A 72,089-nucleotide genomic window follows, 5' to 3' on the forward strand; every position below is an offset into this window, starting at 1 on the left:
ACCACCACCCTACCCACCTCCATTACCCATCATCACCACCTGCCATCACCACCAACCATCACCACCCATCACCACCATCTGTCACCACCAACTCTACCCACCACTCACGAAAACCACCACCCACCAGTCAACCACCACCACCCGCCACCACTACCCACACTTACCACCTGCCATCAACTAGTACCCACTACCAGCCAACACCACCACCCACCACCACCACCCATCACCACTACCTACCATCATTACCCGTCACTATCGCCACTTACTAATCGCCAACCACCACACATCACCATCACCACCATGGCACCACCCACTGCCCACTAACTCACCACCACCACCCATCACCACCACACGCACCACCATCACCCCCTCCAGCACTACCCACCACCCACCAACCACCATTTACCCACTACTATCACCTGACACCAACACCCCTACCACCACTTACCCACTACCACCACCCATCACCATCACTCGTCACCACCATTACCACCACCTGCAACCACCATCTCCACCACCAACCACCAACCATCAACCATCACCACCATCCACCCATATCATCACCACCTACCGCCATCAATACCCACTACTTGTCACCACTATTCACAACAACCATAAAAAATCACCACCACACGCCACCACCCACCCATCAACACCACCACCACTGACCTATCCATCATCCATCATAACCACCACTCCTACCCCTACACACCGCCCTTCACCATTAAACCCACCCATCACCTATCACCACCACCACCACTCACAACCACGACAAACCAATTACCACCCATGAAACCCATCACCACTCGTCACTAATACCCACCACCCTCCCTACCTTCACCACAACCATAACCCACCACTCATCTCCACCACACGACCACTAGACACTACCTACAACCATATGTGATTAAATGCATATAATAGCATAAATCGTATGTGATTATATGTATTTAATCATATAAATCACATGTGATTAAATACATATAATCATATGTGATTATATGTATCTAATCACATATGATTTAATAAATAAGGTTCGTTTTAAGTTTTCCATTTAATAATTTTTCTAATGTACTTAATCATATCTAATTATACTTATTTAATCAATTATGATTAATACGAAAAAAAGATTTGTTTTCGTGTTTTTGATTCAATAGTTGTTATCTTGTATATACTCACATATGACTATATGTATCCAATCACATATGATCTATATATACAATATTCTTTTTGTTCATATAAATCATATGTGATTACATACATATAATCACATGTGATTAGATGTATTTAATCACATATAATCAAATATGACAAAGAACAGTTAATGAATCGAGAATGCGATAGTGAATCTTCTCCACATAAGTCATTTGTAATTCAATAGTTATTCTTGTGTATTTAAATGCATATAATCACATAAATCATATGTGGTTATAGATAGATAGATAGATAGAGAGAGAGAGAGAGAGACGAGAGATAAAGAAAGAGGATATATATATATATATATATATATATATATATAGAGAGAGAGAGAGAGAGAGAGAGAACGCGTCACGATCTATAAAAATAAAAATTAAGGTTATAATAATTTTTTAATAAAAGTAAAAATAATTTATTTCAACAAAACTTTAAATTTCAGCATTTAAACATTAGTGTTCTAAATTTGTTCTCAAATGTTCTCGAAGTAAGAAATATTTTCGATTGAACGTGTGTGTGTGTGTGTGTGTATATATATATATATATGTATATATATATATATATATATATGTATATGTATATGTATATATATATATGTGTATATATATATATATATATATATATATATATATATATATATATATATATATATATAAGAAAATCAGGATAAAAATAGCCTTGGAAATTTTGAGAATTGTGGTTTCACTTTCAGATTAAAGTATTTTGGTGGTACTCCCAATCTTTAATCGGATAAGACTCAGAATTTAGAGCAAGAACAGAAAATATGGATGTTATGAATTTCGTGATTGTTGTTGTGCCCATAAAAAATGATGACCAAAAAGATTAAGTAGTTCATTTGTCTGAAAACTTTCAAGGCAATTTTCTTTGTCCAAAAACTACTCCAACTATCAAAACCAATAACGGTCACAAAAATGGATTTTAATAAAGATCAAAATGAAGTAAAAAATCGGGTTCATTTACAAAAAATTCAGATTTCTAGGGCGGCTCAACCCCAGCCAGGGGATCTGCCCCTTGGACCCCGCTCTCAGGGGCGCTGCCCCCGGACCTCCGTTTGTTTAGGGGCTTCGCCCCTAAATGATAGTCTACTTTGAATCTTGAATATATTTAAACAAGTGTGTACTATGCACCTTCCTTGCTTGTTTAATATTCATGAAGATTGAATTTTGGTCAACAAATCAATCAATTACACTTAAATACACATTGATGATACAAAATCACCAACAAACCTCCCCCATTTAAGTGTAATCTTGATTAACTTAAAACAAAACATAACAACAACAAACTGATGCATAAATGAAATGTCATGACGATTAAATTTCACATTAGTATATTATTCATTCCAAATATTTGAATATTAGGGTGTCACTAATGATTGAACCTTTTCTATTCATAGTGAATACATGAAGATAAGACACACAATAGTTTATATTTTCATAAGTTCTAACTTGACACAATATTTTACTAGCTTGTGTCCCATCCTTCAATAAGAATGTCAAAGCCAAGTCCTAACTTCTTGAAGCAGCTAAACTTCATGCTTATATAGGTAGTCCTTTTATTCTTGCACCTACAAATACAATTTTTCAAAAGAACTATTAAGAATATAAGTTCAACCTCCTTAACTTGCAGTACTAAACACATACCTTGGGATGATGATAATAGTGTGTTCCAATCTTTAAATATCTAGCTTTCCACATTGAATTCAACATCTAATATTATATTAGATGGGAATTAGGTATCTCAATATAAAAGATTTAAGTGGACTTTAAACCCATCCCTATAGCCGCCTTGTGCACAAGATCTCTTGCTAACCCTTTGGTTAGATGATCGGCTAAATTCAACTGAGTTTTTACAAACTCCACAGATATCACACCAGTCATGGTGAGCTCATGAATCATGCTATATTTAACACCTAAATGTCTAGACTTTCCATTGTACACTTGACTATAAGCCTTAGCCAAAGGTGCAACACTGTCACATCTGATAGAAATGGTAGATATCGGTTTGGGCCATAATGGAATTTCATAAATCAAATTCCAGCTAGGGGCTCTGCCCCTTGGACCCTGCTCCCAGGAGCACTGCCCCCGGACCCCCGTTCGTTTTGGAACTTTACCCCTAAATGACAGTCTACTTTGAATATTGAATAAATTTAAACAAGTATGCACTCCGCACTTTCCTTAGTTGTTTAATATTCTTCAAGATTGAATTTTGATCAACAAGTCAATTCATTACACTTAAATACACATTGATTATACAAAATCACCAATATATATATATATATATATATATATATATATATATATATATATATATATATATATATATATATATATATAATCCTTATATTATTATCGAATTTATTAATATCTTTTATTTACATTGAAACATTATTTTCAAAATCTTTTTCTAATCAAATAGCATAACTTTGAATACGTAATGGATTAAATTCAAATTTAAAATCACAATATTTTTGTTAAGTATTACATGATTAGTTAACTATTTTTTATTTCTATTTAAATAATATATATTTCATAAAATTTTAAAAGATAAAAAATTAAAAATAACACATCGAGTACTTTGAATACTTGGAGTAGCATTGGTAATTAAGACAATGATAGGAAAAAAGAATCACTATTTTTTTATGGGCGTAGTCGGTAGTCGGCTGACTAACTGATATCGGGTAGCTTATGGCAGGTAATAAGTAGTTTATAGCTGATAGTGTTTTTTTAAACGCTGCATGAATTATCATTTAAAATTGGAGTGATTTGTTTAAACTAAATGTTAGAAGTTTGTAGTGTCAAACAAAGTTTTTTGTTCAAAACGGAACGTTTCATCAAACACTAAAAAGTATAAACTCTCAAACGCTCCGTATGGAACATGCCCCATGTCAATTAAACAAATTGAGAAAACTTGATATGTCTTTTACTCAAATCGGAGGTTAGTTGTTTATTAATCGTATAAGGCAAAAAATAAAATAAAATAAATAAAAAATAATAATAATTTAAGGTTACTCTTTTATTAATCATGCAAAAAAAAAAAAAAAAGGCATATCTAAATACAATTTTTATAAAAAATCTAGCATAGAATAATAGAAACAAAGAAAATTATTTGTTTGCTTATGTCAATTAAGCAAATTGAGAAAACTTTATAAGTTTTTTTAGAAAAAAATATTCAGTTTAAAATTTTTTAAATAAAAGTGAAATTAAATAAAAATATAGTGCGTGTGTTGTATGAAAGAGACAAAATAAAAGGCACATTTAATAAAAAGAAAAGTAAACAATCAATGTTGTGTTATAAAATATAGTAGATAAACTTCTATTAATTTTAAGCCCACATTGTAATGAGGGAGAGTTCAGAAGTTGATATCTCACATGTTTTTTGGGTGCCTTTTCGCTACCGCTTTAGGGTCAAGTAGTTAGATGGTAGAGCATTTCTATTCACACTCTTAGACTATCAGGAGTGGAGAGATCTCCACGCGTGGAATGCTTACGTGGAGGGTTTCTCCACGCGTGAACACCGTCCCTGGGTTCAGTGAGTTGGTCGTGGCGTGGCTCCGAGGACGGATGAAGACGCTTACATTGATTGACCATTCAATATTCAACCACTAGAGTATTAAAAAAAAAAAAAAAAAAAAAAAAAAAAAAACTTTTTTCTTTAATTTACTTTCTCTATCTATATATACATCCACATACACAAATTTTTTTAAAACATTCATACAAATTCTCTCAAATCAAACATACAAACTCAACCAAAAAATGGATAGCGATTCTGATGATAATTTGGTTTTGCACACACTATTGTCTGCGGCACAAGACGTGATTCGTCAGAGAGGGGAAACTTCACATCGCGAGAAGAAACATAGAAAATATATCAATCGGGATCGAGAGACGGCACATGAACTTTTGGTACGTGATTATTTTGCCCCTGATAGTCTTTATGACCTTTCGAAATTCGAAGACCGTTTTCGTATTAGTAGAAAATTATTTTTACGTATAGCTTCAGATTTGGAACGTAATTATGAGTTTTTCCAATTACGTTGGGATGCTAGAGGTAAACGTGGTTTTACCACAATACAAAAATGTACGGCCGCTCTTAGACAATTGGGATATGGTATAACCGCAGACGCATCAGATGAGTATCTGAAAATGTCTGAGAGGACGGGTCGAGATTGTACATATATTTTCTGTGAGTATGTTATAGAGCTTTACCGTGACATATACCTGCGACATCCGACTAAACGTGATGTCGAATAGTTGTATGTCGCGCATGAAGCTAAACATGGTTTTCCAGGGATGCTTGGTAGTATTGATTGTACACATTGGGAGTGGGCAAATTGTCCCAATGCGTGGCGTGGTCAGTTCACACGAGGAGATCATGGGGTCCCGACTGTTATACTGGAGGCGGCTGTTTCAAACGACCTATGGTTTTGGCATGCATTCTTTGGTATGGCGGGGTCAAACAATGACCTGAATGTGCTCCACGCGTCTCCGATATTTAACGATATTTTGCAGGGTAAAGCACCAGATATGTCATACGTTGTGAATGGAAATGAATACAAGTATGGATATTACCTAGGTGATGGGATATACCCAGAGTATGCTACATTTGTTAAGTCTTTTTCTTTTCCAGCCGATGAGAAACGAAAATTGTTCAAGTTAGCTCAGGAATCTGCACGGAAGGACGTTGAAAGAGAATTTGGAGTCCTAAAACAAAGATGGCACATAATCAAGCATCCAGCAAGAACATGGGATAGGGCAAAACTAACGACAGTGTTGACTACCTGTGTGATTTTACATAACATGATAATAGAAGAGGGCAGAGCTATTTGTTCATATACCGACAACGATGCACTTAACTCACCTGCAGTAATACAAGTTGGCAGCCCGACATACTTCTCTAGGGTTTTGGAAATACAAAATCGTGAAACGCATCACAATCTACGACACGATTTGACCGAGCACATATGGGGGAGACAACACCAAGGGGGAAATGACGATGAAGACGAAAAGGATGAGGGCGATGATTACGACGAGAATGCAGACGGTGACGACGAGGCGGATGATGATGATGACAACGAGTAGTATTGTTCTACGGTTTTTGTGTTTTACTTTTTTTTTTTTTTTTTTTTTTTTTAAGTTAAGTAGTGTAGTAGTTGATTTGTTAGGTTTTATGTGTGTTTTACTAATTTTAGGTTTTAAATTTCTATGTTTTTAATTAATGAAAAGTTTTTTTTTTTTTCAAAAAAATTATTTATGTTATAAATTATGTTTTTTATTTCATATAGTGTTACAAAAAATAAAAAAATTTACCTATTTTAAAAATTATGTTATTTACTTAACAAAATGTTAAAATAATAATAATAATAATAATAATAAAAGTAAATATTGTTAGTGGTGACCATTTCCATAGTGGAGTGGGTTGGTGGTGAAGGTGACGTGGCGCATATGTGGCACCACTTTTCCGGTGAGTTTGTATGACCACTCCATATAACCTTATTTTCTATGGTGATCGGCTTTCTTGGTTTGGCTTTCTCAGTTTCTTGGTTTGTTTGCTTTTGTCCGTAGAAAAAACACTAGAGATTATTTAGTGGTTGCGCTTGCTTACTATATATGTGGTGGTTCATTGTTGCGGTGACCATATCAGCCAACGACCATGATGTCATGTAAACACAATGCATGAGGCCAAAGTGGCCACAAACCCTATCATAACCAGCATACCCTTCGGCCTTACTTAAAATAAAGAATAGGACGACAACTCTTGTTGCATTGGTTGCCTTGAAGACCCTTTGACTTTATTTTATTTTTATGTATTTTGTTACTCTACAATTTTTTTAGCTTTTGAAAAGAATTCTTTTGTTCGGGAAAAAAAATAATAAATAATATATAACTAAGACTGACGCATATATCTATAAACTAGTTTCGACTAGTTTTTAGAGAGAAAATATATATTATTGGAAAAATATCATATTAACCTAACTTTTCCTATTTGTTTTAAAACGTCCCTAAAGTTTTTTTTTTTTTTTTGTTCAATTAAAGGGATTAAAGTCCAATTTCAAGTGTTTAAAACATCATTTTTGAAAAAAAAAAAAAAAAAAAAAAAAAAAAAAAAAAAAAATCGGTTAAAGCGGTTAAATAAATGACATGTAATCAAGGACCATTTCAACCCGTCATATTATAATTTATTCTTTTAATGTATAAAAAAATAATTGAATGATCTTTTTTAAAAGTTCATTAGGTTAAAAAGATATTTTCCTTATATAATTTTGTAGGGAAATCATCTTTGTTTCTTCTCTTAATCAATGCAAGGAGGACCTATATAAGCACGGCGGAATGGAACAGTTATAACGTTATAACTTTCTTTCTCGTTATACTATAATATTTTACATTATATTCTACTAATATATTATATTTTGAAAACTTACTTATTATAAATGTGATAACCTGTTAAAAAAACAAGTATCCATTAAATTATTATTAACAAGATAGATTTTGAAAATACGAGTTTATTTTGTTTCTAGTAAAGGGAACATAAGTGGAAAAAATAAAGTTAAATAACTATGTGTGGTCGGTGGGATTATCAAATGGTTGTCGAATATATCAAATATAAATAAAGTATGATAATATGTTTTACCCATTTTCATCGATAACTATCACATGTGAGGAGGAACGTGTATGGATAATAGCCGTGTCGCACGTGTCCTCCATAGCGATGATTAAGCAATATTTGTTATGTAATAATCTAACAAAATGGGAAGTAGAATTACTTCTTGGAATTAATTAAAAATTCTTGATATATTCTGTATCATTCTTTTATAATTATTTAAAGATATCGATAGAATTGTATACCATTAAATGCAAACACTTTGTGTATTTGAATAAAGTTAGGTAGGGCTGTAAACGAACTGAACGTTCGGTGAACCGTTCGTGAACTGTTTGGCGGGAAGTTCGTTTATGTTCGTTTATTTAATAAATGAACGAACATGAACAAAAATTATCAATTTATCATTCGTTTAGTTAAATGAACGAACATGAACAATGGTCTCGTTCGTTCATTTATGTTCGTGAACGTTCGTTTATGATGTTCATTTACGTTCGTTTATGTTCGTTCGTTTAAGTTTATTTATATTCATCTATATTCAATTATTTTTTATTATATTGTTATATTATATGTTCGTTTATGTTCATATATGTTTAATTGTGTTTTTTTTTTATCTTTGTTCGTTTATGTTTGTTCGTTTATGTTCATTTAGCATGTCCACGAACATAAATGAACGAACATGAACAAAGTAATTTATTAAACGAACGAACATGAACAAGAAAATCTCGTTCGTTTATCCGTTCGTGTTCGTTTGTTGTTCGGCTAATTTAAACGAACAAACATGAACAAGACCTTGTTCGTGTTCGTTTGGTTCGTTTACAGCCCTAAAGTTAGGTGTTGGTGATTTTAGCATCATCATGTCGTTTTGTATAATTGGAACTTACATGTGAGCTTAGGGTTTCGTAATTTGTACTCTAATATATGTTTGGATATATGCAAAGTGCACTATGTATAAAACCAAATTAGAAGTCGGTTCGACGACAAGTCGGGGGTCTGAGGGTAGGGTCCGGGGTTTCCAAAGGGGCAGCGACCCTTTGGCAGGGTCTAAGGGTAGCACCCCTAGCGAGGTCTAAGGGGCAGAGCCCCTACTGGGTATATAGTGGAAAAATCAAATTCTTGAGGGTGATTATGGTAAAATTGACTAAGATCGTCAGTTTTGGAAACCATTGATTTCCTTGTTAATTCTGGATTATCTTGACTTGTTTCCAAATGAACCCATGATGGCCAACCCTAAAACAAAACCTTACATATCGTTTTCTATATAAACGACTCTCCCTTTTGAGGAGAAGGATAACCTTTTAGCTCTTGTTTTTCTTCATACGAACTAAGGATCTTCTAGCAATTTGGCTTACGTTTTCTGTGCCTAGATTCGTAAGTGTCCCCTTGGGATTATCCTAGGCTAAATTTCTTGTAACCCGGGCATATGGTAGAAATATCAGTTCTGAAAGTGTTTACACGATCCAAAGGGTAACCAGATCTCCACTATAGACCCTACCTAATTTCTAACAATCGAACTGATATTGTCTGTTTCTGGAGATGGGTGAATCAATCCGTGAGATGACCATGAAGTTCGAAAAACTGGAGAAGTTAAAAGGCGTCAATTTCAGGAGGGAAGAAGAAGATGCACTTCATGCTGACCACTCTGAAAGCAGCATACGTGCTGACTACTCCAATACCACTTGATCTGGAGGAAGGTGTTAATGAGACACTTGAAGAGACCAGGAAGAGGCAAAAGTGGGACAACGACGACTACATCTGCAAAGGTCACATCTTGAATGGTATGTTTGATGCTTTATTTGATATCCATGGTGATGCTTTAACTGCTGAGGATTTGTGGGACACCCTTGAATTGAAATACATCACTAAGGATGCTTCTAGCAAGAAGTCTCTGGTTAGTGACTTTAATAACTTTAAGATAGCCAATTCAAGGTCTTTCACTGAACAATACAATGAACTCATTGGTATTTATGGTCAATTTAAATTGCACAATATGAATATAGATGAATCCATTGATGTGTCAAGTGTAATTAACAAACTTCCACCATCATGGAAGGATTTCAAACATAACCTAAAACATCAAAAAGAGGAATTTTCATTGGTTCAACTTGCTAGTCATATTCGTATTGAAGAATCTCTCTGTACGAAGGAAATTGACAAATCTGATAAAACCAAAGGGAAAGTTGAATCTAGACATCCCTTTGTTCATATGCTTGAAAATAAATCCAGGAACCCGAACCATAAAGGACATGGCAAACTTAAGCAGGAACATGTCCCAAATAACTTGTAGCACCTGGTTTCCGGTATGTGAATTTTATTTGAGCATTGCCCTAATTTAGCCTTGGACTCGGCGAGTCATAGGGTCCGACTCACCGAGTAGGGACGAGACTCAGGACACGTTTTAAGTAGGCGACTCGGCGAGTCCACATCCTGGACTCGGCGAGTCACCGCTGCTGGATGAAACCCTAAGTTTCAAGGGTTTGCACCCTATTTAAACTCTCATTCCGCCCCAACTCGTCCCCATTCACCCCCCAGAACTCCCCCAACATCGTTTTCCCTTGTTTCCTTGAGAGTTTGAGGTGTTCTTGGTGTGTTCTTGAAGGTTTTGAGGAGTAAGAGGAGTAGATCAAGAAGAGGAGAAGGAGATCAGCCATCTTTGTGTCATTTCAACATTTCCCTTGAGGTATATCTTGTTTTCCCCTGTTTCTATGCTTAGGATGTTATTTGGGACACTCTTGAGCAATTCTCCAAGCTTGTTTGTGCTTAAGGACTCGTAATAAGTGGATTAACCTTTAGATCTAGGCAATATTAAGCTCCAGGAGCTCAGATCTGTGAGCTTTATGGCCCCATGTGGCTTGTTCATCCTAGATCTACCCTTTTGAGGCATTTTGCACCCTAAAATCCACATTAGTGAATATCCACACGTAAAGTTGGAAACTTTACGTGTGATTTGTGTCCTAGAAGTCCAGATCTATGAATGGCATGGACTGAAACCGAGTAAATCTGTGTATTTGGTGGATGCATGGCGACGACTCGGCGAGTCTGGTCGCGAGTCACCGATTTGGTCCCTTCTTCATGTGTCGAGTTGAGCCATGAGTCACAGGGGGTGACTCGGTGAGTTGGAAGCTGAACTCACCCATGTTAGGACTCGGCGAGTCAATGCCCTGACTCGGCGAGTCCAAGGCAATCTTCATAGATCAAGAACAGACTCGGCGAGTTGTTCATACAACTCGGCGAGTCTTAGCATAAAGTGTTCATCGGATGAAGATGAACTCGACGAGTTGTTCATGCAACTCGGCGAGTAGGATGAAGGAGTTGAACGACAGTTAGAAGGTGAACTCGTCGAGTCATAGCCCGACTCGATGAGTAGAACCAGGGACCCAGGACATTGGTTTGCTAGGGACTCGGCGAGTGGTGATCCACTCGGCGAGTCGGGTCAACTGAAAGTTGACTCTAGCTTTGGCTTAGAGCTAGACCGGGGGTAAAATGGTCATTTTACCTAAAGGTCAGTTAGCAGTGTTTGATTGAGTATGTTGTGGGAATTGCAGCCGGAGGACTCCCGGAGCAGCAGCAGTCAGTTAGTTCCCGATCAGTTCAGCAGCTACTTTGAGGTGAGTTACCATCCAGTAGCAATGGGTCTAAGGCCACAATGCCGACCCACCAGTAGGAGATGTATGATAGATGATTGTCTTTGTGATATCATCTAAGTTTGCTACTACCTGATATGTTATATGCTAGCATGATATGTTGTATGTGATAGTAGTAGAGTTTGGTTGTTAGGACCAAAGGGCAGTCAGACACCCCAGATACGTCTGACAGTATGTGATGATATGTTTGCATGCTGGCTTGTTATGTTATATGTGATCGTAGTAGTAGGGGGTGAAATAGTCCCCGAGGATCGGTTGTTAGGACCGATGGGTAGTCAGCACCCCAGAATGGCTTGACATGGGTAGTCAGCACCCCAGAATGGCTTGACATGGGTTAGCACCCCAGAATGGCTTGACACGGGTCAGACGGCACCCCAGAATGGCCGTATGGGTAGGTCGGCACCCCAGAATGGCCGTACCGGGTAGTCAGGCACCCCAGAATAGCCTGGCAGTACGTATGTTATGTGTTTGTATGGTATGCGGTACGTTGGGGGAACTCACTAAGCTTTGTGCTTACGTTTACAGTTTTGTTTTCAGGTACCTCTGCATCGAAGGGGAAGGAGCCGGCGCGGTAGCGGCACGTCATACACACACTCTTCGGTTTCCGCATTTATGAGATTTACTGGGATTGTACTCTGATATTTTGATGGGATGTATGGTTTGACTTTTTAGAACATGGTTGCGATGTGTTATGGTGTTAACAAACAATGTTTTTATTTATTAATGTTTTCTAAAGTAATGCCTTAAAATGATATTTTTCGGACGTAAAAATTGGGTCGCTACAAGTTGGTATCAGAGCCCTGGTTTGAGGGATTCGGACACGCCTTCGGGAGTGTTTGGACTCAAATCGAGGGATTGAAAGATTTTTTTTTCCAAAAGAAATTGTTCTTTAAAACCCGGAAAAGAGTCACAAGAAAGAGTAAAGTGTGTGACGTGCGCGACCGGCCGAGCTCAAGTAAGTATTCCCCATAGTACCCATACAAGTTTATGTTATGTTTACCAGCTTTATGAATATTGCATGCTAGAATAGGTTAAGGATCTAGGAGTGATGCCTTATGCGCCTGTTTATTTGTTACAACTTTATGAATATTGCATGCTAGAATTGAGTAGACAGCAGTAGGATAGCCTGTTTAGGTTATGCCTGATAGTATGAGCTTAGCATCCTATGTTAAGTGTCGTTTCTTGTTCTAAGAACAGTTTTGGCTTGAGTCTGTTTTTCCTTATCCGAATGCTGCTTGCTTCGTGCTTGGTGGGATTCTGAGTAATGGGAGTGAGCCACTAGGTAAACACGTCACACCACATGTAATCGGGGTTGAATAATCCCAAAGTGTTGGAACTGGCCCTATTGCGCAGCTCTTGTTTGAGTCCAACCGTTGTAGGGACGGATCTTTTACTTGAAGGATTATCTAATCCTCATTACATGTGATGGTGTTTAGGTGGTGGCTAACTGGCACTATGAGGAGACCTACAGCAGCTGAGGACCCGTCGTGTTGAACTTGGGTTTTCCCTAGGGCAAGCCTGGGATGAGAATAACAGAGAGTAGCAGTAGTAAAGGGGAGCTGGTGGAGTCGAGGAATTCCTCGGAGAAGGTACGGATAGATGTGGAAGGTAGTATGGGCCCGTACTACTGAAAGCAGAGGATCCGTACCCGAGCCGAGGAAGGCCAAGACGAGACCAAGGAACCTGTAAGTAGTTGAGATCCCTCAGAAAGTAGCAGTACCACTAATGATTATTATGATGTTTTGCAGAATGGTGGTACTTCGACCGAGACCGACAGATGGCGGGTCAGGAGAGGGGTCAGGTTCGGGATCTGGCACCGAGCCGATTGAGGAGAGGCTACGTGAGTTCATCACGTCGGAGATCACTAGGGGCATCCTTGAGTCGACCCCCATCATCTTTGGGTCGATCAAGGAAGGGATCGTGGAGTTGATGGAGGATCGCCTACGGGCATTCAGGAGCGACTTGGCCTCTAGCCAGTCGGGATCTCGCACACTGTCCTTCAAGGACTTCAGAGGCAGTGGTGCGCCGGATTTCCATGGGGTGAAGGACCCCATTGTCGCCAGGCGGTGGATTGCGGATATCGAGTCTGCCCAGTTGACCAGCTTCTGCCCCGAGGGGTCGAAGGTGAGGTACGCAGCAGGGTGTTTACGGGACCGGGCCCGAGATTGGTGGGAGTCAGTGGGTGACTCGTTGGGAGCCTCGGCTATCGAGGCAATGACCTGGTCGGACTTTGTGGCTAGGTTCAGGGCAGAGTTTGCGCCAGCGGTCGAGCTTCAGCAGTTGGCCAGGGAGTTTCTAGACATGAGGCAGACGACAGAGACCGTGGCGAAGATCACCGCCAAGTTTCGGGAGTGGGCTTTATTGGTGCCCCAGTATGCAGGTGACGAGGATATGAGGAGGACTCGTTACCATGATATGCTACGAGCTGACATTCGGGAGCATGTTAGCTTTTCGGCTTGCCCTACCCTGGACTCCATGATTGCCAGGGCTAAGGAGAGAGAGATAGATTTGGAGCACATCCGGAAACGGAAACTTGAGGATGGTCAGGCATCAGGGGCTTCGGGGAAGAAGCCCAAGGGATCAGATGGGAGGCCAAAAGGCCAGTCGGGACCGAGCCGCTGCAGGAGGTGCGGCAGGCAGCACGAAGGGCCGTGCAGGATGGGATCGTCAGGCTGCTACAAGTGCGGCAAGTTTGGGCATATCAGCAGGGATTGCACTGCTCCTGCGGCAGTTATTCAGACATCGGAGTTGCTGTGTTTCCACTGCAACCAGAGGGGCCACAAGAAGGCCAATTGCCCCATGTTGACAGTTTCAGCGCCAGTGAAGGCGCCAGCTCCAGCGACCCTGCGGATCACGGATGGCCGTCAGGGCAAGGCAGAGGCTCCAGTGGTGAGGAGTCGGGCATTTCAGTTGACTGCTGAGGAGGCACGCGCCGCGCCCGATGTGGTGACGGGTATGATTCCTTCCTTCTATCTTTTATTTTACGTTGTTATGATATTGATATGTGCTCCGTGTGTATACATGTGTATTAGGATCGTTCCATGTGAACGGCATCCCGGTTCAGGTATTGTTCGACTCGGGTGCATCCCGATCGTTCGTTTCTCTTGCTCTTAGCAAGAGATTTCATGAGACTTCAGGCGAGTTAGATTGCCCGTTAGAGGTAGAGATTGCTGACGATCGATCGGTGCGAGCGTCGATGGTGTTTCGAGATTGTGTCCTGCGACTGTTTGAGGAGCATTACCTGGTAGACTTGGTTCCCATTCCATTGCGTGGGAACAAGGTGATTATTGGTATGGATTGGTTGAGCCCTAATGGGGCAGTGATAGATTGCGCACAGCAGCTAGTGCGAGTCAGGACCCCAAGCGGGGGAGAGTTAGTGATTCATGGAGAGCGGCCGCAGTGTGGACCCACTGTATGTTCAGCAGCGAGGGCTAGGCGCTACCTTCAGCAGGGATGCGCGGGTTATGTCGCGTATGTGATGGATACCCGGGAGGCGGGTAAGGCGACCGTGAGCGAGGTCCCGGTGGTTCGAGATTTTGCTGATGTTTTCCCGGAGGAACTACCTGGGATACCTCCGGAGCGACAGGTGGAGTTCAGGATTGACCTCATTCCCGGTGCGGCTCCGATAGCCAAAGCACCATATCGGTTGGCTCCTCCCGAGATGCAGGAGTTGTCTACGCAGCTGCAAGAGCTGCTGGACAAGGGATTTATTCGGCCGAGCAGTTCACCCTCGGGAGCCCCGATTTTGTTCGTAAGAAAAAAGGACGGGTCGCATCGGATGTGTATAGATTATCGGGAGCTGAACAAGGTAACGGTGAAGAACCGATACCCGCTTCCAAGGATTGACGACCTATTTGACCAGCTTCAGGGAGCATCTTGGTTCTCCAAGATTGACTTGCGTTCGGGGTATCATCAGATGAGGGTCAGGGAGGAGGATATGCAGAAGACTGCGTTTCGGACGCGCTATGGTCATTACGAGTTCGTGGTGATGCCGTTTGGGCTCACCAATGCTCCTGCCGCGTTCATGGACCTCATGAACCGCGTGTGTAGACCGATGCTGGATCGGTCTGTGATAGTCTTTATCGATGATATCTTGGTCTATTCCAAGACTCGGGAGGAACACGAGGAGCATCTGAGGGAGGTATTGGAGACCCTGAGGAGGGAGATCTTGTACGCCAAGTTCTCCAAGTGTGAGTTTTGGTTGCGCGAGGTGCAATTTCTTGGACACCTCGTCAACCAGAACGGGATTCTGGTTGATCCGGCCAAGGTCGAGGTCGTGATGAGATGGGAGGTCCCGAAGTCTCCATCCGAGATTCGGAGCTTCCTGGGATTGGCGGGCTACTATCGGAGATTTATCCAGGATTTCTCCAAGATAGCCGTACCACTGACACGACTGACGAAGAAAGCCGTGGTCTTTCGGTGGGGACCCGAGCAGCAGGCTGCGTTTGAGATGCTGAGACAGAAATTGTGTGAGGCACCAATCCTAGCCCTGCCTGAGGGCGTAGAGGATTTTGTGGTTTACTGCGATGCGTCCATTTCGGGGTTGGGCGCAGTTCTGATGCAAAGGGGGCATGTCATTGCCTACGCTTCGCGGCAGCTCAAGCCTCACGAGGCAAATTACCCGACGCACGATTTGGAGTTGGGGGCGGTGGTCTTTGCCCTCAAGATTTGGCGGCATTACCTCTATGGGGTTCGGTGTACCATCTACACGGACCACAAGAGTTTGAGGTACCTCATGGACCAGCCGAATCTGAATATGAGGCAGCGGCGGTGGTTGGACGTGGTGAAGGATTATGATTGCGAGATCCTTTACCACCCGGGGAAGGCCAATGTGGTGGCCGATGCGCTTAGCCGCAAGACGGTGCCGATCAGGGACGTCTGTTTGAGGATGACTGTGGTGACTCCCCTGTTGGAGCAGATTCGGGAGGCTCAACAGGAGGCTATCAAGGAAGAGCATCGGAAGAGCGAGCGTGTAGTGGGTCAGGTTTCCTCCTTTGATTATGATGGCAGAGGGCTTTTGACATTACACCGTAGGGTGTGGGTGCCATATCACGGTGGTGTGCGTCAGATTTTGATGGAGGAGGCGCACAAGTCCCGATTTTCTATCCATCCCGGGGCGACGAAGATGTATAGGGATCTTCGTCTGGATTATTGGTGGCCTTGCATGAAGCGGGATGTGGCATGGTACGTCGAGCGGTGCTTGACCTGCAGGAAGGTCAAGGCCGAACATCAGAGGCCGCATGGCAAGATGCAGCCGTTGGACATTCCACTGTGGAAATGGGAAAATATCACGATGGATTTTATCACAAAGCTTCCCAGGACCGCACGGGGAGTGGATTCGATTTGGGTCATCGTGGATAGATTGACCAAGAGTGCTCACTTTATTCCGATTCAGGAGAGCATATCGGCCGAAAAATTGGCTGACATCTATATCAGAGAGATTGTGGCACGGCATGGGGTGCCAGTATCGGTAATCTCGGACAGGGATGTGCGTTTTACTTCCAGATTCTGGAAGAAATTTCATGACGAGTTGGGCACTCGTCTGCATTTCAGCACCGCCTTTCACCCGCAGACAGATGGTCAGAGTGAGCGGACCATCCAGACTTTGGAGGACATGTTGCGGGCGCGTGTTCTGGATTTCGGTGGTAGCTGGGATACCTATCTTCCTTTGGCTGAGTTCTCCTACAACAACAGCTATCACGCGAGTATTGACCGACCCCCGTTCGAGATGTTGTATGGGCGGAAGTGCAGAACCCCGATATGTTGGGGGGAGGTTGGCCAGAGAGTCATGGGAAGCACCGAGGTGGTGCTAGAGACGACCGAGAAAATCCAGCAGGTGCGGAGCAGACTTCAGACTGCACAGAGTCGGCAGAAAAGCTACGCCGATAGACGCCGATCCGACTTGGAGTTCCAAGTCGGGGATATGGTCCTCCTGAAAGTGTCGCCTTGGAAAGGTGTCATTCGATTCAGGAAGCGGGGCAAGTTGGGCCCAAGGTTCATCGGGCCGTTCAGGGTTGCAGCCCGGGTGGGCAAGGTGGCGTATAGGCTGGATCTGCCAGCCGAGCTCAGTCAGATCCACAGCACCTTCCATGTTTCGCAGCTGCGGAAGTGTCTGGTGGACGATTCAGCAGTAGTACCGTTGGAGGATATTCAGGTTGACGACAGCTTGAATTACATTGAGCGCCCAGTCGCAATACTTGATAGAAAGACCAAGACGTTGAGAAACAAGAGGGTAGAGCTAGTAAAGGTGCAATGGCAGCACCGCAAGGGTTCGGAATGGACTTGGGAACCGATGGACGAGATGATGGAGCACTACCCCGAGCTGTTTCAGGACCAGGCGGCAGACTTCGAGGACGAAGTCTAAAATAAGTGGGGGAGATTTGTAGCACCTGGTTTCCGGTATGTGAATTTTATTTGAGCATTGCCCTAATTTAGCCTTGGACTCGGCGAGTCCACATCCTGGACTCGGCGAGTCACCGCTGCTGGATGAAACCCTAAGTTTCAAGGGTTTGCACCCTATTTAAACTCTCATTCCGCCCCAACTCGTCCCCATTCACCCCCCAGAACTCCCCCAACATCGTTTTCCCTTGTTTCCTTGAGAGTTTGAGGTGTTCTTGGTGTGTTCTTGAAGGTTTTGAGGAGTAAGAGGAGTAGATCAAGAAGAGGAGAAGGAGATCAGCCATCTTTGTGTCATTTCAACATTTCCCTTGAGGTATATCTTGTTTTCCCCTGTTTCTATGCTTAGGATGTTATTTGGGACACTCTTGAGCAATTCTCCAAGCTTGTTTGTGCTTAAGGACTCGTAATAAGTGGATTAACCTTTAGATCTAGGCAATATTAAGCTCCAGGAGCTCAGATCTGTGAGCTTTATGGCCCCATGTGGCTTGTTCATCCTAGATCTACCCTTTTGAGGCATTTTGCACCCTAAAATCCACATTAGTGAATATCCACACGTAAAGTTGGAAACTTTACGTGTGATTTGTGTCCTAGAAGTCCAGATCTATGAATGGCATGGACTGAAACCGAGTAAATCTGTGTATTTGGTGGATGCATGGCGACGACTCGGCGAGTCGCATAGGTGACTCGGCGAGTCTGGTCGCGAGTCACCGATTTGGTCCCTTCTTCATGTGTCGAGTTGAGCCATGAGTCACAGGGGGTGACTCGGTGAGTTGGAAGCTGAACTCACCCATGTTAGGACTCGGCGAGTCAATGCCCTGACTCGGCGAGTCCAAGGCAATCTTCATAGATCAAGAACAGACTCGGCGAGTTGTTCATACAACTCGGCGAGTCTTAGCATAAAGTGTTCATCGGATGAAGATGAACTCGACGAGTTGTTCATGCAACTCGGCGAGTAGGATGAAGGAGTTGAACGACAGTTAGAAGGTGAACTCGTCGAGTCATAGCCCGACTCGATGAGTAGAACCAGGGACCCAGGACATTGGTTTGCTAGGGACTCGGCGAGTGGTGATCCACTCGGCGAGTCGGGTCAACTGAAAGTTGACTCTAGCTTTGGCTTAGAGCTAGACCGGGGGTAAAATGGTCATTTTACCTAAAGGTCAGTTAGCAGTGTTTGATTGAGTATGTTGTGGGAATTGCAGTCGGAGGACTCCCGGAGCAGCAGCAGTCAGTTAGTTCCCGATCAGTTCAGCAGCTACTTTGAGGTGAGTTACCATCCAGTAGCAGTGGGTCTAAGGCCATAATGCCGAACCACCAGTAGGAGATGTATGATAGATGATTGTCTTTGTGATATCATCTAAGTTTGCTACTACCTGATATGTTATATGCTAGCATGATATGTTGTATGTGATAGTAGTAGAGTTTGGTTGTTAGGACCAAAGGGCAGTCAGACACCCCAGATACGTCTGACAGTATGTGATGATATGTTTGCATGACGGCTTGTTATGTTATATGTGATCGTAGTAGTAGGGGGTGAAATAGTCCCCGAGGATCGGTTGTTAGGACCAATGGGTAGTCAGCACCCCAGAATGGCTTGACATGGGTAGTCAGCACCCCAGAATGGCTTGACATGGGTCAGCACCCCAGAATGGCTTGACACGGGTCAGACGGCACCCCAGAATGGCCGTATGGGTAGGTCGGCACCCCAGAATGGCCGTACCGGGTAGTCAGGCACCCCAGAATAGCCTGGCAGTACGTATGTTATGTGTTTGTATGGTATGCGGTACGTTGGGGGAACTCACTAAGCTTTGTGCTTACGTTTACAGTTTTGTTTTCAGGTACCTCTGCATCGAAGGGGAAGGAGCCGGCGCGGTAGCGGCACGTCATACACACACTCTTAGGTTTCCGCATTTATGAGATTTACTGGGATTGTACTCTGATATTTTGATGGGATGTATGGTTTGACTTTTTAGAACATGGTTGCGATGTGTTATGGTGTGAACAAACAATGTTTTTATTTATTAATGTTTTCTAAAGTAATGCCTTAAAATGATATTTTTCGGACGTAAAAATTGGGTCGCTACATAACTCCAACAAAAAGAAAAAGGAATTGGTTTGTTGGAGGTTCAACAGGGTGGGGCATTGCAAACATGATTTTCGTGTGAACTTAGGCAACAACAATAATAATAATGGTATTGGAAACAGTGGAGCCAATGGAAGTGTGAACGGGTCTTTGGGCCAAGTTAAAGTGGTCAGATTTTACTAAATTTGATAATTTTAATCAAAATTATGTTTATTGTGTTTCACTTATTCCTGAATCGTTCTTTGTACAGGATGATGATGTTGCTTGGTGGATCGACTCTTGGGCAACAAACCATGTATGCAAGGATAAACGGTTTTTTGAAACATTAACACCGCTTGAAGATGGATCGGTGCTGAGAATGGGTGACGATTCTTTTATACCTATTTGTGCTATCGGTGTTTTGAGTCTTGAATTTACTTCTGGAAAGACTATTAGACTTTTTGATGTTTTGTTTGTTCCTAAGATTTAAAAGAATCATATTAGTTCTAGTTTTTTTAATTTTGATGGTTTTAAACAAGTTATTGAGTCGAATAAGTTCATCTTATCTCGATGTGGAATGTTTATTGGTTTTGGATATTTAAATAATAGAATGTTTCGTTTGAATATTATTGACAAATTATTACTAGTTCAAAATTCTGCATTTCTATCTTCTACTTCTAATGTTGATATTTCTATGCTTTGGCATGAAAGATTAGGTCAAGTCAATTTTAGAAGGACGCATGAGATGTCAAAAGATAATTTAACTCCAACCTTTGACATGACTTCTGATAATGAAAAACATGCATGCTTACAAAACTGACAAAACAACACTTTCCTAGTGTCACTAGAAATTCGGCTATTTTGGAACTTGTATACAGTGACATGTGTGATTTTCACATGTGTGATTTTCATATCCACTCCTTCCTTGGGAAATAAAAAGTAATGTAGTCACCTTCATTGATGACTACACTTGATTTTTCTATGTGTATTTGTTACATTATAAGGATGAAGCCTTAGATAAATTCAAAATATACAAAACCGAGGTGAAATTGCAATTGGGCAATCCGGTTAAATGTCCCAATACTAATAAGGGAGGTGAATATATGGATCTCGTATACTCCCAATCAGTAAGTATCACCCATGAGACCACGACACCTTACTTACCACAACAGAATAAAATTGTTGAACGCAAAAATCGAGTCTTAAAGGAAATGGTAAACTTGATGTTGTCATACTCAAGGTTGAGTAATGAATTCTGGGGAGAGGCCATGTTAACGACCTGCTATTTATTAAATAGGATTCCAAATAAAAAGAACAAATCAGTCCTATATGAACTTTGGTTCAAGAAAAAGTCGAATATAAGTTATTTTCGTGTTTAGGGATGTCGTGCAGTTGTAAAACTAATCGAGCCTAAAAAGACAATTTTGGGAGAACATGGAATATTGTTGAGTCATTTAGTTGTAAAAGTCGAAGCATTGTTTGTTCTATTTCGCATGTATTTATTTACTAAGTCTTTTTATGTCGAAGCCTAATGTCTAGACTTAGTATTTTTTATACACTCATTTTTCCTATAAATAGGGGTTGACGATAGAAGTAGAAAAACGAGTCTTTCTGCTTATTTTGTAATCAGTATTGTATTAGAATTATCTATTCAATACAAATTTGCTGATTAATATTTACATTTGGTGTTCATATCATTCATTACTCATTCATCTAGATCATGATTGCTTTCTAAATCTCGATTACAATTCTCATCAATTGGTATCAGAGCGAGTGTTCTTGATTCAATCAAGAATTGATCCTTGATGGCAAATTCTAAATCTTGGTGTTGGTTTTATTTTTCTTGCATATAGAACTCATCCCACATCGACGCTGAGGCTAAAACCCAACCACAATTCTCTATTATAAAAGAGATGCAACATCATCTCTTTTAAAATTTAATTGAGATCCGTCCCATTTCGAGCTAAGATCAAACTCAAACACACATATCTCCCTCTATATAATCAAATCTTGGGATTTAGCTTAGTCATAGTTAATATTTTAAAACTTAGGTTTAGGTTGTCCGGTTTCAAAACTTATCAAACCCGCAAACAAACTAGTAAAACCAAAAACCGACCCATCGGGTTTGGTTGGGTTGGATTCTAATTTTCTTAAAACCGATAATTCAGTTTTGGGTTCGATTGTAGGTCAAAACCGACCCAAACCACCAATGCTCACCCTAATCTAAACAATAATACGGTGGACTCATGAAAGGAAAATCCAAATTCCGGTGACAATATGCCTTTAAGTCCGAGTTTTACACAATTACCCCTTGACTTTGCCATAATGACAGTTTAGCCCCTCATCTGTAACTACTTTTCAAAGAAAGTTTCAAAGTGCACCTTTTTGGTCCCTCACATAAAAAATCTTTAGTTTTCATTTGATTAATTATTTTAATTAGCTACTGATGATTATTAATCATATTTAATTAAATGCATTTATACCACTATTCCATCAATAAAAAAAAAAAAAAAGCAAAACGGGAAGTTATAATAGAATATGTTCTAAATAATCTAAATGGTGCTCATTCGGTGATTCCACTTCATAAGGTATGTGGGTCCTGGGATACATGAATTTGATGGTTAACAAGGTATGCAAAAATAAATAAATAAATAACCGAAACTACACAAAAAAATCAAATAACTACAAAATAATAATAATAATAATAATAATAATAATAATAATAATAATAATAATAAACTTATTTGTTTTTGTTTTTGGCTTTTAGAAAAATGATTTTGTTGGCTTATTTTTGTAATTTTGTTTTTTATATAAAAAAAACAACAAACAAAATTATGTCATTTAATGTATTTGTTTTTGTTAAATTTTAGCCACATTTGTATGAAAAAACCCATGAATATGAAAATAAAAAACAAAAACAAACACTGAAAAAGCCAAGCAAAAAAAATGAGGAACCAAAATCGAAAAACCTATGGTTTGATATTTCTGAAGCCAAAAACAAAATATTCGTTTTGGTTTTGGTTTTAGTAAACATCCCCTTCATGGTTTAGGTTTTTGTATTGTGAAATAAATTGGTTTTCTTAAAAATGATGTTTTTGAAAAGTTTTTTCTGAACACTCTATATGTGAGTTTTTTGCAAAGAAACTAAAATAAAAATAAAGCAGTCAGATAAAAATGTGAAAATTTAGTGATTTTTCTAAAAAAAAAAAAAATCCTTTTGCTACATCTTAAGCTCTTAACAACTTCCTACAAATGATGAATTTTGCATTATTAGCCATCACAGTCAATCATACATTTTTTTCCCTTCGCGAAATGCAAATAAATTTCAAGAAAAATGCACTCTTCAATATGTTAAGTGGAAAGTAGAAAGCTTGTCATCCATAAACTTTCAAGTTTATTTCCAAAAGATCAATTCAACAATACACAAATAAAATTAATCCTCATAACTCACATAAACCTATAAGCATCAACAAAAAGAACATAGAAACATTCATAATAATCATATACCACAAGCCAAATTTAGATCTTGACCTAGTAATCAAAGAAAGGGTTGTTCTTGAACAACCTATCATTACTATTTCTATTTTTAGAAACTCGAACACTTCGATCATCTTTCTGGGATCCAAAACCCGATGAAACTCGACCCGTATCCGCAAAAAGATTAGGGTGACAATTTTCATCATCTTCTTCATCAAAAGTTGTCCATTTTGTCTCCAAACTCTTTTGCTCTTCCTTCTTCATAACAAAACATGTGTTCTTAATCTCCGAACTCTTTTGTTCTTCTTCCTTCTTCATAGCAGAACATGTGTTCTTGATCTCTTGAACATGATCCTTAAACTCTTTTCTCACCACTTCCAACACAATTTCTCCATATTGATCACACCATTTCCTAAAATTCCCATGAAAATTATCAAAAATTGGTGAAAGATAACTGAATTTTTCAAAAAGTTTGATTTTTTTACTTACTTGGAGAAAAACTTTTTCAAGTCAGCTTTATCGATGGGAAGCCTAGTCGAAATCACATCAATTTTATCATCACTGAAATTTTCGGATCATTGAGTTATTTATTTTCATAAGTTTTACAAAAAAAAAAAAAAATCTCAAAATTTATTTTTCTTACGATAATTGAAGCTCTCCTTTGACTTTTAGTAGCTCCTCCTTGATTTTATCTCCTAGAACCTGAGGAAATGATCGCATAAGCACAAGAATATAAATGCAATTTCAATTATGTGTGTATAATAACATCTTTTATTTTTTCTACTCGATCACTTTACTAAAAAAATTAAACCAAATTGTTCTATTAAATTACCTTATCAACAAAGAAATCACCCGATGAGCCATCCGTATGTAGTTTTCTCTTGATTTTTGTATCTTGTCCCTCTCCAACTCCTAAACATTTTTCATTAATCGAATCATTTAGTGATAAAGGAATCGTATCTTTCTCCAAATCATCACTCTTCTTCCATTTCATAAAACCATTAAACCCCCTCCTTTTCCCCTTCTTCGATGACGAATCCTCAATCACCACACTCTCGGACATCAAAATTGTCGGTTTTTCTTCATCTTTTTCTTTCATTTCACAATTCCAAAATGGGTTTTCTTGAGATACTCCAAGATTCTGAATACTCATATCAGAAATAACACTCTTATCTTTATCGTTTTTGTTTGATGATGAAGATGATGATGAAAGACCAAGAATTGATGCAGTTCCTTTGACTTGTTTGATTGTTGACTTTTGTGGCTTTGACTTGTTTTTGGAGCCAGAGTCTTGTAAGTCAATTACAGACCATTCGTCGTTCGGGTTTCTTTGTTGTGATCCAGCAATGACTATGTCTTTTGGGTTGATTTTGGCTCCTTGAGCTGAAAGTCTTTGCACCAATGGAGTTTTTGATGTATGATACTCCTCTTCTGATATACAGTTTGCATATAACAACTCCTGTAACCAAAATGAAGAAGAAAAAAAATCAACAAAAAACCCAAATTGCAGTTTGTTCGATCTTGAAAGTGATACACAATTATCCATCAAGGAGATGATAATTTAACTCAAAATGAAAAAGATATCATCTTTTTGAGATCCAGAAAACCCAAATCACAGTTTGTTTAAATCTATCCAAAAATTGAAACAGAGATCGATTTTTTCAAAACCCAGATCATAACTTGTTCAATTCTTAACACAATTATAATCATTCAATAAGAATATACAAATTCACCTAACATGAGAAAGAAATCATACTTTTTAACCTAAAAAAACTACAATTTCCCACAAAAATTATGCAGATTAAACTTGTCGGAAATAAAATATCTAAAAACTACGAGAAGTTTAAGTTCTAACCTGTAAGAAGATCAGTTTATCTCTGAGAATCACAGGCTGTTCGTGATCAAAAGGTGAAGAAATAAGAGTGTCAAGAAGATGAGCCCTAAAAGCAGAAACCTCAGCCTCAGCCAAAATACCTTCGTTAAACAAACCCATCAAATTCAAGATCTGATGGAAAGATTCCTGCTGCCATTTTAAGTTATCAGATTGTTGCTTCCATAGTCTCTGTTCAGCAGCAGCAATGGCGGGCAACCTTCGTTTCTTGAAGGAGAAAGGGAGGATGTTCTTGCAAATAGAAGCGATTGAATCTTGAACAGAAGAGTAGTACGTGGGTTTGTATGTGTACACCATTTTTTTTTCTTGCGATCGATCTTTTTTTTTTTTTTTTTCCTTTTTTGAAGAATTTGGGAGTGATTGAAGTTTGTTGTTGGAATCTGATATGTATATGAATAAAAATGGAAGAGACGTTTGGTGATTGATGATTGATGATGATGATGATGAAAGAATGTGGTTTTTGTCAAATGATGTTGAGCTTTTTCGGTGTTTCTTGAACGGTCACCATGGGAACTAGCCGTTGAGAGGGTTTAAAGGTTCAAAACGGTAATGTGGGAATGAAAACGACGTCGTGGGTTTCAGAATTGGCCCAATTTAGTAACTATTGAACTTTTCCGTTGTATACAGTTTTTACGATTTTGGGCCATTGACATTTGAATTTTATTTAGATCGATTTTGAATTTAAATCAGGGAAATGAATAAATATATTATCCATGTTTCTATTTCTATATTTTTAATATGTTGAATAACTAAAAAAATTACATGTATGTATGAGTCTCATTTTTTTAGTTAATTTTCTGCTAAAGTACACTTCTTAAAATTCAATCATGTCATATATCATCATAACCCAAAATGCGATAATGGTATCAGAGGTTTTAACTGCTTTTATGAGTTTAAATCAAGTTTGTATTCCGAGTCCGATGGCATCTTTTTTGCATGTATTTTGGTTTGTGAATATGTGTTCACAAGTAAAAAGTACATGTATATGAAATAAGAAATTATGTAATTTTTTTTTATATTAAACCCATCACTCATGTTTGATTATGTAGCTATAAATTGTCATAAAAAATGAGCTTTGAATCTTAAAGATTTCAATCTTGATTTGGTATGCTGTTAAGAAAATTGAGTATAAGAGAAAAGTACAAAATTAGCCTAGTCTTCTAAATTTTTATCAAGAAATAACCAAGAAGTTAAAAAATTACTCATATAGCCTCATGGATCTTCATGGTTTGAGATTTCGAAATTTGGATTGTGAGTTTGGGGGTTACACCTGTAATTTCATAGAAATTTTAAAAAAAATCTAATTTTGCCCTTGATTAAATCTCAAATGACATTTGGCAATAAACGATTTCATTTTTCTGATTTGTAATTTTTTCTTCTCAAATGTACAAATGTCTAATGCATAGACACTTGTACAATCACATTTATGTAAAATTGAGGATAATTTTTTTTTTTCAAACTTTAAATATTATTGACTCACGGGCTTGGTTCTAATGAAATTATTCCATAAGATAATCACAACCAATTATAGCCAAATTGGAGCTCATTAAATGTCACTTAGCGAATTCAATAGATAATTGGATCATTTCTATTTTCGGCTATTTTTTTTAAACTAAAATATATATAATTAGGCTAAATCAGTCTGTGCCAAATTTTGAAGTCTTCTTATGAAGATAATGAAAAGACAATAATACCCTCTTATGAGTTGGCCATTTTGCCGGCTCCTCCCTTTCTTAGTTGTTAGTTGTTTCCCACTAAATTTTCAAAATCTTTGTTGTTTGATTCTTCAGCCGTCCAAAAAAAAAACACACACACTCACACACCCTATAAAACACACACAAACAAAAAAACACACACCAAAACCAATGCAAAACCACCATTAATAATAATGGAACACGAACAACAAAGCAATCACATCTCCAATGACTACTACAACTCCGACAACGAAGAGGCTGTTTCCGGCAACAAATGCGGTTGTTTCCACCTTTTCTCTTACTTCAATTACCACCACCATGATGGAGAAACAGCGGTGTTCATCCACCATAGGTTGGGAGAAAGAGACATTGGAGACAAAAACAGTTGGTTGATGAATCGATTCAAGAGATTTAGAGAGTTTTCAGAGGTGATTGCGGGGCCTAAATGGAAGAACTTCATTAGAAAGTTTAGTAAGAAACCGAGAAAAGGGAATTCTTCTCCTTTTCAATATGATCCTGAGAGTTATGCACTTAATTTTAATGATAGTGTTGGTGATGAAAGTGATTATGATTGTTCGTTGCCTCGTAGTTTCTCCACGAGATTTGCTCCTCATTCGGGTTCCATGGCTAGTTAGTGTTTTTTACGATTTTGTTTTCCTTGTAAAATACTTAAGTATGAGAAATTTATATTAGTTTATTGATTTATTGTCATTCCTCTCTAATGCATATGTGTACTCATATAATTGTATGCAAAATGATGTGTCAAAACCCAATCCCAATGATGGGACATGTCAAAACCCAATCCCAAACTTCCTTTTGCCACTTTATTTATGATAGCATCCTACTTTTAATTTTTCCAAATAAAACGTAGTTTTAAAAATCTAAAGGGGGTTTTTGGCTTAACTTTTCAAATCCAAAAGTCATTTTTGAAAAAGGAAAAAAAAAAAAACAAAACAAAAGATGTTTGGTAAAGCTAGTTTTAAAGTTAATTTTTGAGTTTTTATACAAGGAAAATGAACTTTTTGAAAAAATCAGAAAATTCTGATTTTTTGTAACTTTTTCAAAAAAGATTTTTGTGCTTTTAAAAGTTAAGTTAAACACTCCTAAATACGGTTTTGTGATAAAAATATAAATTTACACAATTGGTCCTTGTGATTGGTAAAAAATGCCACTACAAGTACTTTTTAGGAAAGTTTATTATTATTGGTCCTTTTCAAGTTTAAAACGCACAAGATGGGTCATCATTTTATGCCAACCACAACGACCCATCGTGCTTGCTTTAAACCTGAAAATGACCAACTATGTTAAAAACTCCTCATAAGGACTTGCAGTGGTATTTTCTACCAAGCACAAGGACCATTTGTATAATTTTATCTAACAAAAATGAATGAAAAAGAGTATGCTACAGCACACAATAAGCTAAATCCTAATCCCCAAATTCAAAAAATAAAAAAAGTATAGAACCTTAAAGTTGATAAATTACATAACATAAAAATGTTAAACTTTATGTAAATTTACACCACATTAGGTACATATCTCATTTACATTTGAGAAACATGATACATTTAACAATTAATTATCCGGATATGAAAAAAAATACGAGTGTGCCATTGAGTGATTTATTTAAGGTAGTGATGGGGAAAGAGTAGGCTTTGTGACTTTAAGTTCACCACAGTTGCTGATATACAAAGTCTTTTGAGGCCTATCCCAAATTGCACGTGCATTTTTAGCTCTTCCATCTCCAAGAAACTCTGCCAAATCATTATATTGTCGAATTCTTTCCCCTGGTTTGTATGTTGGAATTGAAGATATACTTGCCACCACATCCATACCTATAACAAAAATATTACTATTAATAACAACCTTCTTTTATTTGTTTGTGTACTATGTAGCATTGTACTATAATGATTACGATTGAGAAGGGTATATATGTCTTTTAACAAAACAACCTCACACATTACACAACCCTAATCATGATGCCAAAGTGAATATATGCTTAGTAGATCTAACTTGAATATCATAGTTAGTACTAGAAATCTTGCAAAAGCAGTAGGAAATCTGAATCAAAGTTCCAATTCCAATCCTTAACTTCTATGGCATAATACTGAAATTAACGAAATGGGTTTCAATTCCTTTCCTACAACAATGGTTTTAAACACGAATTTAATCAAATGTTTAAGAGAATTGAAGTTACCTTCAAGAACAGAACCAAAAACGATATTTCTACCATCAAGATCAGGGCAAGGACCAGGGCCAGTTGTGATCATGAACTCCACATTATGATAATTCGGATCAAGTTTAATATCGTCGTCGTCGTCGTTTTCCGATAAACAGAGTGATAAAACGCCGCCCTTTGTGTGCCCTAATTGGAAAGCCTTGGGGTCGATACTCTCTGTATTTCTAACCAAACCTACCGGCGGCTTAACTTCTCCTTTATCCCTCCGTCCTTGATGCCCCGCCATAAAAAACCGACCGGGAAAGATCTTCTGGATTAGCGTTCCTTTATAGTACCCAGAGACGCCGGTGCACATGGATTTGAAATTGGATACGGTGATTGGGACGAGGTTGCCGTAGAGGCCGAGGACGATGCGGCCGACGGGTTCGGTATCGGGACAGAGGGCGAGATCTGATCCTAGGGTTCGGGTTTGGAAGTAGCTAGGGCAGATACTGAAGTCCATGAAGACGCGGTCAGTAATGGTGGTGTCAGGTTGTTTTTGAGGTGGTGAGGCTATGGAGAGGGAGGGGAGGGAGAGAGCGGTGGTGGTGGAGGAGAGGAAGAGAAGAGAGCGGCGGTGAAGGTGGAGTTTGGAGAGAGGGGCAGATGGAGGAGGGTAAGGAGGGAGCGTGGCGGAGGTAGTGGTGGTTGTAGTTGAGCAGCCCATGGTGACGACGGAGCATGACGGAAGGAGGTGGGGGAAAGGACGAGTTGATATGTAGGTGTGATTTTGTGTGTTCCTGGATAATACACGGTCATCCGAGTGGGGCCACTTGCAAAAGTACTTTTATGGATTTTTACTTAGTTAAGTTATTAGGATGTAATAGGAATCAAACGGCAACTAAAATAAGCGAAGACCGATTAAAGAGTAAATCATGAACCAAAATAACCGGTTTTGATTTGTTTTATTAGGAAGTGTTCTGTCAAAAAAGGTGTATGGTACCCAAACCTGACCGCACTCGAAATAACCAAAAGCTGAAAATTATGGATTTGAGAATCAGGAACCAATACTACTAATTTGTTCCAACCGGTCCGGTTACAGTTCGGTTTTACTGTTAAAAAAACTAATACATATGACTTACTTGCTCTTTGTTTTTTAAGAGATAAATGACTATAGTATGCAAACCATATTTGTAGAAGATGTTTGTTTTTAAAATTTGTAGGATATAGAAACGATATTAAACCAAATTGGTCATAGATGATATTAAACAAACAAACTATATATACATACATATATTAACCACATTGATTTCTAGATGATAGTTAAAAATGATGGCGATATGGGGTGAGGATGGTGGTGATAAACATGGCGACGACGATGGTGGTGGTCGTGATGGCGAAGGGAGTGATAGTGTTGGCGTAGGTGGAAGTGTTGGAGGTGGAGGAAAACGGTGGTAACGGTGGTGGTGACGGCAGGTGTGGAGGATGCGGTGGTGGTGGCGGCGATGACAGAGGTGGAGGTGGTGGTTGTTGAGGTGGCGGAGGGGTAAAGGTGTTTAAAAATATCAATTATACCCGATCCGAAATTATCTAACATTTAATAAATCCGAAATTTCATATTCTAATTCAAATAATGATTTTATACTTTAATTTTATTTTACATTTAATCTTATTACAACACCCTTACCCACTCTCCTTCTTAAATCGATGTTGGAAACTTGCTCTTTATGACAAATACGATGAAAAGAAAGGTTACTCAATCCTTTTTTGGAATGATTGAAAGGTTGATAGAAACACATACATACACTATGCATGTTATGTGCATTCAATCGTAAAGTAGGGAATGAGAAGAAAGACTGTGACATCTTCATTTTCACGGCCAGAAAAGATCGATTTTGTTTATGCTTTATAAAAATCAGAGTACCTCTTTTAATAAAAATGTTGCGGAATTTGTTCCCATTAAAACATGATAAATACGCTATCAAAGCATTTTCGAAGAAAAGTATTTTTAATTCGTTTTAAAATATTTTGGATGTCATCGTCAATACAGAAACATAAGCATAAACAGAATTTACATTTATTTACACTAGTGATCTACATCTCTTTAATCTCTTAGTGTAATGTGACTCATCTCAACACCTGTAATATAAATAAACTGAGTGGGTCAGGTTGGAAAACCTGGTGAATACATAGGGTTTTCAACCCACAATAATATAATTATTATGTTTAAATAATCAAACAATCGACCCAATTACCCATCCCCATTATCATCTTTACTCTTAAGGATCTATCCTAAGAGTCATCTATCCCACATTCGTTCATTCTGAAGTCCTTTGCTTCCAGAGTTATAGGACTGACACTAAATCCATAGCTGCCAATGCTCGTTCGTAAAACACTAATTCCATAGCTGTTGGGTACTAAATCCATAGCTACCAGTGTTTATCTAATATGTAATAAGTCCATAGCTACCAATTCCTAACAGGTACTAAGTCCATAGCTACCAGTGTTTGTCCAATAGGCACTAAGTCCATAGCTGCTGATGTTATTTGTTAGGCACTAAGTATATAGCTGCCAATGTTTACTCACATCATTTTTTTTATCTCTCATCATTCATCTACCCATCTCATACGCAACATATTTGTATATTTAAAATACGTATATAGTTCAAATCATTTAAAACATGTATAAAAAAACGTTCATCCAGCACAAACAGCAAGTATTCAGATAATATGCACACATAGCACGTAGTTTATATAAAATACTTCATATTTATGTGTAAGATGAAAGTAACTATGCACTTACATGAGAAGGTGGTGACTCGGTACTCGGACATCGCTTCGTTTACTTTAAAATAATTTCCTTCGACGAAACCTAGTATTATTACCACTAGCTTTTAGTCTAATATTTACCGTGACTAATTATTAGTCTTATTATTATTATTATTATTATTATTATTATTATTATTATTATTATTATTATATAAGCGTTTAAACAATATTTTTCAACCACTATGTACAGACAGCGACCAGACATAAAACACCAGAGGGCATGACCATTTTGGTGTATAACACTTCTAAAATCCAACAACCCTATGCGGCCATTTAAACCAGATTCCCCGTACCGCAAGTAGTTAAAAAGATATTGTAACGACACTTATATAAGTCATAATAATAGCTCAAATATTTATTATAAGCTCATAATAACAATATTAATTTTAAATATAAGCTATATTAAAATAGGTTAAGCATAACTTACTTACAATGGATTTTAGCTAGGAGTCGGGCTCTGTAAGGGCAGAAGTTCGTCGCTAAATCTTTTTAAGAAAGATTCGTGCAGTGCTTCAGCGCTCACTTTACTATACTAAAAACTACAAAAAGAGAAGTCGAATCACGAGGGACCGAAATACTCGGGGGATAAGGAGAGAAAGACTCTTGAATCAAGAGAATGGTGCAAGAAATATAAGAGCCCAAGGCCCTTATTTATACTAATTAAATTTTCAAAAACTACCCTTCATAATTACTTAATAAAATTTTAGTTATATAAACAACTAAACAAACCCTTTATAATACTATTTTAAATAGATTTAACGATATTTGTACTAAACTAATGTTGAAAGAACTCAACATTAGTCTTATAATGACCGCATCGTCGATACATTTCTAATGATATATACATATGTATATATATATGTGTACGTATATATGATTTATACTTTATTTTAATACGTAAATATGTTATTATATTTTTTAACTCGTTCATACGAACTCTGTTTTTGACGTTATTTATATCCACGCGTAGGTGGAGACGTACTTTACAACTTTCGTTTAGACTCTGTCAGTTAATTTTGACTTTATTTTTAAAGTTATATTTTTAACAGGCCGGGACAAGATTGGTCCGTTAAAATCTCATAACTTCTTCATCCGATGTCCATTTTCGTCTGTCTTTTTATCGTTACGCTACTAATAAAGAGATCTTCGATTCTCATTTAGGTTGTGTCGACTAAAAACCGCTCGATCTACTATTTGAATTTCGGGCTGTACACTATTAATCTGAAACTTCGAAAAATCATAACTTCCTCATACGAAGTCAGATTTGGGCGTTATTTTTATGGACACTTTCGGTTTAACGTATTCTACGACTTTTGTTTAGATCACTAAGTCTAAATCTCGCTCCATTGTAAATTCACTATTTACGTTTCCCGGTATCGTGTCGGTTCCGTCGCGAAACTTCGACGGGTCATAACTTCTTCGTTATAACTCGGATTTCGGCGGTCTTTATATGTACGGAAACCTTGTAACATATACTACAAATTGGTTAAGATTATTTATTCTAAATAATATTTTTCCAAAAAGTCATTTTCGATACTTATTGCCTCTAAATTGACTAGACCCAAATCTACGGGCGTTACAAAGACAATAGCGCTCGATCAAGAGAAGTAATAGGGGTCGACGAGGTTGAAACTAGTATGGGTCCACATAATTGTAGGCGACAATTATCCACCATTTCGTTCCTCAATTCATGGCATGAAGCAATTTACGGTTGGAACCAATTTTGATTGAAGAGTATTTAATGCCTTAGAAGATATTGCCACAAAAAAGAAAGGGATTATTCACCTGGTTCGGCTTGTTTTGATCGATCATTTGTAAAATGATTTAAGATGATCTTACCTCACGTGATGTTGTGTTACACTGGTGGTTAGGTGGTAATGTTAGTGACTAGACGCAACAAAAATGTGCCAAAAAGTGGCCACTATGGCTTGAACCAACGATAAACAACTCTAATGTATCTTAAGAATGTGTAATTTGACAAACATTTGAGGTAGTTTGAAAGCTTTATAAGTTTGATAAAAACTTTAGGAGTTGTTAAATTTGGAGTTGTCGTTAAACTTTCATGTAAAATCGAACCTTATAATATTATGTCTTAAACCTCTTCACGATGACCATCTGTTAACGGATCATACGATGTACGATCTTCATCATCACCAACGTGAAGTTTACTTGTTTATTAAGTGTTCAGATTCATAAGCTTTGTGATTAGGATCTTATCTTTGTATAGTTGTGTTTAAATCCCTTATTTGTAGGGATTTCCTTATATTAGTTAGATTACCCTGTTATAGAAGTTATTCTAGGGTTCATTGTAAAACATGACTTTATGCGTTCTCTCTTTGTGAGAGTTATTAATCAAAATTAGTTTTTGATTGTTTCTTGTTCCATATTGCTTGATTTTAATACTTACAATCCTTTAGTTAGTATATAGCAAACACTCTAATTTCCTCAAGCAATGTCTACCTCCACCAATTCTTCAAATCCAACCTCTGGATCTACATCTACATATAAAATTCCATTTTTCGATGAGAAAAACTTCACTATGTAGAAAAGCAAGGATATGGTTTTCACTGAAACCATGGACTATAACATGCTAGACATCATAAAAAGGATCCTTTTATTCTAACTTTCACTGAGATGAAAAACGGTGTTCCTGGTGAACTAAAAAGAACTCATGGTCATGCATACACTGAATATGAAAAGAAGCTGGTCAATCTTGATGTTCATGCTTGTGCTGCCATCATTAGTGCATTGCCTTATGAGATCTATCATCTTGTTTAGAACTGATTATCTGGAAAAGAGATGATGGATATGTTGAATGTTGCTTATGAAGGGATTGGTGAAGTCAAGGCTACTAAGGATAACAACCTAAATCAAAAGTATAAGCATTTCTTCGCACACATGAATGAAACCCTTACTCAGACTTTTAATCATTTTAATTGTCTTGTGAATGATATGTGAAGGTTTAATGCTTTAAAGCATGAATATGTTCTTGTGATAAAATTCTTAGACTCTTTAGATGACAATTAGGAACATCATGTTGATGTTCTAAAAACCAGTGAAAATATCAAAAACATGGATTTGCAGAGTTTGTTTGTAAATCTACGCTACCATGAAGAATCCAAGATTATGCGTAACGATATCATGAAGGAAAACTTCAAAGATAAATCCTCTTCCTTTATCTCAAAGAAATCAAGACCTGTCCATGACAGTGACAACGACAACACTGATCATGTTGATTTTGAGGATGATTACTATGTTGAGTTAGCCTTAAGTGTTGCTATGATTGTGAAGCACTTTGGGAAGTATGAAAAATGAAAGAAGTTTAGTGGATCAAGAAATTCCAATTGTGGAGGCACAGATCACTTTGCAGGGGACTCTAAAATGAAGAAGAATGACTCAAAGGAAGAGTCATATGAAGTAAAGTACAAAAGGTTGGTTTCTTATCTCAATAAACAAAATCTAGGTTCTAAGTTCCTGCTGGTTGAAGAGGAAGAATGGGTCGAAGAAGAGGAATCCTCTGATAGGGCTGTCCGTTTGGATGGATCAGTTCGATCTGATCCAATTAAGTAAATCCAAATTGATTCGGTTTTCAAAATATAGATCCAAATTGTCCAAACTAAATTCAAATCTGATGCAATCTCATTACAATTCGGTTGGATCAGTTTTTATAATTCGGTTTTCAAAAGGCATAACATTTTAAAATGACATATAATTATAATATAGTGACATCGCCATTTTCACGGCCAGAAAAGACCGATTTTGTTTATGCTTTGTAAAAATCAGAGTACTTCTTTTCATAAAAATATTACGGAATTTGTTCCCAGAAAAACACGATAAATACGTTATCAAATTTTTTTTGAAGAAATGTATTTTATTCATTTTAAAACATTTGGGATGTCATCGTCAATACAGAAACATAAGCATAAACAAAACTTACATTTATTTACACTAGTGATCTACATTTCTTTAATCTCTTAGTGTAATGTGACTTCATATGAACACCTGTAATATAAATAAACTGAGTGGGTCAGGTTGGGAAACCTAGTGAGTAGATAGGCTTTCAACCCACAATAATATAATTATTATGTTTAAACAATCAAACAATCAACCCAATTACACGTCCCCATTATCTTCCTTACTCTTAAGATTCTACCCTAAGGGTCATCTATCCTGCATTCGTTCATTCTGAAGTCCTTCGCTTCTAGGGTTATAGGACTGGCACTAAGTCCATAGCTGCCAATGCTTATTCGTAAAGCACTAATTCCATAGCTGCTAAAGTTCATTCATCGGGTACTAAATCCATAGCTACCAGTGTCTAGTCACTAAGTCCATAGCTACCAACATTTATCTATCAGGTACTAAGTCCATAGCTACCAACATTTATTCAATAGACACTAATTCCATAGCTGTCAATGATCATTCATATCATCTGTTATCTCTCATCATTCATCTACCCATGTTATACCCAACATATTTGTAGATATAAATTACGTATACAGTTTAAATCATTTAAAACTTGTATAAAATCGTTCATCCAGCATAGATAGCAAGTATACAGATAATATGCACACATAGCACGTAGTTTATATAAAAATACTTCATATTTATGTGTAAGATGAAAGGGACCATGCACTCACCTGAAAGGTGGTGACTCAGCACTTGGACAACGCTTCGATACTCTCAAAACAATTTTCCTTCAATAAAACCTAGTATCAATACCACTACGGTTTAGTGTAACGATAACTGCAACAAATTAATAGTCTGACTATTATTACTATTATATAAGCGTTAAGAAACAATCTTATATAACTCATAATAATAGCCCAAATAATCATTATAAGTTCCTAATAACGTTATTATACTAAAACATAAGCTATACTAAAGATAGGGTATGTATAGCTCACTTACAACGTGTTTACTTGGAAACTGGATCTGCTGGAGCAGAATTTCTGAGCCGAAGGCTCTTTCTTTCAGAGCCATCAGGCGCTCCGGGGCTTCCGCCTCGTGCTAGGGGGTTCCCTAAGCTTTTTTGGGGTGTTTCTGGAGGTTTAGAGAGTGTTTCTAGAGAGAGAAATAAGGGGTGAAGGTGTGAGGTTGAGGGTTGCCCCGACACCTTTATTTATAGTGCTCATGGAGTGTCACCACATCGTGGTGGCTCTCACCACGTCGTGGTGTTGTGTAGGCTCCAAGGTTTCATCTGGTGCTGACACGTGGCATCGCACACAGGGTGGAAATCAGCTGATTTTCAAAAATCCATAACGTTCGCATACGAGCTCCGTTTTTGACGTTCTTTATATCCACGCGTAGGTAAAAATAAGATCTACAACTTTCACTTTGACTCCATTGGCTAATTCTCTACCGATCTCAAATTTAACAGTAGGAGGCGTTTAGACTATTAAATGGCCGCGAAGAATTCGTAACTCCTTCATATGCACTCCATTTTCGTCTATCTTTTTAGCATTGAGTTCCTATTAATGAGATCTTCAACTCTTATTTAGGTTGCCTAAGCCAAAAAACGCTCGAACTAAAATTCGAGTTTCGGATCGTGCACTTCTAAGCCGAATCTTCGAAAAATCATAAGGGCGTTCTTTTAATGGATGCTCTTGGGTTAACGTATTCTATGACTTTCATTTAGATTGATAAGGATAAATATCGCTATATCGTAAATTCACTATTTACGTTTCCCAGTATCGTGCCGGTTCCGTCGCGAAACTTCGATGGGTCATAACTTCTTGGTTATAACTCGGATTTCGGCGGTCCTTATATGTATGGAAACCTTGTAACATATTCTAAAACTTGGTTAAGATTATTTATTGTAAATAATATTTTGCCGAAAAGTCATTTTCGACACTTATTGCCTCTAATTTGACTAGCCCGGATCTACGGGCGTTACAATTATCTCCCCCTTAGGATGATTACGTCCCGGAATCATCAACAAAACAGGGCTCGTATAATGATTCCATACGTCATCTCTTCATCCAAGGTAATAATTATAACTTCTATATCCCTTCAAGTCTATCTCTTAGACTTATTGACTGTAAGCAGTACTCGATCGTGCACCTGCTTTGTATCTCAGGTTAGACTCCAAATTATGACCTACGATCATGTGATGCACGTTTTGACTTAAGTCTCTTATAGTTATATTCCAAAACAGACTATACCTTCCTTCATGTTCTAATGTAATATAATCACATTTTAAAAGGTAACATTTCTAGCTACAAGCAACTTTTCGTGATACCTCTACTGATAACTTTTTATTCCAATCTTTTGTCTTAAGTCAGATGCTACATCGAACTTGATTTTCTAAGTCACATAGCATACTCAGCATAGTCAAACTCAATTCGATATGACCACTAGGGTTGGAATATAAACAATCTTTTTAGTCATTACCGAAATGATGGTAACGACATACTTGAATAAAACAGTATCAATTACTAGCTTCTTGGTAACCTTGTGACTTTCCTTGATCCAAGCGTGAGTCCTATGCTTCCGGTAGTATATGCATCTACTACCTCTCACACCTACTCATACTCGTCCCAAGTATTGTCTCACAATTTTCCAAGTCACCATACAAGAAAATCACATAACAGTTTAACATATCAGATAGCAAAACGAAGGCTTCATTATTTCTTGAAACTATTACATAGGTGTTCAAGATCACTCTAGACTATGCATCTAATAGGATACATCATATTGTTCAATCTCTTAGGCTACCTCATAACTTGATCTTCGGGTATGGATTTCTCATCCTTGGTTCCTTGCATTGTTTTCCGCTTCGTTGAGGATCATGTGGAATGCCCTTGGCCTTGGTGGTGTGTTTGGATTTGCTGCTTCGTTTTTCTTTGGGAAATTTCTAGACATGTGCCCCTTGCATCCACATCCGTAGCATACTTTATCATTATGTGTGCAGTCCTTGGAATAGCGACCAGTCCTTCCACACTTGTAACAAGTCACTTCTTCATTGCACATCCCACAATGCTTCTTCTTGCATTTATCACACCACCTCGCTTCACCTCCTTCTCCTCCTCCAAGCTTTGAGAATTTTTTGTCGTTGTTGGACCTTGAAGATCCTTCAAACTTCCGCTTCTCTCCCGCTTTATCTTTTTCTAGACCCTTTTCTCTTATCTGGGTCTCTACGTTCTTAGCTGCCCTAACAACTGTTTCAAGGTAGTTGCCATTTTGACCATTGGGCCAAAGTCAGTGGGCAATCCGTTAGCAAACCTATCAATCTTGGAGAGTTCAGTATGAACCAAGTAGGGAAATAGCTTCATCCTCTCGGTGAATGCGGTGACATAGTCATCAACACTCATGTTCCCTTTCTTCAGGTTCTGAAACTCGTTGTTTAGGTCTATCAGATTTATCTCTAAGCAGTACTGCATTTTCAACTATTCCAAGAACTCTTCCCATGACATCTTAAGGCTTCTCCTCATGGTATCGTATCTGCCAATAACTTCCACCAGCTCAAGACTCCAGTTTTCAGCTATCTTACTACGAAGACAGTCTTCTGTTTCTCGCTACAACTGCAGCTCTCAAACACCATCTCCATCTCGGAGATCCAATCCATAATCTCAACCGGCTTTGGGCTTCCAGAATGGCTTGGTGGTTTGGCACCTAATAAGTTCTTATACATTCGTCCATCCTTGTAGTTTCCCTTTCCCGGGCCATTCCTTCGTTCTCCTTGAGTCCCCACTTAACTCACTTGGCGACTGTAGTTCCCTTCCTCTGATTGCTCGGGTTGTTCTATGGGCATGGTAGGTGCGTCCCTATTTTCGTGCAATATCTTCCTCATTTCCTTCCTTTGTTCAGCCATCATAGCCCGAATCACGGTTTGTACTCCAACCATGGTGATTGGCTCGGGTGCAACTTCTACTACAACTGGTACTTGTTGTATCACTGGGAACTAATCTCGGTTCCCATTTACATTCACGTTTCCGCTACGGGTCCTTGCCATCTTGATCTATACAGCAAATGAGGTGAATCTAGATCTTTATTTAGGATTGACGTTTAAATCGTCCTTATCACTCCGAAACGTTTATATGCTAGTTCTAATATTGTATTCGTACGTTTAGAATCCTAAACACATAAGGTTTCCAGATCCGGTCGGCAACAGAACATAGATCCGATCAAACGATAGCATAAAATATAACAAATCATTTAGCACGTAAAAGAAATTTAGGCATCATTCCTAAAATAAGCTAGTGCTTGTGTCTATTCAGGTGTATTACCTAAATCTATTAGACACACCCCTCACAATCATTGCTTAGCATGCTAAGTTTAAGTCTAGAAATAAATCCATAGCTTAAACTAATGCTCTGATACCAATTGTGACATCCTCATTTTCACGGCAAAAAAAGACCGATTTCGTTTATGCTTTGTAAAAATCAGAGTACTTCTTTTCATAAAAATGTTGTGGAATTTGTTCCCAGAAAAACACGATAAATACGTTATCAAAATATTTTCGAAGAAACATATTTTATTCATTTTAAAACGTTTGGGATGTCATCGTCAATACAGAAACATAAGCATAAACATAACTTACATTTATTTACACTAGTGATCTACATCTCTTTAATCTCTCAGTGTAATGTGACTTCATATCAACACCTGTAATATAAATAAACTTAGTGGGTCAAGTTGGGAAACATGGTGAGTACATAGGGTTCAACCCACAATAATATAATTAGTATGTTTAAACAATCAACAAACAACCCAATTACACGTCCCCATTATCTTCCTTACTCTTAAGAGTCTACCCTAAGGGTCATCGATCCTGCATTCGTTCATTCTGAAGTCCTTCTCTTCCAGGGTTATAGGACTGGCACTAAGTCCATAGCAGTCAATGCTTATTCGTAAAACACTAATTCCATAGCTGCTAAAGTTCATTCATCGGGTACTAAATCCATAGCTACCAGTGTCTAGTCACTAAGTCCATAGCTACCAACGTTTATCTATCAGGTACTAAGTCCATAGCTACCAGCATTTATTCAATAGGCACTAGTTCCATAGCTGCCAATGATCATTCATATCATCTTTTATCTCTCATCATTCATCTACCTATGTTATACCCAACATATTTGTAGATATAAATTACGTATACAGTTTAAATCATTTAAAACTTGTATAAAATCGTTCATCCCGCATAGATAGCAAGTATACAGATAATATGCACACATAGCACGTAGTTTATATAAAATACTTAATATTTATGTATAAGATGAAAGGGACCATGCACTCACCTGAAAGGTGGTGACTCAGCACTTGGACAGCACTTTGATACTCTCAAAACAATTTTCCTTCAATAAAACCTAGTATCAATACCACTAGGGTTTAGTCTAACGATGACTGCAACAAATTAATAGTCTGACTATTATTACTATTGTATAAGCATTAAGAAACACTCTTATATAACTCATAATAATAGCCCAAATAATTATTATAAGTTCCTAATAATGTTATTATACTAAAACATAAGCTATACTAAAGATAGGGTAGGTATAGCTCATTTACAACGGGTTTCCTTGGAAATCGGGCTCTTCAGGAGCAGAGTTTCTGAGCCGAAGGCTCTTCCTTTTGGAGCCGTCAGGCGCTCCGGGGCTTCCGCCTCGTGCTAGGGGGTTCCCTATGCTTTTTTTTTTTGGGGGGGGGGGGTGTTTCAGGAGGTTTAGAGAGTGTTTCTAGAGAGAGAAAGGGTGAAGGTGTGAGGTTGAGGGTTGCTCCGGAACCTCTATTTATAGTGCTCATGGAGCGTCACCACGTCGTGGTGGCTCTCACCACGTCGTGGTGTTGCGTAGGATCCAAGGTTTCGCCTAGTTCTAACACGTGGCGTCGCACACACAGTGAAAATCAGCCGATTTTCAAAAACTCATAACTTTCGCATACGAGCTCCGTTTTCGACGTTCTTTATATACACGCGTAGGTAAAAATAAGATCTACAACTTTCATTTGGACTCCATAACTTTCGCATATCAGTTTTTATTAACGAGATCTTCAAATCTTATTTAGGTCGCATAAGGCAGAAAATGCTCAAACTAAAATTCGAGTTTCAGGTTGTGCACTGCTAAGGCGAATCTTCGAAAAATCATAATTTCCTCATACGAAGTCAGATTTGGTGGTTCTTTTTATGGAAGTTCTCGGTGTAACGTATTCTATGACTTTTTTTTAGATCGCTAAGGCTAAATCTCGCTCTATCGTAAATTTACTATTTACGTTTCCCAGTATCGTGTTGGTTCCGTCGCGAAACTTCGACGGGTCATAACTTATTCGTTATAACTCGGATTTCAGCGGTCTTTATATGTACGGAAACCTTGTAACATATACTACAACTTGGTTAAGATTATTTATTCTAAATAATATTTTGCCGAAAAATCATTTTCGACACTTATTGCCTCTAATTTAACTAACCCGAATCTACGGGTGTTTTAAATATTATCCAATTTTTACAGAAGAAGAAAAAAAAATTTTATTTAGTTGTAATTTAAAATTTATCAACAACTACTAAGAAGGTATATTATAATTTAATTTTTAATAGATAATAAACTTTTGAAAGAAAATGCATATTAATTTACTTTATTAGGTGAAACCTTCTGAACTTTGTTTGAAAAAACTAAATTATAAAACTAATAAATAATTATAGATATATTAAAAATAAATAAATAATAAATTGTTATTTATTTTTTTGAATTATTCGGTTCTTATTTTATAAACCAAACCAATCCAAAATCCAAAATAATAATTTGGTTTTTGGTGAAATCCAATGCACAAATCCGAATATTCAAACCAAATTGCCCAATTGGACAATTTTATTTTATTCAAATAGCGAAAAACCCTATCTTCTGATGAATAAGTCAAGGGAAATGATCTCTTTCTAATGGAAACCGTTGATATGGCATTCGTGGAAGAATCTAGCAGCGACTCCAACACTGTGGAAGCTGACATCTCTAAGGATGCTAGGGACTCCATGGATCATAATTAAGACTCTTCATCATTTTATCAGATTAAAAACTTTGTAACCTATTCTAATAATGAAAAAAATTACATGTTTGAGTATTTGCGCATCGATCTTTAAAAATCTAATCATGAGAAGTTTGAACTTATAAACAAATTAAAATCCTTAAACACAAATCTTTTACTCGGAGAGGAGTCTCTTTCACTAATGAGTTCTAAACTCAAAGAAGTTTCTCTTACTAATCATGAACTCATTAGTGAAAAATTTGCTACTCAAAAAGTTTCTAAAATTGTGACATCCCCATTTTCAGTGCCATAAAAGACCGATTTTGTTTATTCTTTATAAAAATCAGAGTACCTCTTTTAATAAAAATGTTACGGAATTTGTTCCCAGTAAAACATGATCAATATGTTATCAAAGCATTTCAGAAGAAAAATATTTTTATTCATTTTAAAACATTTGGGATGTCATCGTCAATACAGAAACATAAGCATAAACAGAACTTACATTCATTATCACTAGTGATTTATATCTCTTTAATCTCTTAGTGTAATGTGACTTCATATCAACACCTGTGATATAAATAAACTGAGTGGGTCAGGTTGGGAAACCTTGTGAGTACATTGGGTTTTCAACCCACAATAATATAATTATTATGTTTAATCTTCAAACAATTAATCAACCCAATTACCCATCCCCATTATCTTCTTTACTCTCAAGGATCTACCCTAAAAATCAGTTATTCCTCATTCATTTATTCCTTATTGATTATCCTAAGGAATTGGCACGAAGTCCATCATCACCGGGTTTAGGCACTAAGTCTGCATAGTTGCCAGGGTTTATACAACATGCACTAAGTCCGCATAGTCGCCAGAGTTTATACAACAGGCACTAATTCCGCATAGTCGTCAGGGTTTATACAACATGCACTAAGTCTGCATAGTCTCCAGGGTTTAGGTACCAAGTCTGCATAGTTTAGGCATCAAGTCTGCATGATCGGCAAGGTTTAGGCATTAAGTCTGCATAGTCGCCAAGGTGTAGAGTACACCGGCTGAACACATCGTTCACAGCACCTACAGGTTGCGAGTCTGCTAGTGTTCCACTGGACTGTCTAGAATACTCCGTGGTTGTCATCCATACTCTGCTAGATGATGGGTCCATCATTTGGGTAAAATTCTTCTCTCGTTGTTCACCTCTCACCCTTATCTCATGGTCTATATCACCTCTCATCTCATCATTTGACTCATATTTCATCTACCCATGTTTTACCAAACATATTTTGTAAATATAAAATACATATACAATTTAATTCATTTGAAGCATGTATAAAATCGTTCATCCAACATAGACAACAAGTATTCGGATCATATGCACACATAGCACGTAATTTATATAAAATACTTCATATCTATGTGTAAGATGAAAGTAACTATGCACTCACTACACGTAATTTATATTAAATACTCCATATATATGTGTAAGATGAAAGTAACTATGTACTCACTGCACATAATTTATATTAAATACTTCATATCTATGTGTAAGATGAAATGGACCATGCACTCACTTGATAAGGTGGTGACTCGGTACTCGGACATCGCTTCGTTTACTTTAAAATAATTTCCTTCAACGAAACCAAGTATTATTACCATATACAGACAGGGGCCAGACATAAAACACCGGAGGGCAAGACCATTTTGGCATATAACACTTCTGAAATCCAACAACCTTATGCGACCCTTTAAACCACATTCCCTATATCGCGGGTACTTAAAAAGATATTATAACGACACTTATTTAATAATAGCTCAATTATTTTTTATAAATTCATCATAACAATACTAATTTTAAATATAAGCTATATTAAAATAGGGTAAACATAACATACTTACAATGGGGTTTTAGTTAGGAGTCGGGCTCTGCAGGGGCAGAACTTCATCTCTGAATCTTTCTAAGAAAGATTCATGCAGCGCTCAACTCTCACCTTACTATACTGAAACTACAGAAAGAGAAGTCGAATCACGAGGGACCGAAATGCTCGGGGGATAAGAAGAGAAAGACTCTTGAATCAAGAGAATGGTGCAAGAAATTTGAGAGCCCAAGCATCTTATTAATTGTAATTGAATTTACAAAAACTACCCTCAATAATTACTTAATGACCTTATAGTTATATAAACGACTAAACACGCCTTCATAATACTATTTTAAATATATTTAACGATATTTGTACTAAACTAATGTCGAAAGTACTAAACACTAGCCTTATAATAACCGCATCGTCGATACTTTTCTAATGATATATACATTTGTATATATATGTGTACGTATATATGATTTATACTTTATTTTAATACATAAATATGCTATTATAATTTGTAACTCATTCATAAGAACTCCATTTTTGACGTTCTTTATATCCACGCATTTGTATTTACATGTACTACAACTTTCATTTAGATGTCGTCAGCTAATTCTCATTTTATCTCAGATTTACAAAAATGTATCGAATTTATCGCGCTCGAAGAGTAGGGACCAAGTTTCGTCCATATCTTTAACATACGAGATCTACTCTCAGCATTCTTTATATCCGCGCGTAGGTAAAAGCAAGATCTAAAACTTTCATTTAGACTCTGTCGGCTAATTCTCGACCGATATTAAATTTAACAGTAGTAGGAGATTATATTGTTAAATGTCCGCGTAAAATTCATAACTTCTTCATACGGACTTCGTTTTCGTCTGTATTTTTACTATTGAGTTCCCATTAATGAGATCTTCAACTCTCATTTAGGTCGCGTAGGCCAAAAACCGCTCGAACTAAAATTCGATTTTCAGGTCGTGCACTGCTATGTCAAATGTTAGAAAATTCATAACTTCCTCATACGAAATCAGATTTGGACGTTCTTTTTATGGACGCTCTCAGTTTAAAATATTCTACGACTTTTGTTTCGAGTACTAAGGCTAAAAAGTCCTCTATCGTAAATTCACTATTTACATCTCCCGGTGCCGTGCCGGTTTTGCCGAAAAACTTCGACGGGTCCTAACTTCTTCGTTATAGCTCGGATTTCGGTGTTCTTTATATGTACTGAACCCTTGTAACATATACTATAACTTGGTTAAGATTAATCCTTATAAATAATATTCCATCAAAAACTCATTTTTGATGCTTATTGTTTCTAAATTGACTAGCCCGGATCTGCGGGTGTTACAAATATGTCAAAAAATTATTAATAATTGGGATCATTCTCACATCAAGACCACCTTAATGATCAAATTCGTCATCAGTGTGAAAATATAATTGGTGGTAAAATTCAAGAAGTTGTAGAAATTTGTGAACAATTTGAAACTACACCTTGCTTTCCAACTACAAAAGAACTTGTTCATGAATATAAAACAAAATTTGTTAGCAGTGGCTTTGTAAACCATCAATACCCAATAGAAAAAAATTGTGTAACAAACACTCATGGTCTCACTACTCGTGTTACTCCCTTGATTACAATTGATCCTTCAGTTCAACCTCCTGATCGCGAGAATGTGAGCCCCAGTACTCCCTCTCTTGTTAAATTTCCTATTTTCTAATGGTGATGTTCATATTGTTGATAATGTTATTCTCATATTTCCTAAATTTACCACTAGTGATTATTAATCTAAATTTAGCTTAGTGCCTTTTAAAACTAATGACTCCAATTTCTCTTTATCGGGGCATCATGATACTGGTTCCTTATCTAGTAGCACTGATTATAACTCATATGGTTCAAGAAAAAAACAAAGAGTTTTTCAAGAAAAAAAAATATGTTTCAAGTACTTGGCAAAACAAGTTTCATAAGTCTCACAAGTCTTTTTTGAAAACAAAAATAAATCCAATATTTGGAAGTGCTATAGATATGGTGACCCTTCTTGTGAAGCGGTCAAGTGTACCTTCAAGGAAGGATAAAAAAGAGCTTACACAATTATGATTTAAAAAATGGATCAAAAAGAACAACTCATTAAACTGTATCCCTGCTGAGTGTTATGAAATTGATGATTATGCTAAATCTTCCTGAAGAGGTTTGTTAATCGAGTAATGAAATGAAATCAGAGTACTAATGAACTATGGACACCGAGAGTAAATATAATCTTGTTTTAGCTCTATTATGCTTTCAAATACAAAGAGTGTTTAGATAGAATACAATAGGAAATTTTTTCTCTAACTCTATGTAACAACTCCCATTTATAGGAGAAATAGAAAGCATACAAAAAATACAAATGACTAAACATTATAGTTTCGAAACTAAAATGCCTATGTAAATAACATTACATCATACTTCGAACATTACAAAACTTTCGACACCATACAACACATTTTGACTCCTGCAATCTCCCCCTTTGTAAGCAGTGTCGAAATTAGTTTATCAAAACTTGAGCAAACACATGTAATGTTCTTCGAATCTCCGCATACCAGTTCATCACCTTCTTCAATTCAACCTTGACCCTTCATTGTTCTTCTTACAATTATTCATCCACACAATCAAGTTTATGTAACGAGCAGATGTGTATTTTTGAACATCACTCAATCGAAATAAGAACTTGGTTTGTTTTCCCTTCTTGCTCTTCCCCACAAAAACAATTATGAATGTCTTCAAACATATCTTTCCATCAACATACATCTTCAGATCATCTTGAATCTTTAACACTGATTGAGGAATAGAGACTTCTTTTCCCATTGATAATGCTAACTCAACATCCGTCAATGATAGACAATCATAGTAATTGTCTATGAAAATCTTGATATGGACCAATCCCAGCCGTAGCACTTCTTTACTTGTTCCTTGGAGTTTCGAAGCATCCATGTCTTTGAGAATAGTTGCAAATTGAATCAGATCATTTATGTTCATCAGAGGAAAATCAGAAATTGTGAAGTCAACAACAACTTTGTTCGCCCTTACAACATGATATCAAAAAATTTGTAGCATGTTCTCTAACATCACATCCTTCGCTATGCTTATCACTTGAACAATCTTCACTAGTGACCATACCTCATCCTGTTCTTTTCCCAACACGACATGAAATCTCATCTTCATATGGATAAAATCATCTTTATCCTGGAATTTATCAACAATCTTGTACTGACCTGTAAGAAACATCATTTCATTGATTGGAAAATCAAGTTGATTCGTATCAGTATTCTTAGTCGCATAACTTTTCCTCGGCTTCTTTTTGAAATCATGCATTTCATTGTAAGCAACTCTCGCTTTGATATTTTCATAGCTATACAACTTCCTTGGATCTCCTTTGTTCAAGTTAGGAGGATCATTTTGTCGAAGCGTCAACAAACTCTAAATTTGTCGTTGTTTTTGTATTTCTGCTTCTACCTCAACTTTCATCTCTTCCTTTGATTTATCCACAACAATCCCTTTTCCTTTATCTTGATTCATTGTAGTTGGTATTGGTTTTGAGGAACTTCCTTTACCAGTTCTCCCAATCACAATGCTTTTAGTAATAGGCCTTGTAGTAGTGATAGTTTCTATCACTAGATCAACCTTTGAGAATGTTAGTTTTGGTGTAGGAACATGACTTGTGAAGACTTTTCCAACAACCTTGGCTTCTTCTTTTGTTTTCCCAGAAGCACTTTCTCCTTTACCAACATGTATTTTCTCTCCCCCTTACACTCTTATGACAACATGTGGGAATTTGTTGGTAAGAGACTGGTTAGCTGAGACAATGGGGCTAACTCCTTCTGAAGAATAGTTTCAAACAAACAAAACTTCTGAGTTAAGAACTAAGGAGTTATAAGAGAAGAAGAACCCGACTTCGAAACCAACTCTTTTAGTTCACCTAACAACTGAGTTATGTTTGAAAAATTCTTAACATCATCGACAGACATCTTCTCAACTTTCGGACCAAGGGCTTCATATAGTTTAACGAACTTAGTAACTGCATTAGCTATGATATCAACCTTCTGATTGAGAGAGCCATAATCTTGTTGTACAACTACAATTTCCTTGGTCATATCCTCCCTGAGTTCTTGAAGTTTTAAATTGACATCTTCCCGAACATTCTTGACATATTGAAAAGATAAGATGTGCCTTTCCTTCGCTACAACCTTCAACTCCTTTAAATCAGAAGCAAACGTTGATAACTGATTCTTCACCCTTGTATCATTATTTCTATCAACATCTTGAATGGCTTCAGAAAGACGATTTTCTTGATGTTTGAGCAACAAATCAACCTCCATACAACATACTGAATGTTTACCACCATCAACTTGAACTTGTAAAAGGGAATTAAGTTTTCGATTAAGGATTTTGAATTGTTTCCCTGTAAGAAGCATATTATCGAGAATATCCTCCTCCTCTTGATCAAATTGAATTTTAGCAAATGTTCCATTAAATACATCCTCATCATCATCAGTTGGGGTTTGAAATTCTTCATGAGTAAAAGGTGGATCGGTGGATTGGGAAGAAAATAATGAAGTAAGAGGTTTATCAAGAATATTGTCGAATGTGGGTGAGTGGGTAACAATTGGAGTAGAAAAAAATGAAGGTAATGAAGTGGAAGTGTCTATGGTGGAAGTATCGAAGGTAGAAGAAACAACAAGAGATGTACGTTGAGCATGGGAAGTTTCGATAGTGGCCACCAGAGGTAGAGAAAGAACAATTGCCTCTAGTGTAAAAACTTGCGAAGAAACAACAGATGTGATAATAGGAATAGTTGTTTTGACATTGGTTCTCACTGGAGAGTTTGGCATCGGTGAGTTTGTAATCACTTCATCTTCGGTAGACTCATCAGTAGTCACCAACTTTCGAAGTTTCTTCTTCTGCTTCTTCAAAATATGTTTAGCCATATCTTCTGCCTTGCGTTTCTTTGATGTAGGAGAAACTGGTTCTTGGCTCCTCGAAAAATAAACCCTTTTCTAGTAACTTAAGGTTTCACCGTGTAAGCAGGAGATGCCTTCCTTTTCAACTTTTTTAATAACACCAGTTCGAGATGGTAGAACAGTTTCCTCAGGTTTTTTGCAACAATTGGAGGTGGTTAACTGTCGTCTTGCTTAGGGGTGGCAATCCTCAACCCAAACCGTAACCCGACATTGACTCAACATGAAAATAAACGGGTTTGGGTTGAGATTTTTGACCCGCCAACCCACTAACCCGCTAACCCGTTTATTTCATGTGTTCGGTTGAGTGACCTTTTTAGGTTTACGGGTCAACCCGCCAACCCGATTATATATATATATATATATATATATATATATATATATATATATATATATTCTTCAGTCTTCAGTCTCCAAACTCACGACTCCGTGTCTCCTGTATCCATTGATTGAGGTATCAAGTCATCGATTATCGCAGTGTCACATGCACACCACTCGTCTTCTCGTCCTCCAGTTGTCGCACACCACTTGTTGTCGTCACTCCTGTTTATGACTATATGTTGAATATTAAAGAGTTTATGACTTTATTTTATTTGTATTTTTTAATTTCATTTTAAAATCTGTTGCTTATTAAATGGGTTATACGGGTTGGGTTCGACCCACTGACCCATGAACCCAAGGATCCATATACATATATGGGTTATATAGGTTGGGTTGGGTTGATGTTTTCAAACCGCCAACCCACTAATCCATATATTATATGGGTTGGGTTGAGTCAATGTCTCTAACCCGCCAACCCGCTAACCCGTGACCCGGTAACCCGAACCTAACCCAATTACCAATATATCATCAATAAAAACTATCACAGACTGATCCAACATCGATCTGCATACGCGATTAATGAGATCCATGAATGTGACAGGAGCATTGGTGAGCCTAAATGGCATTGCCACGAACTCCTAGTGGCCATAAGGAGTACGAAACATTGTCTTCTGCACATCCTCATTTCTGACTCTCATCTGATGATAGCCTAATCGCAAATCAATCTTGGAAAACCAAGATGCTTCATAAAGTTCGTCGAAGAGATTGTTAATCCTCGGGAGTGGGTGACGGTTCTTCACTGTTACCTTATTCAGCTCCCGATAATCTATACTCATCCGATGTGACCCGTCCTTCTTCTTCACAAACAAGATCGGGTCTCCCCAGGGAGAACTGCTCGACCTGATAAATCCCTTGTCTAAGAGATCCTGCATCTCCGGAGGAGCCACCCGATATGGTGCCTTTGCTATTGGAGCCGCACCTAGAACTATGTCAATCCTAAACTCCACCTGTCTCTCTGGAGGTATCCTATGCAACACCTCTGGGAACACATCCGGATACTCCCTCACAGATGGCACATCTCTCATGGTCTCCTTACCCTTCTCCCGGGTATCCATAGCATAGGAAATATAACCTGTGCAACCCTGCCGAAGGTAGCGCCTAATTCTTGCTGTTGAACATAAAGTTGGACCACACTGTGGCCTGTTGTCCTGAATCACCAACTCTCCTCCACTTAGGGTCCTGAAATGAACCAACTTGTCACAACTAGAAATTTTGTGTCTTGTAATCACTACACTCAAGTAAAGGTTGAATCAAAAACTTAAAAGCATGTGTGATGCTTATTTAATGACATCAAAAACTTCAATCAAATACATCATGCAAGTGCTACAAATGGTCAACAAGCAATTGGAAACCCTAGAAGTTCTGGTTAGGTCCATTTTGGACTAGGACTTCCTTATTGGACTCATTGGGCCAATAAGCCTCCAATTTGACTATCATGGGATTATAACCTTCAAATGGGCTCTAATTGGACCCACATCTATTTATTTCAACGTTTTGGGCCATATTGGGTCTAGAATGAAATAAATTCAAAATTTTGAACCATGATTAACCTAAACTAGCCCAACAAAGTGTAAAAATCATATTATATTTCTTTTGGGACTAAAAATCATCCAACTTAACATCTATATGGGCTTAGGAGCAATAAAGCCCAAAAACCTTTTTCCTTCCCAAATTCTCGGCCCAAGGCCCAAATCCAAGAAGAGAAGAGGAAGGTTGACTAATGCATGCCACCTCTTTATTATATGGTGGTTATCCATGCATTACCCTCCAAACCTCCATGCCATCTCATTTCTCCATGCAACTCTATCTCTCTCCTTCCCTCTTCTTGTTCGGCCGTGAGTAACACACACACACACACCTCACAAACTCTCTCTAGATCACTCAAAAATTCCTCCTTCCTCTCCACACAAAAATCTTGAAAAATTAGGAGGCTTTCAAGAGGTACTTCCACAAACTCCTCATCCAAGAAAACTCCATAAACTCGAAAGCTTCATCAAGGGTGCTAGGGTCAAAAATCACCAAGCTTTCTTCCATCCTTTCTTCAAAAACCGAATCAACATCCAAAGGTGAGCTTCATACCCCCTTATTTTTGGTTTTTATAAGTTTTTGTGGGGGAGAATACAAGCAAAGGTGTAGATCCATCATTATGTGTATGTTTTTGGATGATTTCTATGCTTATATGTATGTTTTGTATGATTATGATGCTAGATCTAGTTATGAATTACTAAAAACCGAGATATATTTTATACTAGCATAAAATATATTACTACATGCAAAGTGTACCAAGAAAAATAGCCAAATGGCTTGACAACACTTATTTTGGGCTAAAAACTTATGTTTTTGACATAAAATGTTAAAAATACAAAGTTGAAGGGCCTAAAATGAAATATTTCTAAATATGATGGGTGAGATGAGTCAAAACAGTTTCCATAATGTGTTTTCTGAAAATATACTCTTTGGAGGATTAAAAACATAAATTTCAAGCTTAATGGGCTAAAAATGACAATTTCGGCCCAATAGGGCCCATTATGCGAAATTTTCCATTTTGGAGGGCCAAAACTGTGTTTTTCTGTAAAACAGTGGACTACTAGTGTTACAAGTGCTTTTCAAAGGTTTAAAATGCTTTTCAAATTTAAAAAGGACCAAAGTTGCAAAATTTTTCCAATTGGGGCCAAAATTGTAAAATCTGCGAAAAAGGAGGGTTATAACCGAGAAAACTGCAATTTCAGGGACTTAAACTGTTTTCAATGAAAAATATGCTGAAAAATATTAATTTCAATAATTTTTGGTGTTAAAATGTCAAGAAAAATGGTTTAAGGACTAAACCGGAAATTAATTTACCTAAAGGGGTGAAAAAGTAAATTTACAAAATAAAGAGGGGTTGTAAACAGAAAATTTTCAATGATAATTCAATACACTCATTGTGAACAAAGACTGACACTACGACTCTCGATGAATTACAATACACAATATCACCAACAATCGTTATCAAACGAATTGATTCGGTCTCGAATCAATAACAAATCCAAAACTACTAACACTACAACGCTCAATACACATATGGAACTCTCGGAACTCTATACTCTCATGGAATTACTCAATACGTCGACGTACACTCCTAAGGCCCAAAAGTTGCAAATCATGCTTGTTGAGCCTAGCTAGCCCGATGACATGATCTTTAGGCCCAAAGGATACTTGCTTACATGTAGTTGGGTCTAATACGACTCGACCGCGTGTAAAAGGACTTTCAATGGCAAACGTGCTGCTGGTCCCCAAGGGTCCTTCGGTGCTGCTAGTAAAGTCGGGAACTCACGATTGCGGGTTGGGCTTCGGGCCCTTCGCAATTGCAATGGTCTTGAACGACGTAGGGAAATACCGAGGGTTTCGCACCTTCACTTTTTCTCCTCGGTCGTGGGACTACACAAGTCCGAGAGGATTGAGTTGTGTGAATAAGTGCGCGTGACGCCTAAGGGATCGCTAGTACGGTTGACAACTGGACGTTTTCATTAACGTACGTTACAACAATTCACCACCCTCTGTATACTCAATGCCTCCGGAGCTCAACGAACACCTCTAACATAACGAAATAACAACACACACAAATTAAGTAAAACAAAGTGATAGGAAAACGTCGGGTTTTCCTAGGGTTTTCAACCAGTACACTTATGAACTACATGTCGAATTTCACAACTCTTACGCTTACATCTATAGAATTCAAACAAGCATACTCACGGATCTTCACATATTTTTACGCTATTCTATTTTCGGAAAATATCGGATTTTCTGGTGGTTTTTCAAAACATTACAAACATTGGATTTCAAACATTACTTATGAACTCACCAACATTTCATATGTTGACGTTTTTCAAAATACTTGTATTCTCAGGTAACAGATAAGTGAAGAAAGGACTGTATTCTATGATTGTTTTGCGGTTGTTTAAGTAACAATGAACAATGTATTTTGGAATGTAATATTTTGAAACAATGTAACAGATGTAAACGCTACCAGTTGTATTATTCCAATGCTTGGTGATGTATGATGTTATGTTTCATGTATATTCACTGTGATGGTATTCAATTGAGTCACAATAGCCCCCGGACGTTTCCGCCGTCTGGTTCATGTATGCTCTTACGAGCAAAATTTTCATAGAGCCGTTATGCTGTCGAATCAGTGTCACTCATGTATGCTCTTACGAGCAAAATTTTCATGTATCAAATGCGGATAATATTAATAAAGTTTTACGTGTTTTGTTATGATATTACGAATTACTATGTGTTGAGAAATTATGATCGAATGGTCAATAGTAGTAGTGTTTAAGTTCGCACCATGCACCTAGTCAGTAGGATCACGACCTCACAGAAACCACATACCCTCAACATCTTTCCGTTTTGTCATAGAAAGATGCCTCTCCGGCCTACTCGCGGAAACCCAGGACCAACCCCGCCTGAAGTTGACTCAGCCGCATTCCAGGCAGCTGTATCTGCAGCAGTCACTGCAGCGATTGCGCAAATTCATCAAGGGAACAATGGAGGAGTCAATGGGCAGGGAGCCGGAAGTTCGAACAACGGAATGAATCAAGGACCCACCAAGACATGTACCTACAGGGACTTCACAAACTCCAAACCACGAACTTTTAACGGCACTGGAGGGGTGATCACTCTGAAGCGCTGGATCGAGAAGGTGGAATCGGTATTCGAGATATGCGATTGTCCTGAGCAGATGAAAGTAAAGTTCGCAGCCTGCACTCTTGTAGATCAAGCGCTCACCTGGTGGAACGGACATGTAGAATCCATGACGCTCCCTGTAGCTAACTCTATGTCGTGGGCAGACATGAAAGAAATGTTAATGGTTGAGTACTGCCCACGAGGCGAAATACAGAAGATGGAGCAAGAGCTATGGAACCTCACTGTGCAGAAGGCGAATATCGATGCCTCCATATCGAGATTTAGCGAACTATCTCCGTTGTGCCCGGGTATGATCACCTCGGAAGGAAAGAAGATTGAGCGATTCATCTGGGGACTAACATCACCAATTCAAGGGAATGTAATAGCTGCAAACCCCGAAACATTTGACAGTGCGAAAAGATTGGCAAAGAAGCTGTATGACCATAACAACAAGAAGGGAGAGAAGCCAGTGGAGACTGAGAAGACGAAGGAAGGTGATGGCAAGAAGGGAAAGAACAATAAGAGGAAGGGGCGCCAGGGCCCCGACACCTCCAAGAAGCAGCAGACAGTGGCGGTTACTGCTGTTACCGCACCGGTTCCAGCCGCACCACATGCTCCAACCTCAGCCACTTCAAATGCTTCCAGACCCTATTCCGGTAATCTTCCCAAATGCAACAAGTGCGGTTTCCATCACAATGGGGAATGCAAAAATTTTCAGTGCACCAGTTGCAACCGAAAGGGACATACTGCAAGGTACTGCAGGACTTACCCTCCCCAGAACCAAAATCAGGGAACCAACAACAACAACCATCGCAGCAACAATAACATCAATGCCGGCGGCAATAATGCAGGGCCTAGCCACACCTGCTTCGGGTGTGGGAGGACTGGACACATCCGCTGAGACTGCCCTAACAACAACAATTTAAGAAACGGAGGAACAGGAAGGATGTTGACCATGGGTCAGGGTGAGGCTATTCAGGACCCCTCTGTTGTTACAGGTATGTTTCCCTTAAACCACACTTATGCATGCATCTTATTTGACACCGGAGCGGAACGAAGTTTCGTAAGCAATAAGTTTAAGCATTTATTAAAACAACTGCCCCAAAAGCTAAATGAAACCTATACGGTGGAAATGGCCAATGGGAAAACCGAATCCACTGGGGAAGTCTACATCGGATGTACCCTAACTCTTAATCAGCACGTCTTCCGAATAGATCTAATGCCAGTATCAATTAGGAGTTTCGATCTGATCATCGGCATGGACTGGTTAAGCCCCCACCATACTGAAATTATGTGCCACGAGAAGGCCGTTCGTCTTCGTCTCCCAAATCACGAAACCCTAGTGATTTACGGGGACAAATCTAGCATGAACCTTCGCCTCGTTTCGTGCATCAAGGCACAGGAATATCTACGAAGGAACAAATTGCGTTCCTAGCTCACGTGGTGGATAAAACCAAGGAGGAGATTAACGTTCGAGACATTTCCGTAGCGTGTGAATTTCCAGACGTGTTTCCTGAAGATCTTCCGGGAGTACCCCCAGAGAGACAGGTTGAGTTTCGAATCGACCTCATTCCAGGAGCAACTCCTCTCGCTAAATCACCCTACCGGCTAGCTCCTGCCGAGATGCAGGAATTATCCAACCAACTCAGCGAACTCTTGGACAAGGGATTTATTCGACCTAGTTACTCGCCATGGGGAGCTCCAGTGCTCTTTGTCAAAAAGAAGGACGGATCTTTTAGAATGTGCATCGATTACAGAGAATTAAATAAACTCACAATCAAGAACCGCTACCCACTCCCACGAATCGATGACCTATTTGACCAGCTCCAAGGAGCTATTTATTTTTCTAAAATAGATCTACGGTCCGGATACCACCAACTCAAAGTTCGGGAAGAGGATATTCCAAAAACCGCTTTCCGAACTCGCTACGGACATTATGAATTTGTCGTAATGCCCTTCGGTCTAACGAATGCCCCTGCCGCATTTATGGACCTAATGAATCGAATCTGCCGACCGTTCCTCGACAACTTTGTCATTGTTTTTTATCGATGACATCCTCGTCTATTCTCGAAGCAAGGAAGAGCATGGCCAACATCTTTGACAAGTCTTAGAAACTCTGCGATTAGAAAAACTTTACGCCAAACTCTCCAAGTGTGAGTTCTGGCTGTGAACTTCCTAGGTCATATAGTCAGCCAAGATGGAATCCATGTGGATCCCTCTAAGGTCAAAGTTGTAGAAGGATGGGCAGTCCCAACAACGCCCACAGAAATTCATCAATTCTTGGGTCTAGCAGGCTACTATAGGAGATTCATTTAAAACTTCTCTAAGATCGCCAAGCCACTTACCTCGCTTACGCAAAATGGCGTACCTTTTGAATGGACAGACAAACAAGAGATTGCGTTTCGGACCTTGAAACAAGCTCTCTGTAGCGCACCTGTACTATCTCTGCCCAAAGGAACGGAAGATTTTGTAGTCTACTGCGACGCGTCAAATCAGGGCTTAGGTTGCGTTCTCATGCAACGTGGGAGAGTGATAGCCTACGCATCCCGTCAACTAAAGACGCATGAAGTAAACTATACGACCCATGACCTAGAGTTGGGAGCTGTAGTCTTTGCCCTAAAGATTTGGAGGCATTACCTTTACGGTACGAAGTGCACCATCTTCACGGATCACAAGAGTCTCCAACACATCTTGAACCAAAAGGAGTTGAACATGAGGCAACGAAGATGGGTTGAATTACTAAACGATTATGAGTGTGAGATTAAGTACCACCCATGCAAGGCCAATGTGGTAGCTGACGCATTAAGCCGGAAGGAGTACTCTAATCGTCGTACGAAGACTCTATCCATAACCATTCAATCTCACCTGGCCACTCAAATTGCAGTAGTCCAGTCAGAGGCCATGAGGACAGAAAATAGAGCAAACGAAGCATTGCGCGGAATGGAAAAGAACTTGGAGGCAAAGGAGAATGGAGTATACTATTTCATGAGCCATATTTGGGTCCCTAAACTTGGAGGGTTTAGAGATGTTGTCATGAAGGAAGCCCACAAGACACGATACTCCATTCATCCCGGTTCCGATAAGATGTATTTGGATATTAAACAACACTATTGGTGGCCTAACATGAAGACTGAAATCGCAACCTACGTTAGTAAGTGTCTTACGTGCGCCAAAGTAAAGGTGGAATACCAGAAACCCTCAGGATTGTTACAACAACCGGCAATCCCTGAGTGGAAATGGGAGGGGATTTCTATGGATTTCGTGACCAAACTACCCAAAACGCCGGATGGATTAGACACCATATGGGTAATAATCGACCGACTGACGAAATCTGCCCATTTCCTGCCAATTAAAGAATCTTACAAGATGGAGAGATTGACGCATTTATACATTCGAGAGGTCGTGAGACTCCACGGAATACCAACATCTATCATCTCGGATAGGGACAGTAAGTTCACGTCACGATTTTGGCAATCACTCCATAAGGTGATGGGAACAAACCTCGACATGAGCACCGCATATCATCCACAAACGGATGGTCAAAGCGAGCGAACCATCCAAACGCTCGAAGACATGCTCCGTGCATGCGTGATAGACTTTGGAAAGTCTTGGGATACCCACCTATCCTTAGTCGAGTTCTCATATAACAATAGTTATCATTCGAGCATCAAGGTGGCTCCTTTCGAAGCACTGTACGGGCGTAAGTGTAGATCACCATTATGCTGGGCCGAGGTAGGTGACACCCAGCTAGCAAAAACACACACGTCGGACAAAGCACTAACGGGACCGGAGATCATCCGTGAAACCATGGAAAAGATCATTCAAATCAGAGCTAGATTGCAAGCATCGCGTGACCGACAAAAGAGCTACGCTGATAAACGGCGAAAGCCCTTAGAATTTCAGGTCGGTGATCGAGTACTGTTAAAAGTCTCACCCTGGAAAGGAGTTATTCATTTTGGGAAGCGGGGAAAACTAAACCCACGATACATTGGACCTTTCGAAATCGTCGCCCGAATAGGTCCGGTGGCATACAGACTGCAACTACCCGCAGAGCTAAACGGTGTACACCCTGTGTTTCATGTCTCTAATCTGAAGAAGTGTCTATCAGATGAAACACTCGTCATTCCTCTTGACTAAATTGAAATCAATGAGAATCTCCTGTTCGTTGAGGAACCAATCGAAATCATGGACAGGGAGGTGAAGCGTACTAAGCAAAGTCGCATCCCGATCGTGAAAGTGCGGTGGAACGCAAAGCGTGGGCCAGAATTCACGTGGGAACGTGAAGACCAAATGAAGCAAAAGTACCCTCACCTATTCTAGCATTCTCAAATCTAGCTTTCAAACAGAATTTCGGGACGAAATTCCCTCTAACGGGGGGATGATGTCACAACTAGAAATTTTGTGTCTTGTAATCACTACACTCAAGTAAAGGTTGAATCAAAAACTTAAAAGCATGTGTGATGCTTATTTAATGACATCAAAAACTTCAATCAAATACATCATGCAAGTGCTACAAATGGTCAACAAGCAATTGGAAACCCTAGAAGTTCTAGTTAGGTCCATTTTGGACTAGGACTTCCTTATTGGACTCATTGGGCCAATAAGCCTCCAATTTGACTATCATGGGATTATAACCTTCAAATGGGCTCTAATTGGACCCACATCTATTTATTTCAATGTTTTGGGCCATATTGGGCCTAGAATGAAATAAATTCAAAATTTTGAACCATGATTAACCTAAACTAGCCCAACAAAGTGTAAAAATCATATTATATTTCTTTTGGGACTAAAAATCATCCAACTTAACATCTATATGGGCTTAGGAGCAATAAAGCCCAAAAACCTTTTTCCTTCCCAAATTCTCGGCCCAAGGCCCAAATCCAAGAAGAGAAGAGGAAGGTTGACTAATGCATGCCACCTCTTTATTATATGGTGGTTATCCATGCATTACCCTCCAAACCTCCATGCCGTCTCATTTCTCCATGCAACTCTATCTCTCTCCTTCCCTCTTCTTGTTCGGCCGTGAGTAACACACACACACACACCTCACAAACTCTCTCTAGATTACTCAAAAATTCCTCCTTCCTCTCCACACAAAAATCTCGAAAAATTAGGAGGCTTTCAAGAGGTACTTCCACAAACTCCTCATCCAAGAAAACTCCATAAACTCGAAAGCTTCATCAAGGGTGCTAGGGTCAAAAATCACCAAGCTTTCTTCCATCCTTTCTTCAAAAACCGAATCAACATCCAAAGGTGAGCTTCATACCCCCTTATTTTTGGTTTTTATAAGTTTTTGTGGGGGAGAATACAAGCAAAGGTGTAGATCCATCATTATGTGTATGTTTTGGATGATTTCTATGCTTATATGTATGTTTTGTATGATTATGATGCTAGATCTAGTTATGAATTACTAAAAATCGAGATATATTTTATACTAGCATAAAATATATTACTACATGCAAAGTATACCAAGAAAAATAGCCAAATGGCTTGACAACACTTATTTTGGGCTAAAAACTCATTTTTTTGACATAAAATGTTAAAAATACAAAGTTGAAGGGCCTAAAATGAAATATTTCGAAATCTGATGGGTGAGATGAGTCAAAACAGTTTCCATAATGTGTTTTCTGAAAATATACTCTTTGGAGGATTAAAAACATAAATTTCAAGCTTAATGGGCTAAAAATGACAATTTCGGCCCAATAGGGCCCATTATGCGAAATTTTCCATTTTGGAGGGCCAAAACTGTGTTTTTCTGTAAAACAGTGGACTACTAGTGTTACAAGTGCTTTTCAAAGGTTTAAAATGCTTTTCAAATTTAAAAAGGACCAAAGTTGCAAAAAATTTCCAATTGGGGCCAAAATTGTAAAATCTGCAAAAAAGGAGGGTTATAACCGAGAAAACTGCAATTTCAGGGACTTAAACTGTTTTCAATGAAAAATATGCTGAAAAATATTAATTTCAATAATTTTTGGTGTTAAAATGTCAAGAAAAATGGTTTAAGGACTAAACCGGAAATTAATTTACCTAAAGGGGTGAAAAAGTAAATTTACAAAATAAAGAGGGGTTGTAAACAGAAAATTTTCAATGATAATTCAATACACTCGTTGTGAACAAAGACTGACACTACGACTCTCGATGAATTACAATACACAATATCACCAACAATCGTTATCAAACGAATTGATTCGGTCTCGAATCAATAACAAATCCAAAACTACTAACACTACAACGCTCAATACACATATGGAACTCTCGGAACTCTATACTCTCATGGAATTACTCAATACGTCGATGTACACTCCTTAGGCCCAAAAGTTGCAAATCATGCTTGTTGAGCCTAGCTAGCCCGATGACATGATCTTTAGGCCCAAAGGATACTTGCTTACATGTAGTTGGGTCTAATACGACTCGACCGCGTGTAAAAGGACTTTCAATGGCAAACGTGCTGCTGGTCCCCAAGGGTCCTTCGGTGCTGCTAGTAAAGTCGGGAACTCACGATTGCGGGTTGGGCTTCGGGCCCTTCGCAATTGCAATGGTCTTGAACGACGTAGGGAAATACCGAGGGTTTCGCACCTTCACTTTTTCTCCTCGGTCGTGGGACTACACAAGTCCGAGAGGATTGAGTTGTGTGAATAAGTGCGAGTGACGCCTAAGGGATCGCTAGTACGGTTGACAACTGGACGTTTTCATTAACGTACGTTACAACAATTCACCACCCTCTGTATACTCAATGCCTCCGGAGCTCAACGAACACCTCTAACGTAACGAAATAACAACACACACAAATTAAGTAAAGCAAAGTGATAGGAAAACGTCGGGTTTTCCTAGGGTTTTCAACCAGTACACTTATGAACTACATGTCGAATTTCACAACTCTTACGCTTACATCTATAGAATTCAAACAAGCATACTCACGGATCTTCACATATTTTTACGCTATTCTATTTTCGGAAAATATCGGATTTTCTGGTGGTTTTTCAAAACATTACAAACATTGGATTTCAAACATTACTTATGAACTCACCAACATTTCATATGTTGACGTTTTTCAAAATACTTGTATTCTCAGGTAACAGATAAGTGAAGAAAGGACTGTATTCTATGATTGTTTTGCGGTTGTTTAAGTAACAATGAACAATGTATTTTGGAATGTAATATTTTGAAACAATGTAACAGATGTAAACGCTACCAGTTGTATTATTCCAATGCTTGGTGATGTATGATGTTATGTTTCATGTATATTCACTGTGATGGTATTCAATTGAGTCACAATAGCCCCCGGACGTTTCCGCCGTCTGGTTCGGGGGTGTGACACAACTGCTGCTCATAGTCAGTCACTACCCTATTAGGGTTCAAGCAATCCATTCCTATGATGACATTGCTCCGACGCAACAGAATGGGAACCAAATCCACAAGGTAATGCTCGTCATACATCCTCAGGACACAATCTCTTAAAACTTCTGATGCCCGAACGGATTGGTCATCTGCTATATCGACCTCTAAAGGACAATCCAACATGCCTGAAGACTCAACAAACTTCTTGCTTAGTGTAAGAGATATGAAGGATTAGGTAGCCCCCGATTCAAATAACACCTGCACTGGCATGCCTTTCACGTGGAACGATCCTAAATAGAACACATAAAATATAAATATCAAGACTAACATGTAATAAAAGTTAGGGAGAAGAAACAAAACCGTCATCGTATCCGGTGTGGCACGCGCCTCCTCGACAGTTAGTTGGAAGGCTCGGATCCTCACCACTGGAGCATTTTTCATGCCATGTCGGCCATCCGTAATCCATAGGTTCGTTGGAGTTGGGCCGCCACTGGTGCTGCTGATACCAATCCCAGGCACTTGAACTTATTTTGACCCTTTTGATTGCAATGGAAGCAAAACAGGCCTAATGTTTGAAGGGTGGGGGTAGGGCCAGTACAATCCCTGCCAATCCCCAAGCTTTCTGTACTTATAGCAGCCAGATCCCCTTAATCTGCAAACTCCCTCATGCGTCTTGCTGGACTTCCCAAAGCGGTTCCAGCCCTGGTGGCCCTTCAACCTAGAGTTGAATCCCTTGGGTTTCTTCCCAGAAACCCCCATTGTTTGCCTAGTATCTGCCTTCCTCTTGCTGATGTTCTCTATATAAATCTCCCTCTCCTTAGACCTCTCTATCATGTCATCCAAAGTCAGGCATGCCGAGTAGCTGACATATTTTCGAATGTCAGCTCTCAACATGTCATGGTACTGGGTTTTCTTCATGTCCTCATCACCCACGTACTGAGGCACCAGTAAGGTGCTCTCCTTGAACTTGGCGGCAATCTCCGCCATTGACTCAGTAGTCTGTCTCATATCCAAGAACTCCCTGGCTAGCTGCTTGATCACCACAACCAACATAAACTCGACTCGAAATCTGGTCACAAAGTCCGACCAGGTCATAGCCTCAATGATTGGAGCTCCCAAAGAATCATTGAATGTCTCCCACCAGTCTCTGGTGCTATCTCTCGAACAACCAGAAGCAAACCTGACCTTCAAACCCTCAGGGCAGAAGCTCATCACCTACGCAAACTCAATGTCTGCGATCCATCATCTCACCAAAATGGAGTCCTTTACCTCACTAAAGTTTGGCGTTGCGCATCCCCTGAAATCCTTGAAAGAGGGTGTGCGAGTCCTTGACTGTCCAGGTGCCATGTCATTCTTGAATACCCTAAGGCGATCCACCATCAGCTCGATAATGCCCTCTTTTATTAACACGAAAATCATTGGGGTCACCTCATGGATGCCTCTCATAATCTTGGATGCAATGAACTACTACAATCCGTCATCAACTGGCTCAGAACCTATACCTGAACCTGATGCAGACCCTGAATCTCCTACTCCGTGACGTGCCACCACCATTTTGAAACAAAGCACACAATTTTCAGGGTTATACACAATATCGAGAGACCTCATACTCACTACAAGTTCCCTGGTTTAATCTCAGCTTTCCTTGATTCGAGTAAGGATCCTCTCCTTTTAGTAGTACGGGCCCATACTACCTTCCACATCTATCCGTACTTTCCTCAAGAATTGCCTTGACTCCACCAAGTTCCTTTCACTACTACTGCTCGTTGCACTAATCTCATCCTAGGCTTACCCTGGGGTAATTGTAGCATCCCAAAAATCAAGATTAAAAATTCCATTTAATTGGAGTAATAAAACCACATGTCATCAAATTATTCTATCAAAAACATAAGTCTCATTGTTCCAAAACATTATTACTATTGTATAACATCCCAAGCTGAGTTAACAATGGTGTGTGCCATGCGATCATCCCGAGCTCTTCCCTCCGCTACTAGAAGTACCTGAAATGAAACTGAAAACCGTAACCACGAAGCTTAGTGAGTTCCCCAACCTATCACATAACCTGCATAATCACATACTACATATATTGGGCCACACCAACTATTTTAGGCCTCGCTCGCTACATCGGCCCCGCCGATCCTAGGCCCAGCTTGTCTTCGAGCCCCGCTCGGATACATATCTGTTTCTCTTAGGCCCTGCCTGTCTCTGGGCCTCGACCGTTGAACAAATACTACATATAACAATGGAATATAACACATAAACTGATCATACCCTACTGCATTCATGTACTAAGGCCTCGCCTATCTTGGGCCTCACCCCTGACCTGCTACTAGTGAGTCATGGAACCCCATCCAAGCTCTTGTTGTAAGTGAGATACGGGCCCCTGCCCACACTCACTCCACTCCTATCTTGGGCCTCGGCCCTGCTCTGCTACTAATGAGGTACAGAACTCCGTCTGTACTCTGCTAGTGGTGAGATATAGGACCTCGCCCACACTCACCTTCCTACCAGGCATATTCAAGTATCACACGGACAACAAGTATAATCTAACATGGGAACATTACCTTGGTCCAGAATAACACACTAGCATACAATGATAGGGCTAACCCCCGGGTCTTCCTATTCTGCACAAATTAAATGGGTCGGCATTGTGGTCTTGGACTCGTACATACAGTGAGGAGACTCACCTTGCACTACTGAAACTCTTGCTACTACACTTCTAGCTGCTGACTGACAATCTCCCCGAACCGCTACTCCTCTAGCTCCCCGGGCTACTAATATCAATATAACACTTAGTCCCAAACTGACCTCCAAAAGTCAAACTAAGTTAATTGGTCAAAGTCAAAGTCTGGGTCAAAGTCAACCTTCCATGTTGACCCTACTCGCCGAGTCAACCTACTGACTCGTCGAGTTCATAAATTCAGAAAATCCTTCCAGTCACGACTCGACTCGCTGAGTCACCTCATGACTCGCCAAGTCTTCCAATCTCTGACTTCTGTCCTGTCCAACTTACTGGGTCACCACTCAACTCACCGATCTGACTCGGAACCAAAAGGGATTAGGGTTTCGAGCCGACTTGCCGAGTCCAATAACAGACTTGCTGAGTCCACCCTCAACATCTTCAATTTTTTCGATTGCAACCTAGTTCATTGCTTCCCAATTGTAGATCTGGACTCCTAGGGCTAGCATTACACGTAAAGTTGCTAAGTTTACGTGCATGCAAAGGGTTATGAGGCTAGAACACCAAATCGCAACTAGAATGGAGGTCCAAATCTTAAAATGAAGCCATAGCTGAATAAAGCTTCTCACTTAGAGCCCCTAAGGCTCCGAAGTGATTAGATCTGAAGTCTAATTCATCCTCAAGGGATTATAACTCGGATTAGCCATGGAAATGGCACAAAAGGGACAAAATCTAAGCTAAGAAGGGGATCTAGATGAACAATAGCCAAGGTATAAGCTTCACACCTTCAAATGATCTTAAATCTCACAACAACTCCGGATCTACCGCCTCTTCTTGAATCGCCAAAGGTTCCTTTCTTCCTTCTAGCTTCAAATCACCCAACAATGGTAAGGAAAACTTAAGAGCATTTCAATAGAGGCTTAGAGTTTCGAGGGTTGGTGAGGAGAGTGATGGAGGCTTGATTGGAGGCCTGAAATGTTCTTTAAATTGGTGTTGGGTCCTGAAATTAGGGTTTCCCAACCCATGCCTGACTTGCCGAGTCATTCCCTCGACTCATCGAGTCGGTTACTTAAAATACGACATGTAGCCCGCTTTGACGCGTCGAGTTTCTCCATGGACTCGACGAGTTAACCCCTTTGACTTAGTGTTTCCTTTCCTTTCTTGGTGTTGCTGAATTATGGGTGTTACAGTAATCTCCAGGCTGCTCTCCGCCATCAGCTTCATAATAAGTCCATGCTATCTCTCTCTAACTAGCTCATGAATACCATTACACATTACTAAGACCAGATAATTCTTTGAATGAGAGGTTCTACCCTACGACGGTTAGACTCAAACGAAAGCTACGAAATATGGCTAAACTTGGCCTTTTGAAATTATTTAGTCCTTGTATTAAGTAACTTAACGTTTTCGTTTACTAGTTAGTTAAAGATAACTAGGACTCCTAAAAGTACAAAGCAAGCATCATTTGGGCATTGAGTAACCAAAACCAAGCATATCCTAACCAAGTGATCATATCATTGACTAATCAGAACTATCATGCATTTCAATAAGTACATATAGCAGGCAAATAAGGCATCTTCCTAGATCCTTAGCCCTAATTTAGCATGCAGTTCTCATACACATATAGTCAGTATATAAGGCATCCTTCCTAGATCCTTAGCCTTAATCTAGCATCCAGTTCTCATAATCATTTCATATATCATAACAAAAATGTATGGGTATCTTGGGGAAAACTTACTTGAGCTCGACGGATTGCACGCATCACACTCCTTGTTCTTTCTCAATACTTTTCATCTTATTTCTTAGAAAAAATTATTATTATTATTATTATTATTATTATTATTATTATTATTATTATTATTATTATTATTATTATTATTATATTTTTATTGGAAAATTTTCTCAAACCCTCGATTTGAGTCCAGACACCGCTGAAGGTGTGTCCAAATCCCTCAAACCAAGGCTCTGATACCAACTTGTAACATCCCAAAATTTACGACAAAAAATTTCATTTTTAATATAACAATTATAAAACCATTTGTCTGAAAACAACCACAGTATCAACTCACATCATAACCAAAGTATCAATATTCAAAACATGTCATGACAAAACTGATGGGTTTTGGTCATAAGAACATCCTATGTGCTCATACAAACCCTAATGCTTGGATCTAGGTTTCTTTATTGTACATGCAAGTTATCTAATACTATAAATCCTAGATCTAACATATGATAATCAATATAACATATAATTAGGGTTTAGATCATACCTTGATTGTTATGTAGCAATAACAATCTCAATTCCTCCTTGTATTGACTTTGGAAAGCTTAGAGTAACAAATGTCACTCCTCTAATGGCTCACAAACACCAAGAGCAAGAGAATGAAGAGGAGAGAGGATAGAGGCTGCCCAAAACGTGTTCTAACCCTAGAAGAAGTCTTCTCCACGTTTTTTGGTCATAAGGGGTCTTTATATAGTGAGGCTATTAGGGTTATCTAACAAGGAAACCCTAATTTGGATGCTTAAGCCCTAAGCAACCCATAGACAACTTTAATTAAGGCCTTGGACGATTTCCTTATGGGCTTCCCCATAGAATTCGTCCACTCCTTAATTTAAGACAATCCATAGCCCAAATTGCAATTACCTTATAATTACAATTCCAGTCCCTTAAGTTTAATTAATCTCTTTTAGTCACAAAACTAATTACTAATTAATTCTTGACTAATATTAATTAAACAATATGATTTCTCCTTTAATATATTATTCTCATAATATATTAATAAATCAGATTTAATCCTTTCTCTCCATAATTCATCCTATCAAGTTGCTTTGGTGAAGGCAACTCAAAAGGACCATGCACCATCGGGTCAAGTACATACCAAAATAGTTATGGACTTAGAGACTAATCCAACAGTCTCCCACTTGGATAAGTCTAATAACTATTCTGCGTATGACTTCAGATCCTGATCTGCAATCGTAGCTTTCCAAAGCCGCTGTCAATTCTGATCCTATCAGATATGCGTGTCCTTTAGATAAGGGATCATATATTCCTCCATTCTAGATATCGTATGAGACATGATTTCTAATCATTCTCTTTGTACTATATCTCGATTCCGATTTATGACGACTGACTAACTGAACAAATCAAATTAGCCCTTGCCCGGCCGAGCATTTACGTTTTTCATCACTAAATCATCGAGGGGCCCAAAGATATCGCTTTTATCCTACTTTGGATAAAAGGAATAGATAAAATTTGATACAATGCTTGCTTGTACTCACTCACCGAATCACACACAACAATATGTTTTATGACACTAAGTTACTTGTGCGTTTACATATTATCAATGTGCAACCGATTAGCAAGATACAACTCACACATCTCGGTTTCAAGAATATAAGATGTTATCGTCTCACCAATCACTCGTGATACAATTCATGGAGTGATCCAAGTGAGCATGGGTTTAATCCAATGCTCAAATCTTATTCATAAGCACTCATGAACGTTGCAGCAAACATTTACTTATGTCTAATACTCTTTTAGACAATCCACACACCAATTCACGACAGTCTTCATTCATATCTACTTCCAACATATGAACGACTGTGGCCTGTTCGAATAATTTGATTGTTCTAAACCAATTAAATTATTCAGGAAGTAAAAACATGCAAAGTGAAACACAAGAATAATACTAATCCCATATGGCCTCAAACCTTTGAGCATAAACAAAACACCTTTTATTTATCACCATATTGATTACTCATTATTTGTCGTTTCGGGTAATCGACTTCTTACTTGAATTATTACACTTATCCCATGCTCCTAGCATACACACAATGTTTACCTATGGTTCTTTCCTTGTGAAATAGATCAAATTGAACACATTTCCAATCATTCTCATTTCACAACTCCAAATCCTTTTCCATAAGTGAAAGAATATCAAATTCTTGCTACTTATAGAATATGCTAGATTCTAACATTTTATGCAATGATCCTTTCTTAATGTCACTGCACCAAAGTCACAAAGACTATTGCCAATGATATTACAAAGGCCTCTATCGGAGATTGTTACAAGACAATTCCTTAGATTTGATGTCTCCCACTCAAAGTACATTCCTTTGAACATCCTTTTGCATAAATGTTTCTAATCTAGACATAGATTTTCAATATTCAATTCCCAATATGGACACGTTTCCATATTTTCCATATGACAAATTATTCTTAATAGAATCTTATCTATTCATAATAATGTCAATATGGTCCATCCAATATGGAAACATTTCCATAATTTCCATATGACAACTCATTCTTAATAGAATCTTATCTATTCATAATAATGTCGATATGGTCCATTCAATACCATGCTTCCAACTACTCATAAGCAATCAATCCTTGTCGAACTTTGGATTGTCCTTTGATAGTTGTTTAATTATTAGTCAAAACCGATTCTAGTCCCTTTTCCCTCTAAATGCGCTAAACATTTTGAAAATTTTAGAATGGTCAAACATTAAAGCATTTGCAATCGATCCTATACCCGAAGCGTATGGGACACGACGCATAATGTTTTATTTGCTATGTTCTCAAAATTCGAATTGTGAAAAGGAATGCCGTAATCATAATCGAAATTTTAAGAACACACTATGTTTCTTTGACTAAGTTATTAACATTTACAACCTAAGCCTTTAGATTTGAAATGAAGCATAATATTTTCTCCCTTAATTTTAGCAAAACAACTTTACAACCCTTACGACTTTGCAAGGTATAACTCTTGTTTTCTATAATTAATAGTGCCAACTTGCAATACGTGCCTTAATAATCATACAATCATAATATTTATGATCCCACTATCATGATAATTATTATAAAACATAACACTTATGCTCCCACTAGCTTCGACATGTATTTATAAACATCTTAACTTTTAGAAAAACAATACCTATTGAATTTCTTAAGTCCATGTTTCTAATACTTAGTGCTTTGATAATCTTTTATCAAAGCTTCTTGAACTTATACACCTTTGCCATAGATAGTTCATATGTGTGTCTAAACAATTAAGACTAATTGCCAAACCTCACAACTCAAATCATAGAAAGGGATACCGTAACCATAATCGAATTTGAGGATGCAATTTTACAATCACTATCCTTTTAAAATCTTTCTTAGTGAAAGCATTTCCTCACAATCATTTTCATGAAGGAGGAAATCTTATGACACTTAGATTTAAGCGGTGTATGAGTTCCTATCCATGTGAATTTGTTTAAACCAAAGTTTACAACAAATTCAAACTCATATGGGCCGAACTTTCTTAATCTTGATTTCTTGCCTCATGGTAGCACAGCTGCCCACCATGTCTTCCAAACAGTTAAGCAGTTCACCTTTGCCTATCAAAGTACTTTCCATTGATCAAGGTCCTTGCCTTTTGTGCATTCAAACTAGAACTCATAGGACTCATATGCACAATTAATTCAATTGGAATGACATAGAAAACAATATAGTGTCAACACGATAGGTTGTAAACCTCAACTCGTGTGCTAGTGATGATCGATAAGGTTTATTTGATTTGTTCTTGAAACCTTTCAAGACCATTAAGACTCCCACTGACTCCTTGACATATAAGATTCTCTTGTCAATAACCATTTCTTGACAAACAATTATTCAAGAGTTAGTGTAGCTTATATCAAAACACTTCATAAATTGGTCCTAGTTGGTCTTTGTCTTATCCAAGACATCACAACTTTCCACATTTGATGAATGTTATAAACCTTATTAATACTTTTTCACTCGATGTTACAATCTTAACTTTAAGACTTGTTATTGGAACGAAGTATGATTGACCTTTTGATTTAACCATTTCTTCAATTCTAGATTCCTTTTCTTAAACATACAATTGTACTAAGACTCACTTAGATGATCAATTAAGATATGGTTCTTAATCATTAAGACCTATCATAAAGCATAAACGGTACTCTCCCTTCTTCTTAGAATGGAGAATCTTTTATCTTTCTGCCTACTTGATTCTTCTTATTCGTTCTGCCATTGATTTAAACCTTTTCAATCAATTCAGAGTTACACTTAATCTTATAAGTATAATCATATTTACTAAAACTTTAGTAAATCATGACAAATATCTTTGTTACTCTTATGGTGACCATGATCGACACGCAACTTTGTGTACTCGATCTCCTAGTCCTTCACTTGACACTTTGTCAATGAATTAGTCTAATTTCCAAATATGAAATTTCTCATTCATCATGCAACCAAGTTGCGTGATTCCAAATTTTTGTCCAATTGAAATTTGAGCGATGAGGAACTCTCCCTATTTGGTAAATTCTCGACATTTCCATAAATAAGAATCATATCCATTCGTTGTAGAAATATGCAAACATCAATTTTCATAACGATTTCATTGCAAGGGAATAAACAAATAAATAAATAAGTCAAACCAAAATTTTATTTTATTTATAAAAGCAGCGAAAACATTTGTCCTTACAATGCAAAATCCATTGAAAACTTAGTATTTCAAAAGGAAAATTTCTAACAACTCTATCATAACTATCTAAGCTCAAAAATCTAATCTTCAAGTCCATGTGATCAAGATCCATTTCTTGCGATTAGATTCATCTTACTCTTTCACCAAGCTTCCTTTCTTTTCACCGATCCAGCAAAACATTCAAATGCAATCTTATCACATCATGTATTTTGAATCAATGAATAGGAACTTAACGGATTTAGATAGTGGATTTTTACCTGAAGCACAGCCATACTCTTTGACTCTCCAATTTTTGGAATCTTTAGGCTCTTGGGGCAGACTTGTATCCAACGCCCTTTCTCTTGGCAGCAAACGCAAGTCGCTTTTCTTAGAACGTCCTCGGAAGCATGGTCGGTTGACTTTCCCAACAAATACGCTCCATTGCTTCGCCAAATCATTTCTGATTCAGCAGCAATGAGCATGTAAGTTAGGTCAATGAGGTTATCGTCACGATCCATCATATAATACTTTCTTTTGAACTCATTATATGATTTGGGGAGCGACTGCAAAACCCAGATCACAGCCAACTCATTTAGGAATGACACACCCAACATTATCAACCTATCAATGTGTGATTTCATTCCTAGAATGTGGGCACACACGGATTTACCATCTTCATGTTTCATTTCCAATAGGGCCTTAGTGATATTGAACCTTTCAATTCTTCAATCTTGTGGGTTAGGGAGAACAATTGGAGGAGGTGGAGGAAGTGAAGCATGATTTCTTGTTCCTCGATCGAATCGTGGA

General features: G+C 38.4%; 3 protein-coding genes across 3 annotated transcripts; 1 reads left to right on the forward strand and 2 right to left on the reverse strand.

Annotated features, from left to right (window-relative positions):
• Positions 1–23,288: 23,288 nt before the first annotated feature.
• On the reverse strand, positions 23,289–25,781 carry LOC145006699 (uncharacterized). Its single transcript, XM_078965764.1, has 5 exons — positions 25,244–25,781; positions 24,221–24,847; positions 24,032–24,090; positions 23,878–23,949; positions 23,289–23,800 (listed from the first exon to the last, which is right to left on the reverse strand). The coding sequence occupies exons 1-5, from the start codon at positions 25,574–25,576 to the stop codon at positions 23,443–23,445; spliced, it is 1,449 nt and encodes a 482-aa protein (XP_078821890.1). The 5' UTR covers positions 25,577–25,781; the 3' UTR covers positions 23,289–23,442.
• A 1,386-nt stretch (positions 25,782–27,167) lies between these two features.
• On the forward strand, positions 27,168–27,608 carry LOC145006944 (uncharacterized). The gene has a single exon (XM_078965956.1). It carries the CDS (start codon positions 27,168–27,170, stop codon positions 27,606–27,608), a length of 441 nt encoding a protein of 146 aa, XP_078822082.1.
• Positions 27,609–28,420: 812 nt separating this feature from the next.
• LOC145006146 (Cyclophilin-like peptidyl-prolyl cis-trans isomerase family protein) lies at positions 28,421–29,907 on the reverse strand. The gene is made up of 2 exons (XM_078965244.1): positions 29,168–29,907; positions 28,421–28,805 (listed from the first exon to the last, which is right to left on the reverse strand). Exons 1-2 carry the CDS (start codon positions 29,853–29,855, stop codon positions 28,597–28,599), a joined length of 897 nt encoding a protein of 298 aa, XP_078821370.1. The 5' UTR covers positions 29,856–29,907; the 3' UTR covers positions 28,421–28,596.
• Positions 29,908–72,089: the final 42,182 nt, after the last annotated feature.

This window comes from Lactuca saligna, chromosome 7 (genome assembly GCF_052625555.1).
Source record: "Lactuca saligna cultivar CGN05327 chromosome 7, ASM5262555v1, whole genome shotgun sequence".
Lineage (NCBI taxonomy): Eukaryota > Viridiplantae > Streptophyta > Magnoliopsida > Asterales > Asteraceae > Lactuca > Lactuca saligna.

Bases quoted from the DNA above. Each gene is read 5' to 3' on its own strand.
- LOC145006146 (XM_078965244.1), bottom strand. From the start codon at position 29,855: ATGGGCTGCTCAACTACAACCACCACTACCTCCGCCACGCTCCCTCCT. The intron at 28,806-29,167 runs GTAACTTCAATT...TTTTTGTTATAG, and splicing joins TTTTGGTTCTGTTCTTGAAG to GTATGGATGTGGTGGCAAGT.
- LOC145006699 (XM_078965764.1), bottom strand. From the start codon at position 25,576: ATGGTGTACACATACAAACCCACGTACTACTCTTCTGTTCAAGATTCA. The intron at 24,091-24,220 runs GTAATTTAATAG...TCATTTCCTCAG, and splicing joins GTGATTTCTTTGTTGATAAG to GTTCTAGGAGATAAAATCAA. The intron at 23,801-23,877 runs GTAAGTAAAAAA...TGGGAATTTTAG, and splicing joins TTGAAAAAGTTTTTCTCCAA to GAAATGGTGTGATCAATATG.
- LOC145006944 (XM_078965956.1), top strand. From the start codon at position 27,168: ATGGAACACGAACAACAAAGCAATCACATCTCCAATGACTACTACAAC.